Raw genomic sequence first — 72,089 nt, forward strand, 5'->3', positions numbered from 1 at the left:
CTGATAGTGTAAATTGACTGCATTTGTGCAGGAAATCCTCTCAAGCACAGAGCAACACACTGCTGAAACACTAAAACCTCTTTCATTCATGTGTTTTGTCTCCTTTCAAAGACCCAAAGCACATTTGAGGAAAATATTTTAATCACTGTACAATGAAGACTCGTCTACAGACGCTGTCTATTCATGTGGTGAAGCATCAGGGAGAAATTAACACACACAGAACTCGCTTAAGTAAATCTTGAATAATTTATTTTCTTCCACGGTCTTGTTTCTCTTTTATTACTTCTGACATGGAATAATTGTCCTAATCCGCCTTTTTTTTGAGGCAACAGCATGAGACAAGGCACAAAGAAAGACTTCTCATTTCATTACAATTTGACTCAATGTACAAAAATATATCTGGAAGGTTTTGTCCTGGTTGTTTTTATGCATTGTGACGTACAATTTGTCATCAAAAAGTGCATTTATTCATGTTTTTGTTCCATCTTGTCTTTAAAAAATATCTTCTGTATCAGCAAAAGCAAAGACAGTATCATACATGAGTACGGCAACTGTGTCCTGAGTCTCTACACCAACATAACAACCTTTAAAACTAACGGCACTTTAACTGTCCGGTGAACGTCGTCCTCCTGCGGCTCACGATTAATAAAGCAGACTCTGCCAGCGACTCCGCTTTGTGTTAACGCTTCAAAATCTTTGTGAGAAACAGTTGCTTTTCAAGGCAAAGTCCTGACAGTCACATATTTACATCCCTGTCTTTGTTGTGAACATGAACCTCATTGATCTCGTCCGGGTCCTGAGGTCAAACCGTTGGTGGTTCGGCTGGACGGACTGTTAGTTAGCGGGGACCAGCAGGAGGAAACCGTCGCGGCTCTTCTTGAAATCCGCGTTGGTCTGGCCGAGTTTGGTTTCTACGGTGACGCTCTTTGGTTTTCCCCGCATGTGCAGCTGCACGGCTGAACGGCAAACCTTCACTGGAAACTGGACTTTTCTTATACTAGAGGAGAAAAACACAAACACACACGTTTTGTATTACTATACTTGTGAGGTTCTTCATTGAAAACGTTTATTCTCACAACCTCTGAACTTTGCTTTCTCCACTAAATAACATTTCAATTCCTTTTACCTTAATCCTCACTTTATGTCCTAATCCCAAACTACCACCTAAAACATTCACATGAGAGTTTGATATTTCAACTATATATATGTCAATGAGATCAATGCACTTACGGATTACACAAATTTGTTTCAGTAATTTTAGATATTTAATGAAATCCCCAAATTTTAGTGCATGTTTAAGAAATTCACCCATTTAGAAACACAGAGAGATAAAACAGTGTTTCCTACTAAATGGTTAAATGGTTTCTCTTTGACTACACAAAACAAGCTATGGCACAAAGAAGTCATTAGTATTTTATGCAAAACATTTTACGTAGATGTTTTCAGGCAACATATTATATTATTACTCTAATAATGCAGCTCAACATCCAAGTCTAGATGAAATGAAAACAAAATACAGGCCTTACAAAACATTTAATTCACCATACACAGCTGTTTACAGAGAAGCGTAACACTGAACCAAAGACCTGCCAAACTGCAGCAGTTGTTTCTTCAGGCAACTAAATAACCGTTGAAATCACATCTCAAGATGTCAAAAGACAGCGTGTCGTTCACTGTCATTAATCATCAGATCCAACCAGCGAGTTCAGGTTCAAAACATGCTCGTCTGTTAAAACTCACAGGTGTGTTCGAACGCTGTAACCCATCTTTAACCCTAAAACTGCTCCTCGTGCAGGTGAACACTTCCGTTTGTTATTGATCACTTCACACTTCACCCTGCAGCTGGACGATTTCCACTGATCACGGTCACCTCCGGAGTGCCTCGGTGTCGTACATTCGATCCCTCTGCTGACAGCTGGGACGAGGAAATGTGTTGTCTCTGCTTGCTCGACAGCCCGGCCGCTGCACAGTCAGCTGAAGATGATCCACTGTGAAGTCGCAGCTTCCTCTCGGCCCTCGGGGATCCTGCGGCCTCGGCCCCGTCCGCAGCGCCCCCGCTGCTCCGACAAACACAAGCTGGCCCAGCACATGGCTCAGTCTCCGCAGCGTGCATACAAAGAGCCTCGTACTGTATCCACCTACGTCACGGTCGGAGGCCCGGGGAGCTTAATGGTTGATATTCCTGCTTCTCTTATTCAGATCGCCTTGTTGTTTCTGTATCAGTGATCACACTTTTGAACCCAACGTGAAGGCTTTAAAAAGCAGATGCAGAACAATATTTGCCAGACAGTTATTTCTGGACGCCTTTGACTGTTTGACTGATAACAGGGCTGGCTCATGCGTGTAGGCCAACTTGGCAACGACCTACTGTAACTGTTAAGTGCCCTCTTCTCCCCAGAATCACTGGTCCGCTTCAAAAACATGGCTGAAAATCATGGCAGATGAAGTCCCACTTCAAGGTGAACTTAATTGATGCAGATTACATAATTTTTCAGATGTTATGTAATAGTGCTGGCAATCTGGTTTAGAGCAGCAGACTCACACGAACACACCAGGTGAGAGAATAGAGACGAACTCCAATCTGAGGACAGAGAGAGGACTAAAAACTGGCTCCACACTCTAAACTCTGAATATGTATTGAATATACTCTGAACACTGAAAGTGCATCACTGAGACGTTTGAGTGAGTGAGATGTAGTCAATGAGTATAAACCATTGTTGCAATGGTAAAAACAGCTTTTTGTGTTATTATGCAGAAGTTTATTTGGTATATTATTTGTGTATCAGTCCATTTATAAACTGGAAACTGCATCCTAAGGCCTAGTTAACACTGTAGTTGAAAGTAAAAACAATATCTCCTCTTTGTGTGTCAATAAAACAGCTTTTTCACCTCTGATGGAGCTAAGCTAACCTTTCCCCCTGCTTCTATTCTTTGTGCTATGCTAAGCTAAGCATGAGCACAGAGCTAACTGTATTGTAACAGGCAGAGATGACATTGATAGTAATCATCTCATCTAACTCTCAGTAAAAAAGCAATTGAGTCAAAAAAAATAAACAAACTCGAACCCGACACGCGACCTGATACTTTATCAGGACCCGGCAGGTTTAAGAGAAACATAAGACTCAAGTTGCATTTCAAATAACAATAATATCAAAACACCAGTTTGAGTAGGAAGTTGATGTATTTCAAGAGTCTCTTTAAGCTGCCACATTATTTGCTTTGCTAAAAGAATTTGAACTTGAGGTGCACGTTTCCAGATCTGTGTCGCTGTTCATCTTAACTTAACATCACTCCAACAGGTGTGGCCTTGCTCTCTGTTTTCCAAAGCCAAACGTCAGCCTCAAACGCCGCCTTGCTGAACCCCCTAAACCAGCTGTCCCAAACCCGACACAGAAACCCAGTGACCTCCACGGGGTTTTGATTCGTGTGAGATACTGATCACATCATTCTGGCTACCACAAGTGAAAGCCGACACCAGCGGAGCGCGTTGAGGAAAGCCTCTGGCTGCGCCGGCAGACAGCGGAGGATCAGCTGTGAAGGCCTGTAGTGCAGCGATGAGCAGCTTTCTGCTGCAGCCAGAGGAGAGCTGAAGGCTGTGGAGGCTGAGATAGTCAAAGGCTACGATTAAACACAGCCGGCTAAATGTGGCTGTCACTCTTCATGCCTTCTGTACAGCTGGGCAATAAACCAGCACCATTATAGTCTAAAATGGACGTCTCTTTGTTTAATCACTGCAGAATTTATGTTCGACAGCAAAAAACTAAAGTTTTTGGCTGTGATGAGTTTTTTCCAAGACACATTTCTTCAGATCTGTCCGACAAGCTGCCCAATTAATTCATCTCAGAAACAAAGGTGGAAGTAGCTCGCCGTTGTTACAGTGCTGCCTCTCAGGGAGGAGGTGAACACTGTGGTTCGCATCCAACCGACAATCAACATGGTTTCTTTTAACCGCGACCACCGTCGTTCCCTTCACCAAGTAGTTTTGGTTACCTAAATTTACATTTATTTCTTTTGGTTTTGATAAAGTGATGAAGTATCTTCTCAGTCTGTGTTGTTCTTTCAATTAGCTCTGCAGAAACATGTGCAGTGTGATTCAAGACTATATCAACATGATCAAAAAGTCTCAACATGACTAGTTAGTAGCTAGCTAGCAAGTCATTGTAGTTGTTTCCATGACAACTTACTGGATAACAGGAATAGTTTGACATTTTGAAAAATGTGCCTATTCTCTTTCTGGCAGATTTAAATAAGATGATCGATACCACTCTCATATCTGAGGGTAAATATGAAGCTACCAGCAGCCGGTTAGCTTAGCAGCACAGAGACTGGACACAGGGGTAAACGGCTTGGCTTTTGACGTATTGAAATCATCTCTCGCCAGGAACTTTTTCGTAAAGGATTACAAGAGGAAGCAGTCTCACACTCACCTGTAGCTTCCCCTCCATCCCACAGCCCCCCTTTTCTCCCATCCCACTGGACTTGACATCCCCTCGTCAACACAAGCCTGCAATTTACTCTTAATTAGCACTTCCCCGGCTGCCTGGCAACCATCGCTGGGGCAACAGCAGCATCTGAGGCCTCAGCAGCGGGTGTGAGGCGGCCCGGGCGGGGGGGCAGACCGACCCGCGTGGTTCGCTTTAGCGTCATAGTGTTGATCATCACTGATCTCATCCATTATAATTACCATCACCGTCATCAGAAACAGTGGGCCTATCTGAACCGACTGCACCCTGCGTCTTGAGTCTCCTCAGGGGGCATTCTGGGAAAAAAAATTAGTCACACTGTAACAACAGCAGAGCTAACGCATGAAGAGTGATTTCTATAAATGGCACAAATATGGTTTAAGATAGACAAAACCAGCACTGTGGTCTCACACACGCACTTGGCTTGAATCATAAACGTGTGTCATCAAGTGTGATGTACTTTAACAGCAAAGGGTTTTATAATTTCGTCGCTGCTGATTAATTCTCAAGACCACCGACACGTTTCTGAGATAAGAGCAAATCAGTTTAACAGTGAGACAGTGAGGGAGAAGAAGAGCCGAGCGTCTCGTCAAATCGATTATCAATGAGGAAAGACGGTCGAACGCTATCAGGGGGTTTTTATGCCGCAGGAGTATTTGTTCCACCTCGGGGACAAGTCATTGGACAGGCGGCTGTTAGTGACGGCTGTTAGTGAAGCCATCGTATCGGTCCAAACATCTTCAGCTGAGTGACAACACCAGTAAACAGCCCAACATGTGCTTGTTATGATAAAAAACTATCAATGTTTTTTCTGATGTGTAGTACTCGACACTACAGTGAGGCTGTTGTGAGGAATGAAAATGTTTCTGAGGAATCCATTTGTTTCACTCGGAGGTTGATTTAGAGGCAGCACGTGTGCCATGTTTGAATCCACAAAGAGGCCTTTTGATGCTGTTGCAGTTTTGAGGTCAGTAGCCGACTTTGTGAGTGCGCCCAGGAGGCTTTGAGATGCTCGAACAGAAAGTCCCCGAGATTTAACCACCGAGTCAGGATGTCTTTGTAAAATCTGCCTCTTTGATGTTAACGTGTGGGATTGAGCTCATTGGTAAAATATGATGTAGTATTCACTGTCTCTGAGTCTTTCACTACACGTTTGCTATTCCCCACCCATCCCATCATACTGTTAAATCCTTCCTCTACATCGTATCACCTCTTCTGCACCGTTTATGTCTGCATGAACCTTCTTGTGGAATTAGTTTCACCTGGGAAATGGATTCCATTTCATGAGCATCAACATAATGAACCACAACAATACAAATGGATACATGCTGATTACTTATTATAACCTACTGATTCAGAAATTGTCTTTTCTGCTCAACTATGAAGGGTTGGTGTAACAAAAGATGCTGATAATCATGGCCGCCGGCATAGTAACACATCATCATCATTTCACTGATATATTGCTTGTGACAATTTGGCTCGTGTTAATTGCAGACATTGCATGTACAAGTACTCGGATCTTTTACTTAAGAAAAAGTACCACAGTGTAGAAATACTGTTAAAAGTAAAAGTCCTGCATTCAAAATCGTACTTAAAGAGGACCTATTATGCTTTTCCTTATTTTCTGTCTATACACATACATACATATATATGTATATATATAATGTTACAATGTTGGATAGTCATACTAAATGTTGCCGAAGTTGCCAAATTATGAGGTAAATGTATGTAAAAGTAATCCCTGTGAGCAATTCTTCCAAAGACTTCCGGAACTTGGTCGGCCAATCAGAAGAAAGTGGGCTTTTAGGGAGGGGGGCCTTAAAGAGACAGGAGCGTACACGGCTTGTTTCAGACAGAGGGTGAACTGAGGGGCTGCATGAAGGGCCAGAATCAGATAAATAAGGACTTTTTTGAACTGTAAATCATGCAAAGCTACTCTAGAGGAGTCACAATATGAAAATATAGAGCTGGAAATGAGCATAATAGGTCCCCTTTAAGTAGAAATATCGAGTAATTATTGAAATTACAGCTAAAGAATCAAATATTAATATCAAATACAATACTAAGTCCGCCCGTAATGATGGTCACATGGTTTTCCCGCACAGCTCTTATAATGTGCCGGCAGCTAAAATGCCATCCGGAAGCACGACTTTCAGTACAAGGGAGGAGGAGAAATATTTTACTACCCACTTGCCCCTGTAATATTAATTCTGTCTGAATGAGGCTTTTGTAAGTCACTTATATGTCCACAGGCAGCGGTGAGGCGGCGAGGATGCAGTACTTTGTGTTGGTGTATGAAGACAGGATGTGGATATATTTACATTATATAGAATATGTGACCAAAAAAACTGATCGTTTGTGCCCCCTTGAAATACTGCGAGTGTCCATTCGTCTGTTTTGTTGTTCATTTTAAGAGAGTGTGGTCACATGATCAATATAATGTCCAGTCAGATACATCCACATCCTGTCTCTAGACACACTAGACAGTCCAAATAAACATTTCTCTCTCTTCATTAACTCACAAAGTGATGCATCCTCGCTGATATGCTGCTGCCTCCTCACAGTAAATTACCTTCCTCCACTTCCCCAGCCTCCTCATATATCAGCATTTAGATGTATGTGAATTTAGAATATGTGTTCGTGTTCATCAAATGCTAAATGCTCTGTGTCTCTGTGTCAAGCTTGGTCAGATTTGTTTCTGGAGCATCAGATGAGTAGAGCCACACTACCAAACTAAAATGTGTATTGTTGCAATAATGGTTAAAACCTTCACAGTGTTCTCACTGAACTCCGACAAGTTTTTAAATCCATGTTTCCCAGGAAACAGGACCGACATGCTCTTTATGTGTCTACAAAGTTCGACCTCGAGTTAATTTTGTCATGAACGACCCTGAAAGTTTTGGCCTGGCAGAAGGGTTTACTTCAGTTATCTACAATCTGGAGTGGAAGTGCAGCTGAAGAGTAAATACACACTGCGACAGTATCGAGCTGGAGAATTACAGAAGAGTTATTGTGTTGTTGAGATCGGAAAACTCATAAAATCAGCATTGCAGTAATTATCGCAGCATTATCTGATCTGATATGTGACAGTATTTACTTAATTACTCACATTAAACTCATGTTCATAACATCGAATTATTGGTCTTTCAGTTGAATGGTTCTTAAATATATCAGACAGTGCGAACAAAATATTATTCCTTTAGAAAACTGTGAATTGCTGTCTCTTAAAATGAGGATTTGGACACAACATGAAACTCTACTTATAGACACTGAACTCTAATATGCCTATATGTCATGGAAACGTATGTGTGCAGATGATAACAAGCCTCTTTGGTACAGACCGGCTGTAATCAACAGCCAGATTCAGGCTGAACTTTGTGGCTAAATGTGGCTGAATCACTGAACCACATGACCTGCCAGCTTTATGGGAACCGAGAAGGAAATAGGTCAGTGTTAATATACACTATTTACGTCCACCTGGACTAAAAGCTGTTGCCATAGTTGCAGGCATTGCACAAGCACTGATCCTGTGTCATGTATGAAACCAGAACTAGAAACAGACCAGAAGCTGTGGAAAACATAAAAAGAGACACAAAGCGAGGGACACAAAGTGAGCGGACGAGCTGACCGAGGAGAGTTCAGAGCACAAGCTGCTTCTCCTGTTGCTCCGACCGGCAGGACAGACTGAGACGAACACATTGAGGACAGCCACTGAGGGAGGAAAAGAGGGGAGGCAGAGAGACAGAGGAGGCTATTTCAGGCTTAGGATGACGCCTTTCACGACCTAAAAAGTGAATTTAGAATGGAGGGCCGATTTCTCCCACGTCGACACTAACAGACAAACTGTTGATGTTCAACGAGGTCAAACAAGAAAGTCAACAAGTCCTTCGACATCAGAAACAGCCCTCTGTGTGTCTTTGGTCAATAAAGCCACATCACAAGACCACTCACATATCCTTTGAGGTTAATGAAATCATGTTTTTTTCTTTCTCTCTCTCTCTCCTCGTTTTCTCGCTACACTGGGAAGGGAGGGGTTGACCCAGAAGATTGCTATTAATGCAACACCGTCCCAGGTTTTTCCATATTCATAAACGAAACTGCTGATTTAGAAGAGAGGATAAAATGCTGGAGACGGAGAGAAAAGCTGGGAGGAAGAGATGAGAGTAAATGAAAACAAATAAAAGGAGAGGACAATTAAAAAAAAACAAAAAAGCATCAAGACCATAAGAAGGTGACTATCGTGCATGGTGGTACTCAGATCCTTTATTTAAGTAAAAGTATCAATACTCCATTACGAGTAAAAGTCCTGCATTCAAAATCAGACTTAAGTAAAGTATTGGACTGATGTTTCCAAGCTTCATTAGCTGGTGGGCAATAATGCAGCTGGTCACCCCATATCACAGATGATTCGATAAAGTTATGTATTCACCCTCGAGGATGATTCATAAAAATATTTTAATGTTTCACAGGAAGAGAAAAGATATTTACAAGAGTTTTGATATATATAATTGGGGTGTCATTTTTTGTCTGTGATGATCTGGTATAGGTTGTGTCCGTCTGACTCATTTCATGCCCTGTTGCTCTGTTAGTAAGCTAATCTGTTATTGTTGTCGTCACTATCGCAAGATGGAACAAACTAGCAAGTGTGCCGAACAGATGATCGTGTCACCAAACTATTTGAGAAGTAATGCGAGGAAGCATCTTGGATTCAACACCATAGATGGAAAAACTGTAAATAAAGATGAGGTTGTTCGTTGACACTGTTAGCTTCTGTAATGCAGCGCGGAGGCACTACTGATCAGAAAGTGGTTTATTGCCAAGTAGGTTTTCACATACAAGGAATTCGCCTTGGTGGTGCATAACCGTAAAAATAAACATAGTGAAAGAAAAGAAAAAGAAAAATATATGAGAAATATATGAATATATTATGCAAATGTTCACGGCACAAAGAAATGAACATAACAACATAACGTTTTAAAGTAGTTTAGGACTGACAGCCAACAATATATAAATACTCAAATATTCCATTTGCAAAACAATGAATGTAGAGAAACGGGGTAGGAACTTGTATTTGTCTTGTAAATGTAAACTTCTACATTTCTACATTTATTCTGAAAAGAGTCTCTGCAGTGATCAATAAGATAATAAAATCCCCAAATTGCCTTTTAAGTAAAGAATCCTCCTCAATCTTTTAAGGCCGGGGCAGATCATACCCTAAATCCTGCCTTTAGCCCACTCATACTCCCCCAGCTGTCCCAGCAGATGGTCCATGAGTCCAACTCTCCCCCCACCCCCACCCCCAAACCACACACTACCTCTCTCAGTAAACATACCGACACACACACATACACACACGCCTCATTCATGCTGACAGCTCAGACCCAGGTGACAGGAAGAGAAAGCAGGAGAAAGACAGGGATGAGAGGACGGGGTGGGGGGGTGGGGGGGTTGTACAGGAAAGAGCGATGGATGAAAAGGAGGAACGCGCTCCGCCGAGGCAACAAGAGACGGATGTGACATGACAGAAAACCAGACAGCTTGTCTTCGCCGTCCTCCCCAACAACACAGAGCGGCTTTGAAGTCGGATTTTACCTTGTGCCTCTAACGCTGCCTTCGCTGACCCAGTTTTGTACAACTCACTGTGCCACCACACACTCTCTCGACTGTAAACACTCACAGATCCACTCTCTCATGTTTGAACTGGAGAGATGAGAAGAAAAAAAAACAAGCAGGAGTCACAATCACTCCATTGACTTTCTCCTCCTCTGACCGTCCCCCAAACCTCATCAACTAAAATGACGTGCGCGTGACTCTCAGGCTGAGATCTCATTTCCTGACAGAAGGAAGCACAAGAGGAGTGTGTTTGTGTGTTGTCATCCCCCCCCCCCCTGCACATGCTCACACACTTACACAGCTCAACCCTGACTTCGTCTCATGAGTCTCCTTTTGATTTGTAGCCTAGTAGAGGTCAAGACCCCCTCCATTCACCGCAGATGGTGGCACAAAGACAGGCGGAGGGCTGAAACTGACTCCCGATGGTCGACTCTCCTTTGCGACACCCGCCGCACCCCGACCAGAGCCACACAGCTGCTGCAGGGACCCCGTTGACGCAGTTACCCCCACCCCAGAAAAAAACAAACCCAGACCAAAAGCCTAAGACTCGTAAAACCCACAAAAGCCTCACCGGGGATCTGGGATCAGCTAACTGAACATACACAGAAAACTCATAAAAGTGGGAACACACACCCTGGTGCCGTCTGCCCGGCCTCTGAGATGCCCTCCAGCTTCACTTAGTCTACCCTCATACCCTGATATAAATGGGGTGGACAAAATATTAGAAACACCTCTTAGGATAACACAATACAACTAAACAGCACACCAAAAATACAAATGATAGCCTCCAAAATGGCCGTGAAGTTGTTTCAAAACGCCTCGAAAACGGTTCCAACAAAAACCCACATTATAACCTTCATGAAGGTGGATATTATTGCAGTTGCATTAGACTGCATTAACTTTAGTTAGTTGTACCTAATAAACTGGAAACTGAGTGTACGTCACCACAATGGCGGCAACTGTCTATTATTTTCTGCCGATGATTTTCACAATTCGATTAGTTGTTTTGTCTATAAAATTTCAGAAAATAGTAAAATTGCCCATAAACATTTCCCAGAGGTCAAGGTGACGTCTTCAAATGACGAACGATGATATTCGAGCAGCTGGAACGTGAGAACGTTTGGTATTCTGCTTGAAAGATTACTAAAACAATGAATCAATATTTCTGAAAATGTTTTTATTGTGATTTTAATATGGACTCTTGGAGACAAGCCTTGAGCTAAAAGACATCCAAATAAACAAATGCAGATGGTTTAGTTTAATTTTGTATCATAGTTAGAAACAGTAAGTAAGTCAGTGGACCCTGTTTTTATGAATGAACCTTCAAACTCACTGATAAATTCCTTTTTGAAAAAAACAAAAAAATAATGAGTCAGAACTATAAAGATGACAAAGATTTGGTGGATTTTGGCTAAAATACAATGAATTTCCGACTCCACCGTGTGTTTGTTTGTATTTCTTTCCTTTTTTTTTTTTACGTCACTTAGTGTTGTGCTGGCAGGATTTGGAGGATTAATACTTCGGGAGACCAATCACTGCAGACTAGGTGCTGTCTTAGTGGGCCGCATTTAAAACAACACACCCACGCTTATACACACACACACACACACACACACAACCAAAACAGTCTGCTCTGTGTGAAAACTTGCGGGTTGTGCCATTCAAATTAAGTCTGGCGGAGATGAATGTGGGTGGATGTGAATCAGGTTCATAAACAGCGATGACAAATCAGGTTCCGAGTGATAAATGTGATAAATGTCAGCGTGACTGATTCATTTCACGGCAGTTATTCAGAGCCGGGCGCAGACAGCGACAACTATGACACTGATAAATGCCAAGAATATGATTTGCGTAATTGTTATGCTGCATTAATAGACTTGGTTTTAGCCGGGGTCTTTGACCAGTAACAATGAGCGCCGATGCTGTGTTGTTTATTCATGTGACACCGAGACCTAAAATTCTGCAGGTTTTCCTTCCAAACAATCACTTCACGATCACTAATTAATTTCTGATTTCTAATGAGTGAAATCAGCTGCTGAAGTGTTTTGTTCTAATGAAAACATGTCTCATCTTATAACAAACACATAAAAGATCGGCATGAGCAAAATGTTACCAATTAATTTATGTTAGACGGGCATGTTGGCATCAGTATGGTTGGGATAGTGTTTTGTCTGATGTTAGAAGAGTTTTCTTCTTCTTCTTTTTGTTGGGAGTAATTGCCTTTTTCTTTTTTGCACTTTTCTACCTTAACGGACAAAGAGCTTTTAAAATGTGCCTCTTATTCATCTATTCATACACACGCACACACACACACACACACACACACACACACACACACACACACACACACACACACACACACGCCAATGGCGGCGAAGCTGTCATGCAAGACGCTGGCTGGGCCATCGGGAGCCATTTGAGGTTCAGTATCTTGCTCGAGGTCACTTCAACATGTGGACAGGAGAAGCTGAGGATCAAACTACCAACCCTGCAACTAATAGACGACTCACTCTGTCAATTATTTTGTTTTCTCTGAATGCATTTGGTGTCAAAATGTTAAATATTAAAAATATTCACGGTCTGGTTCAGATTGAGCTTTTAGAAAATCTGAACTTGGGAATTTAGCATTAGCTTTCAGCTTTAGAGTTGATTGTATCGTCACAGATGTGGAGCAGTGACGGTGTCGACCCTCAGAGATGTCTTTATAAACTGCCCAGAGGTTCTGAATCAAAGTGAGAGGTCTGATATCCCTGAAACTATCGAGCTGATCGTTTCAAAGGCTGCAGCGAAGGAAGCCACAGGATACAATTAGTGAAGTTTGCCTGGTGAGGAAACAGTGTCTGTTTGAGGAACTGACCGTGTGAAGTGGTCCACCAGCGCTCCCACCAGCTCGCCCACTCGATCCTGGTTGGGGCACAGCTCCCCTCCCTGCAGACACAGCAGCACGTCGTCCTGGGAGGACGTGTGGAGCGCCACCATCTGGTCGACCCCGCTGGTCACACTCACTCCTGTAAACTGGTGGGAAACAAAAACCATAAAGTCAGACGCCAACACAACACCAGCTCTGACTAATTATACGACCACATGTATTCAGGTATTCACTCATTCAGATTTTCTGTTTATTTCATTGTTTGTTCGGACACGGCGGCTCTTACTGTTCACTCAAGACATTATTGCCTCCAGCACAACAGTGGTGGAACATAACTATATTTACTATAATTAAGGATAATTTTCAGTTACTTGAATGCCTCTGTTTTCTCTTACTTTATGCTTCTTACTCAACTACATTTCAGAGGAAAATATTGCACTTTTTACTCCTCTATATTTATTTGAGAGTCGCAGTTACCAGTTACTTTGCTTATTATGACGCCCATGAAACTTCTCAACAGTATATAATGTAGTTAAAATTAGCTCAGATACAATTGTAAAATGATGCTTACACATCGGTAACAATTATACAATAATATAATATACAACAACATGACACATACTTTGATACTTTAAGTAGATTTTACTAATAATACTTCTGTACTTTTACTTCTAAAGGAGTATTGTTTAAATGTTGCATTGCTACTTTTAGTTTAGTAAAAGATTTGAATACTTCTTCTACCTCTGCTTTGGACAAAACCTGAATGACGGTGATATTCAGAGGCACATATTGCAGCACTGGAAATTAATTTGTATAAAAAATGTCAGGGATTATCACGTCAACGTATAATACCTGTGAATTTAATACAGTACAGCACAGTATATCCTGGATCAAAAGTCACGCCATGAATGAAAGTCAGCGGATTATTTCTGCTCAGAGTATGTAGGGTGAGAGAAACTCTGCCCGCGGTGCACGTGTGGTGGAGGTGCAGTGAAGGGAAAGTCATGAGGTGTGACCCAGTTGGAATAATGCACAGATTTACTTGCGAGCAGAGGTGGAAGAAGTATTGAGGTATTTTACTTGAGTAAAAGTAGCAACACTACAGTGTAGGAATACTTTGCTACAAGTAAAAGTCCTGCATTTAAACATTTTCGAGTACAAAAGTATAATTTATTAAAATATACTTAAAGTACCAAAAGCAAAAGTACTCATATATCAGGTGGGGCTCAAAAGTACGGTACAGTACTTGAGTGAATGTATAACAACATGTATGAGAGATATACAGACTAAGAGGCAGGGAAAGTGAGGTGTGTCAGGGTCATCTGGGAATGGGAGACAGAGAGGACTAAGCCTCTTAAGGCCCCCGGCACCCACAGGTTAATCCAGCAGGGATGTCGCAACACCGTCAAGGCCAGATTCTGGTACAACCCGTCCCTTCAGTGACGGGAACGCTGCAGAGGCTATTCAGCAGTGTCCAGTCGTTTATTGCGTTATGGACCCGAACCCTTATGGAAAAGGTGTGTAGAATTTTTTAACATCATCAAATCTGTTTGTATAAGTCTGTATACATGAGGCCATGTGATCTCGTCAATACGAAACCTTTTCATATTTCAATTATTTTCATTATGGATTCGTCTCTTTTTACAATTAGTTGTTTAGTTTACGCTATAAAATGTGAGAAATATAGAAACACGGACCTCCGTTGAATAATGTAAAGATCAAATAGGTTTATGTTATGGACACTTTGTTTCTGAGAAATCATGTTTTGTCTCTCTAAATACTGATACTGAATACTGATTGTACTTTTAACAGTCTAATTTTTAGCCTCTGCCCACAATTAGTGGTGGAGTTTTAAGCTCTGAGACTGATTTTGTGTTGACCAATGAATCAACTAAATACTTCACCAATAGCAGCTGTTATGTCAGTATTGACTTTTCACAAAGAACAGAAATCTGTTTTGTCGAGTCATTGAGTTTGTTTTTAAGGGTGTTAAACATAAGTTTCAGTAAACACCAACGAGTCCAATTGATTCGGGTGTTTTTTCTGTCAGTTTGTGACGTTGGTCTGTGACCTGCGTGACACGGTCAAACCTGGTGACTCTGTACCGAAGAGTCTGGTGACACAATGTGAGAACAGAGCTGCACGGCTTCTTTTGCGCTCTATTCTGTGTTTCTGACCTGGAAAAGACTCATTCCCCTCAGTCTGAGCAGCAGAGCTTAATGGCATCAGCTATCTTTAGCCGCTCCGCTGCTGCATAATGATGGTTTTTAACCCTCTGGCATGTTGTGAGCTCTCTCTCTCTCTCTCTTGCTCGCTCTCTAAAACCACTGCTGGTCGTCCAGCTGTGCTGACTCAATATGTGATACGTAGGTGTTGTATCAGTGTCTGTACCAGTGCAACATCGCATAACTGTTTCACTTGAAACTGCTGGTGAATGATTCTGACACCAAAATGTCAAAATATAGATATTTGAACATGACACACAATTACGAGGAAATGTCATCAAGTAGACAAAGTTAGATAATTAGATAATGCTAGCTAGCTATAGCTAGACGTCTGCCATCGTTACTGTAAACTGCGAATGTGCCATGCAAGAACAGAGAGCTAACTGATACGTCAGTGCTTAGCAAATAGTCAATTGTCAAGATGATTTCAAAATACATTTTTCCGGCTGCTGTTAAACTCTTAAATCAAGTCCCCGCTGTCTACAGGTCCCTTCCCAACATCCTGTTTCATTCAGAAACACATCAAAGCTATTTCAAAGGACCTTGAAGCATCAGATTACATAAAGCTGTCATCTACTGTCCCCACAACACCTAACATACACACATAAACACACACTGACGTGACCAACACATCCTCTCCAATCGTTGCCATAAACCCTTTGACGGTGTTCTCTCACTGTGAGTCCTCTTTTTACTTTTCTCACTTATTGATGGATCGCAGCAACCAAGGTCAAAGATGATGGAAGATGGAAGGTGTGTGTGTGTGTGTGTGTGTGTGTGTGTGTGTGTGTGTGTGTGTGTGTGTGTGTTTGTGGAGTGACTAGAGGGTGTGTACAATTGAGAGGACAGAGTTAGAAAGAAAGGACAGGGGTCTGACCCACATTGCTGGAGCTATCAGGAGGTGGACAGCGTATGTCGGGGCCCCATTTTATGTTTTAGTTTCAGGTTCACTATATAATTATTTTAGGGTTAAGACCTGGTTTTGGGGTTACACATTAGTTATATTATTACTGTTCATGGAGGATACTACTCAACCTGTAAAAAAGAGTTGTATAATGGAGGAGTTAGGAGTACACGTTCTTCATAGAAAGCCTACCAAATAGTTCCAGGGTCGATGGAACCAGAGGAACTAAAAACTCCCTTTTGTGCATTTCTGTTTGCGTCTCCACTGCATCTGGAGAACTGTGAAGATTAAGCAAATTAGATTTTAAAAAATGGCGGCTTGAGCCTTTGGAAAGCACAACCCACGGAGCAGGGACTTTTTTGCAACCTGGAACTATCTCACAGGAACTAAATTTAGTTGCCGGTTCCTCCGGTCAAAGGTGGGTTTAGTTCCTGAGTTCCTCAAAAGGTTCTTGGTACCCTGGGAAAGTTCATGCGGTGGAAACTAACAGAGTTTGAAAGATGTGGTTGTTTACCAGGCAGGAAAAAGATGAGGGAAATGTATGATCCAGTGTTTCTGGGACTGACCTACATTGGGGACCACAAGTAAGGATATCTTGGCATAAAGATATATCTTTATGCCTCTGTTCCACAAAACCAAAAATGTCCAAAAACAAATAAAAACACAATAACAACAAGTGCCATACCAGTACATTAGTGTTCCCTATTCCTCCATTGCAATGAACATGACCAGTGTGTCTGCGATCTACAAAGACACCATTGACCTCATGCTCACACTGCTTTGCTAGTTGAGGAATTAATGTTTAGAGGCTGTTCATGCTCATAGTGATCTAACTCAACACTATGGGTTTTATACTGTATGTGTTTTTAATAGTATCTGGATGACTGTGGAGCTCTACAGCTTTAGATTAAGATTAAGGTTGCAGTGTGTGTGTGTGTGTGTGTGTGTGTGTCCTCTCCCATGTGAGTACTTACAGCATCTAAAGGAAGCCTCTTCAAAACCTTGTTCTGTTTCTTTGGCTCTAATTTGTAGACGTACTTGTCTGTGACGAGCAGGCCTCGGTCTGTGCTTTTGTTGAATCTATTCACCTGAGAGAGCAGAGGAGGCAAAGAGAGAGGAAGAAAGGGATAAAGCTCCACATTTGAACATTTTCTATTTTCTGTTAAGAGCCCTTTTTTTGCAGCCTGTCGGATCTTTTGGGTTATCACTAACAGGTTTTCCTTGTGGAGCTGCAACACACACGAAACCAAACCAAAAAAATGCAAATTCAGACAAAAAGACAAGGGCTCTGGTGGGTTTGTCAGTGTTGGAGGTTGTTTTATGTCACTTTATCAAAGCCCACATATCTTCAGATATACTTTGACTTAAGCTGCTCCCAGAATTTAGTGGAAGCCCTCGGTCTCTCTACAATCCCTGATAAGGAAAATATGGCCACTGTTACCCGCAGGGAGACGATAAGAGCCAGTTCAGCATGAGGTAAAATAATAAGCCGAGCTTCAGCTGGCTCCATTCAGATGATTCAAAACAGGCAGACTTAAAAAAAGAAATCTTAAAAGTTAAGAAATCTATAAGAATGAATTCATAGTTCAACTCCTTTCATGATCAATCTTCTGATTATTTTTTATCTCGTGTCTTTATATTCCTGTCTGAGAGGGTTCACAGTTGTAACATGAAATCTTGAAAGACGAGCTGATACAAAAGAGATGAGGTGGGGGTGGGCGGTGTTGTTGTTGGTGGTGGTGGTGGTGGGGGGGGGTGGGGGGGGTGACGGTGAACACAGCAAATGAGAAAAACATCCCAAAGCTAAAAGGAAGCAACAAAAGAAAGAAACTCCTTGTACAAAACAGTCACTATCGTCTCACAGTGTTCTTTTCCCACGTACTGTACCTTCCTACAGAAGCCAGAGAAGAGCACCTGACTGTACTCGTCTTTGTTCCTCAGCTCCTTGGAAACACGGATGAAGCCGGAGCTGGTCTGGGGGCAGTCTCGCACCTGCAGAAATGAAAGACTTGTATTATTACAAGAAGCCGGCGGATGCCACCAGCTACAGTTCAGACGGTATAGAGGGATGTATGTCGTTGTTAGTCGTGAAACTCTGGGTGACCTCTCTCAGCCTCTTTCAAGCCTTTTTATCGCTTTAAGTCCATAAGCAGCAGATCAAAGCTCGGGGCCTCGGGCTGCTGTTACCAGACATGGTGTTTGACGTGCCGTTAGAGAGGCAGCAGAGTGGCTGATACTGGAGCTAAACTGCCTGATGAGGAGTACAGTCGACGGCCACTAAGAAGGAAATCTAAAGTCTCTCTCCTATAGAGAGGAGCCGTCATAATAACGTCTTTATTTTTATGAGACCATTTCTCCTAAGAATTATTTTGCATTCGCTAAATGTGCATTGGGTGAAATGCCAATGAGTTTTGAAAATGTTCACTGGAAAGATGAATTCAAACAGAATAAACTGAAGCATGGGGCCAAAAGTACGTGGACATCCCTGTCCACACTTCTGAGGCTGTTTTTCATGGTTGGAGCAGGGTCCCTTCATACCAGTGAGGGGAAATCTTAATGCTACGGCATACAATGCTATTTTAGTGTGCTTACTAATTTACGTACTATTTAAAGGATTAAGAAGAAATGTATACCACGTTCAAAGATGGCCCTATTCATTACTATCAAAGTTGCTCACTGGGAGCTTACTTCGTTTTTGGGCCCATAGAGCACGCTCAGTAGAGTCTCTCTCTGGCCGAGCCGGGTGATTTTTGGTTGGCTCCCCACACACATGAAGGGGATAAAATAATCTAATCATAAAGCTCTGCTAGACTTTATAAAAATTACTGGAATTGATCAATTTCTGATAATGCAAAGATTCAGCCGCTCACCGTTTTACTGCCGTTCAGTTTCCAATGACTGTATATCGGAAAAAATTTATGTAAATGGAAATAGGAAATAAGCTGATGCTGACTATCTGGGGAGAGAGACTAATTCACACTCACAGATGCTCAAATATTAAAGTGAAAACTCCAGATTTGTTTTGTTTGATGTCATCCCATCTCACTTCCAGCCTCTGGTCCCGACGAGCTCACACGCCAGCAACATCCCTGCTTTGATTTCTAGGATGTGCTTCGAAATAACGACGTAAACTTGTTGAACCTTGTGATCTTGTTGAAGCTTTCTTGGAATATGTGACACGCTAATTGGTCTTACTGTCCCTTTTCCACTTTTTCTCCTTTCTGTAGACACTTGATCTAAAGCAACGTCAGCCACATACAAGTCACGTTCACGCTGAACGCATGCCGCATTACATGCACTGATCTATAGGTCTTTGTGGAATTAACAACAATCACGTGAAGCTGGAGCCCCGAAGGAGGCCAGCGAGTCACGGGCTGTCTGACAAACTAACGAGGGGAGTGACTCAGGACTCTGCGGCAGTCATGCTCACACTCCCTGAAGGCGTCTTTCAAGCCTCCGGCCACCAAACAACCTCAGATTAGCTGGTAAATGAGCCGACTGTGGGATTCATTAAGGAAGGGCTGTGTTCGCAAGCACCAACCTCCTTTAGTCATGCTGTTTACTGTGAGGCTCGTCACATGCACCACATACATTCACAACAACAGATGCATTTTTAAGATCGTGTACACTGCTGGTTATTCAAGTCTTGTTTACTGTGATTAATTCAAGGGAAGTATTTGGCCCGTCGATGGAGTTTCCCAGTTATTATTATCGTAAAAAGGAGAAAGCATTTTGTTGTGTGGAGTGTCACACTGAACTATTAACAGTAGATGTGGTGAGGACTGCTTAGAAAATGCTCCCAGTACCAGAAAGTGAAAACACAAAACCTCAGTTGATTCTGCACAAAAGTCCATTTGAGTAAAAACTATTAAAAATAAAAGGTTAAACTACAAAGTGTTTGCTCTGCACATCCAGTAAATCAATTCACTTTTTTTATTTTTTTGACAAAAAAATGTTTTCCTAGCTTCGGGGCAAAACTAATTTCCCTCAACATTTAGAAATGGATGTATTCAAAAAGTAAAAAGCTGCTCTGCCTCATTACTAACCTTAAAAATACCATGCTATCTAGTTAAGGGTATGTTTGAGTTTTGCACTTAAAAAGGAGGTACAGAAACTAACCAAAAAAACTTAAGCCGAAATAATTAGCCGAGCAACAGAAAATGAATCTGCAACTGTCTTGATTATTGATTACTCGTTAATTGACGGTGAAAATACCGAAATGTTCTCATTAATACCTTCCGGGTTTGGACTGCTACTCAGACAAAACCAGCTGTTTGTTAACTTGTGTGATTCTTACGTTAGCCAGGTAGTCCCTCTCCCAGGCTCTGCTGACTCCCCAGTCTTTCCTCTCTCCGCTCAGAGCAGTCAGAGCCGCCACTTTGGTCCGAACCTCCAGCATGTCAGACGGGGGGATGTTCTTCACGATCTGCCTCGCCCACCACCTGACAAAAAGGGATGAGATCAAGACAGCATGTCACGTGGGTGGAGTAATACATCAAAGGTGCAACAGTAAAACAATACAGTAGGAGGCACAGCTTCAAGTCTGTGAGGGATAAAAATAGGCTTTATCTGCAGTGCCAAAACACATCCTTATTGATCCAAAACTCACTCACTCATCCCAGATAACTCAAGTTATTCTGCAACTGCCGAGAATTTTTATTAAAACTGAAAAAATATGCCAGGAAGAAAAATAATTTGAGTAGTTGTAGCTCTCATATTCACCTACAAAATGTCAAACTCTTCCTTTAAAGCATTTAAATGTCATTTTATTTCCTTATTCAAAACTGATTTATTATTATTTAAATTATTATTTAAATTAATACAAGTGGATTAATCTAACTTTGCTGAAAGTTTGTTCAAAGTCAAATACAGTTGAAGACTAAATATTTTCCATACATTTTTTTAGATCGTTATTTCTATTTTTATGGAGTTTCATTTTGTGGGATCTGACCTGTGATGCAGCATGACTGTGATGTTGTGAAACTGGGACAGAGCTGCAGGCGGGGTCGGCCACTCCACGCTCTTCCCATAGTCGGCCATGGTTCGCACATTAGCAAACCTCCTCTCCACCTCCCAGAAGTGGGCCTTCACCTTGTAGCGCTTATAGCAGCCCATGATGGCGTAGATGGCCCTCATCCGCCGGCACCTCATACGAGCTAAAGCCCCACGCCAAACCTGTGAGTTTCAGAACAAGAGGGACATGTTAGAGACAGAAAGCGAGAGAGGAGAAACGAGAGAGTCCCACTGAGCTAAAGACAAACTTGTGCTCCAGTTAAAGAACCAGACTTCCCGGCAGAGTCATCAAAGTAGGTCAGGAGGAAGAGAAAGGAGAAGGGTATTTCATTGAGCAAGTGCGGTAATTGACTTTAATGTAACTGTGCTCTGGATCTCATTAATTATCCCAATTATTGTTACAGGAAATTAGGATTCAAGCTGGCAGATGAATTTCAGTCAAACATAACCAGGAGCCACATATTCATGAGGCTGAGGCAAACCGCAATCTCCACTTTGAAACCCTGATGCCTGCGTTTGAAACTGGAGGAGATAACGTTGTGGGTGATTAACTGTGATCACATGATCCCGAGCTGCCCGTGACATTAAATTAGGTCTCTGTGTCAACTAATCGCACTGTCAGATCAATACATTCTCATCAAAACACAAGCACGGCTCTAAGACAGAGATCTGACATTTTAAATTTCAAATCATGTCGAGGCTGTGGATGAATACTGAAAGGACAATGATGACAACACTGATAGCAAATAATATACTAATACTAATACTAATATGGCTGACCTTCTGCAGGAAAAGCACCAGGATGGGGATGAGGGCGGCTCTCTCCTGTTCCAGAGTGAAGAGAGACCGCGGCGTTCGGACAAACAGCTTGGTGTGTCCGTACGCCACATCGTCATGGAAACCATGCTGGGTGACGATGGCCTCCACGGCCTCTCTGTCTGTGGCCATCATGTGGTTCGGCCAGGTGTACTCACACGTCATTTTATACCTGCAGAACGTTCAGGAGGAGAAAGAGGAAATCAGGGCTTCCAGTGTGACAACAAGGGAGCTGATCAGTATCTCTGGCTGAATATACAAAAGTGGAATGATTGCTCTTCTTACTGTGACTGAGTAGCTTCTCAATTTACCTGTGGAAGTCTTTTTAGGCAAATCTATTAGTCATGGGGAGTATGTGTGGAAATGGAATAACGTCTTCTGTGGGTCTGGAGAAGCTTTGTCAAGTCTAAGACAATGATTCAAGGTGTCTTGGCTTTGGCACAGAGAAAACAAATATAGACACAAAGCCCACATTACAAAGTGGGATTGATTGAGGACATGATTGTTAAAGATGTGGCAGGCAAGAAGGGTTTAACAAAAGACGCTATCAAGCTGCATTATAGGAAATGTAGGATCTAGTGTTTTTGGACCATGACACAGTATTTTGCCTCAGTCAGCCATGAAGACAGCTTCAGTCTCAAAAGGAGACAATAGAAAAAGTAGTCTGGTTTTAACTCTCAAAGAAAAGGGTCGAGTTTGTACTTTCTGTCTCTCTTCTTTTTAGAGCTGAACGGAAAAGATTGCATGCAACATTGTTCTCAACTGTTAAATGTAACTTGGAAACTCTTACTTTAGTAACCTTAGTAACTTTTACCTTAGTAGTTTTAGTAAAATTGCATCATAAAGCAACTGCTTTACTTTTCCTCAACTTCCTCACAGAGGAGTTTACCAAAGCAACACACTGAAGAAGTCTTGCTTCATAGAGCATCATGTTCTCTCACCGCTGCAGGAACCGATCGTAGGGCTGCCTGTAGGCAAAGCCTGCCCGGCGCACCATCACATTCTCCATCAGGCCGAGGTAGGCCACCTGGTGCTGGCAGCGAGCGTCGTCAAACAGCACCGGAGACTTCATCTCGTTGGGCTTTATGCATCGCACATAGTACGGCTCCTGAAGGACGAACACACAAAAGAGATGCAGGTAACTCCTCAGCTGACTTTGTTCCAGTGTTGTTGGGCTGCAGTTTTTTTGTCCACTGTGAAATATTTTACTGAACTTTCCAGCAGGGATCAATGAAGCATCACATGATCACATTAAGGCACCGGCTTGTGCATCAATTTACAGAAAGATAAACAACAATACTGCAGGGAATAAAAGTATGGACACAATAGAAGTGATGCCATAGCGCTGACACAGTGTTGTGTACTTCCAACACTTGGACTCAGTGTTTGTATGATTGAGGCAATATTTTTTCATAACACTCTTGTTTTATCACCTGCACAAACTTGTGCACAAAATTTGTCTTTGATTTTTTGCATGTTTTTAATCATTGTTTTACTCATCACTGCTGTGTTCATCACTGTGCAAGTAAATAAACTACACTCAGCTTGTAAACTATAACGGAGCCACAGCCAAGCTGCAAAACTGGCAAACTGAGTTCACTGACCTTAATCAGACTTGCAGGATATTTCAACAGACGCTACAGCGAGCAGCTGAGCCTCACAGCGCATCCAGCACATCTACTTATTAACACCACATTTAACTGCACAGTACAACTCTGAAGATGATGAAGTTATGGCTGGACGCCTGCACCTTGACAGGGATCTCTGAGGGACATGATATCCTGTCATAGAACAGAGGCTGCTGTGTTTTCACTGTCTCTCACTCTCTGTCCATGAAAGATGAACAAGGCGGAACGAAGTGAGCGCTCCCCAGCACTGTCGTCCATCATATCAATAATGCATGTGCATGTGTGCCCCCACTTTCAACTCAGTCCAGCAGAGATTTAAGAAAAGAGTCAGTTAATGGGGGTTGGGAGCAAACGAGGTGGCCAGACTGGGCACAGGTGCTTCTGTACGGTAGTTGAAGAAAACATCCGCTCTTTCAACGTGACCTGAAGGGGGAAAAAACACTGTTGCCATGGGAGTTTCCTTTCATTTTACCTCAGCCACACCGAGACGAGATGCTACAACAGCCCGACAGCAGACCATCCCAAAATAACAGCAGGAAATGTCAGACTTCAGTCAGTGAGATGAGGCCAGGAGAGGTGAGCAGCACATTTTGTGGTCCACCACCACCTCCCCCCTCACCACCCTCCCAACTCCACATGCAGTCAGACAGGATGAGGACAAGCAACCTACAAAACTACTCTCTGACACCAAAAAGAGCACATCGCTTTGCATTCATGTTCCTGCTGGACGGCTGCGTGCTGCTTCTCGATACATATTTTGTCATGAATGGTGACGAATCGTCCTCCCAAAAGCAACATCACACAACGGCAGCCTGAGAATAGCCTGTGACTCATAGAGGCTTTACAGGGACCAGAACAGCCCAAACAGCAGCATAAACTGGGGGGGGGGTAGATCTATGTTGGCGCTAAATACTAACTCCAACATGAAAATATGATCACAAAATACCACAAAACTTACATCACAAAACACAACAACAACATGTTTGGTCAAACTTGAGTGCTGAATGTTTGGCATATGTTTTAAGATTATTATGCCATAGAAGTATTTACTTTTTGTGTTCAATTTGTTAGCAGTAACTAGAGTAGGTAACTAGACATGTAAAGCAAAAGAGCTATATCAAATTTTAGCTAACTGGTGAGACAGCCATCTAGCTTTAGCTAAAGCTTAATTTAATTTACTTCGCCCAGCGGTTAAAGGGAAGGGAACAGGAAGTCAATCTTAAGCTGAAACCACTGACCTTGCAGGCCAATTTATCCACCAAGGCCACAATGGAGTTCTTGAAGAGGGTGGCCGCGGTCAGAGGTCGCTTGGTGACCTCTGTGATGCTCAGCTGACCATCTGGCCACATCTCCTTCAGGACTGGGTTGGCACTACAAGAGAGAGAGGGGAGCAAGAAAAGGGGGCAAAGAGCGAAGAAAGGACATCATTAAGTAGGCTAGCAGAGGAGTGATGTGCAAACAGGGTGAAGAGGAATAATTTATACACTTAACCCAGTTACTGAACTGTCAAGAGCATCATGATGTTGGAAAAGACTGACAGTGAAGACTGTGTTTGGCACCTGTTGTACATGAGACGCTTGAAATCTTGGAAAAGCATGTCCTTGTTTTTGTCCAAAAAGCCCTCGACGGAATATCTGTAATAGAAGTAGAGGGAGAAAGTGAGAGTAATCAAGAGTAATTGGCCAAAAGTAGTTCAAGAGAAGGAGGGAGGCCCCACTGAAGAGCACGAGGAAGTCAGACAAAAAGTAACACAGTTTAGCAAGTGTCTGTCACTAAAAGGGGTCACTATCACTACACGTTAACGGACTCCCCTCTCTGGTCCAAATGATTCACAGTCCTCAGGCTAGAGGATTAGAACAACAGTCATGCCGCTCAGACGATTTACAAATTAGGAACATGGTCAAAATCCCCCCACGGCTCACGTTTTGGAGAAGAAAAAAAACACTGAACTGTCTACAAACTAATCTGTCTGCCTTTTTTTTTCCCCAAAAAAAGCTGCTCAGTTGGTTTTGGTGAGGCATCAGTGGGAGGTCACGGGCGCACTGTAAGGCACAGTTACATAAACCGTCCAGCCCTGGGGTTGGAGCCTGCTGCTGTAGTGTAAGTGTTGCCTCAAATAAACCTCTCGCAATGTAACAACAACTTTGTGTGGATGCTTTCAAAATACTACTGAGTACTGACGTATTAGCAGCTAAATATACCTAAAATATCAAAAGTAAAAGTACTTGTTCCACTGCGAAGGATGGATTTATGTATATGACATTTTTACACTGTTAATACTGATGCAAAAATGTGTAAGCAGCATTTTACTGTTGTAGCTGGTTGAGGTGAAACTACTTTATATACAGTTACAATTTTTATAAGCTTATCATTTGTTGTTGTGTAAAATCTTGAAATGTTGTGGAGTAGAAGTATAAAGTAACATAAAATGGAATTACTCAAGAAAAGTACAAGTACCTCAAAACTGTACCAAAGTAAATGTACTTAGTTACTTTCCACCACTGCAGTAGCTCGCTCTCTCGTCCACACAGACATTTCTTCTGCACCCCTCCCTCTCTAACAAACAAACACACACACACACACACAAACCAAACCCACAAACACACAGCATGTGACATGTCGTCTGCGTGGCCCTGTCTCTGACTGTGTCCTAGGCTGTCACATCTGGAGGCAAAGAAGCGGAGGCTGGCTATGACAGATGTGTCCCCTTGGCTCATGGGCGCCAAAACCACCTGACCAGATCCCGGGAAGCTCACGGAAGAGAGACAGAGTGTGGAAGGAGATGAGAGAGCAGTCAGAACGCACAATAACAAACCACAACACTCATTTACAAGGACAGTGCTGGGACAGGACAGACAGGAGAGGACATGCACAGATAAAGGCTCTCCAGAGACAGGAGGATGATTTAGAGGGAAGTATATTAAAGTGTGAAGGTCAAGGCTGGTGCAAGGAGAAGGCTGCTTTGTACGAGGTCAAAGGGAGCACACGCTGAGAGAGCCGGGCGACAAAGATGCGAGACTCCTTGCAATATAAAGTTGTGCAGTGAGGGAATATGATATATCTTACGGCTGCTCAAAGTGCTGCATGTGCAGGCTGAAATACTGCAGGGAATTAAAAAGCGGATGGCAAAGAGAGCCAGTTGAGAGTTGCAGTACAGAAGGAGGAGAAAAAGAGGAAACAGGATGAGGAGAGAGAAGAAGGAGAGGGAGGAGGGAGCGAAGTAGGTCAAAGCTTGTGATAGTGGCGGTTCGGTGAGAGTGGAGGGGGTGGGGCCAGCGGGTGGCGAGGACGAGGGTATATTTAGCCAGAGTAAGGATAGACTCAGATGGGGTGAGATGTGACAGGGGACGATGGGGGGCCAGTGCCACCAGGAAGCAATATACGAGGGGTGACAGCTCAGCTGGAGCGACCCCGACGTGGCCCTGAGACGAGCTGAGGCAGGGTGACGGGGACACGCAGGGACAGGGAAAGGGACAGGGACGGCCATCTGTCATCACCACTGCAGGTCTGTCACGCATGCTCTTATCCAGCCCGTCATGTTAACGCTGGCAGTGGTGGAATGTAATTAAGTGCATTAAGTACGGTACTCCAACCCCTGAAAGCTTTTATTCAAAATGTACGTATTTCTGTATAACGTCCGTCACTAACTGAGCAACACACTTGTCCGTTGGACAAAACAAGACATTTGAAGGCGTCACTTTGGGTTTTTGGGTACTTTTGATGGACATATTCTCACTACTCTGACGTTATACAAACCAAACAATTAAGGGATTGATCAATGAAAGAAAATAATGAAAATACTCAAAGTTACATCCCTGTGTAACCCAGTTACCCTCACAGGGGCCATTTGCTGCATTAAGTAACCTTTCATACTGTAAGTACATTTTCCTGATAACACTTGCAGGACTTTTACCAGTGTGGTAGTGGTACTTTTACTTCAGTAAAGGATGTGAATACGTCCTCCACCAGTGAGCGTTGACAAGGGGAGCGCAGTTAGGGAGAAGAAACACAGTAATTGTCTGTGAGAGGTATCTTCAGCTTCAGAGGTGGATGAAATTGCTCTGTGTTTCGGTGTGTGTTCGACATCATGTTAGCCTGGATTTCCCCGAGTCAAAGAACCTCAATAAACCCTACTCCACTTCTCTTTGATTACTGCTGCTGCTACATCTCCCACAGCCAAAATTGTCTCATCAGCTGGCTCCATCCCTCCCTGTCATCCTCCTCCTCCTCCTCCTCCTCCTTTCGTGTTCCCTTGACATATTAATGTCCTTCCCCTCGCTAGATTGAGGGCAGTACACGTGAGCGGTGGGGATCTTCTGGAACCAAAGCCATGACGGGTGACTGCTGGCCACGGGCCTCATCTGGCCACTGTGACGTTTAAATCCAGTGAACACATTAAGGACATGGAGCAGCGATGGAGAAGGAAACTGAACGAACTGTTTGATCTGTGAATCATAAACCAAACGACCACTAACATTATTTTGTACTTTCAGAATAGGATAAAAGCTAAAAAGCCCAAATATGCATATATCCGTTTTATAGTTTAGTTATTTATGATATAATTAATCCTATAAATTCTGTTCCTGTGGGTCTGAACATCTTCTGTTTGAATCTGGTCCAAGACCTTTTTGCAAGTCACCTCAACAAACCTGTCTTAAAAACATATGACAAGGGAAGGATGGTTTTAACCACAAATTTAAAGCCCTAACAAGTGACTGCTGTTGTTGGACAAATCAACAACTTATCTTTTATTTAACTTACATCTCAGATCTTTCCTGTGATAACATGACATTTTTTTCCCTAAACCAAAGGGTCTATCTGGGTTTTTTAAAAACAAAACATGCAAATAATCTAGATGACTTAATATTTGTGACTCTTGTTGGAAAATACTGCAACCAAGGGATTCAAGGCATGTTTTGAACATGTGTGACCACTGATGCTGTGAAATATTATGTCTTTACAGATGAGAGCATATCCTCTCCCTGCCTCCACAATGTCACATGTTGTACACGGTCGTGTCTGTATACCTGGCTGTGCAGGTGAGGAGTTTCTTCATGTTCTCACATTAATTAATTGAACAGCTTAGAATTCACATGTACACATGCGGATGACATCCTGCACTTATTGGAATATGTGGCAACATCAAGTGACTCTCATTTTCTATTTGTATACCTAACAATGTGAACACACACTTGGTCAATATTGTAGTTTAAATGTTGTGTATGGAGCATGTGGGCTGTAAACAGCAACTTTGTAAACTACCACTTTAGTTTAGTTTAATTTAGTACTAAATTCTGTACTGGATATTTGTAGCCTATATATTTTATATATTTTGATATGTGAGATCATAACAAATGACACCCAGCTGTCATGCATTCTATGTTTCTTAGGATGTGGTGAATATCATCCACAATTTACAATAACTTCTGATCAGTAAAAGCTGTCACTTTGAACACAACACTATCACCACTGGAATTCCTCTATGAATTCACCCACTGCTGTCAATGTCATAAACCAACCTCTCTTAATAGGATTATATGGCTTACACTTATGAACTCTGCACAACATGCTGTCAATCTTTCAGCCACAGTCTGGCCCGGGCCGAAGCAGATGACTGCGACAAAGTGTGTAAATGTGTGAGCGACTCACGTGACGTCTCCAGCATAGTGGCGAATACGGAAGTGTTTCTGAAAGTCCATGCTTTTGTCCGTGGGGCTGAGCTGGAAATGAGGGGGAGACACTGTGAGTGCAGAGCCAACAGTAGAAATTAAATGTTTGTTACAAACATTTACAGTGTACAGATGGCAACTTTAAGAGGAGGGAATGATGGCTGCATTTTGGAGCCCCTGTTGTTTGAAAACCATCGTATGACCTCTGAAACAACTCATTGGAGAAACTCTGCTCTCTACTGACTGCAACGCAAAACTGCACCTGCGTTAGAGGAAGTTTTAAAGTTACACTGCAGTACAGACTGACTCTCTGTTCTTACTTGTTCATTTTAAGATAAAAAAATCAAACACATTTTTTTGAGAGGAAATGCTCAAAATTTTACCAAACTGACACAAGAGGCAACATCCATCCAGCAGTAGTGGGGGGAAAAAATCTCATCCTTAACATTTTAGTCCATTTCAGTCTTTCACTTTGGCATTTCTATATAGAAAATGTTAGCAACTCAAGTTTGGGCTGAAGTCTGAGGAGGATATGTCAACAACAAATAACCACTTCCTAATAACTAAGTCAAGCTATTTTCAGAGATCCCTTTTTACATTTTAACACAACTTTCAGTTTCTCTTTGACCAGCAGCCTAATAATGTTGTGATCTGTCCTCACCTTGCGGGAGGTGTAGTGGGGGTGCTGGGCGAGTTTGGTGTCCATGCTGTCCAGACAGACGGTGTCCGTGACTTTACCAACAGTGAGGCAAGCTTCGTCCAAAATGGAGATGATGCCTTTGTGTGGCTGGTCTACGAGGTCCACGATGATCTGGTTGTTGAAGTAATCAATCTGTGTGTAAACAGTGTGATTGTTAAGTAAGAGGGCAATGCGGTGATGCTTAGGAATCGTGCTTTTGTGTGTCACATCATCAAATGTAACTCCCACAAATAACTCCAAGGCAACGTTTTAACATTAGCAAGCTACTTTTCATAGAAACATAATGTGGCTCAGATTTTTTTTTTTTCAAACTATTTTCATAACTTGTTCATATATTATATTTATTGAGAAAATTATCTTGTCCACAACTGTGTGAGGCAACTTGTTATCATGGTTAGATAATAAAAACACCTGTCTATTCACTACCCCAACCACCACACCCTTACTTATCACACTGCTGAGTATCAGCTGATCTTCAAATGTGTGTGTGTGGACCGAGCACCTCTTGCGTAAATGTGTTTTTGTTGGTGTGTGTGTTTCTCACATGTTGCCAGGTGATGCCCTCTCTCTGGTATTCGCCTTGTTCCTGTCTGAGGATCAGCTCAATGAAGAGCTGTTGCAACTTCTCATTGCAGTAGTTGATGCAGAACTGTTCAAAACTGTCCGACAATAGAGGAACAAACGCTTGAGCAACATCATCAACATTGACTAATTTCTCCCCATTTACATAGTAGAATTCACAACACAACAACGCCAACCTGTTGTTGTCAAAGATCTCAAAGCCGTAGATGTCCAGCACGCCGATGACTGTGTTTTTCCCATGAAGCACTGGGTTGTAGTCTTTCACTTCAATGACACTGTTGATGCGGCTTACAATCCAGCCGAAAAGTCTCTCATATAGAGCCTACAGCGGGGAAATAAGTGTGTGTGTGTTTCACAGAGCCGGAGATTAAAATAATGCGACAACTGTGAAAATTAGATAAAAGGAAAGCATGTTACAGTGATGATGTTAACATAATTTTCTTATCCTAGGGAAGCTGTAAAATGATTAATCTGCATAAAGCATGAATCTCATCCTGATAAGCTGTTTTGTCAAAAGAAACTGGGCTGAATGATTTGTAAATAAACACCTTGGCGAAAGCATCCCGTCCAAAGCAGGCATCCTGCTCCGTGTGTCCCTTCTCAATGACCTCGCCGCCCCCGGTGGCCACAGTGCGGTACAGCAGGCTCTTACCGACGCTGTCCGCATCTGTGTCCGTCAGCTCAGAGATGTGGTTCACGGCTTCGAGTCCCACGATCTGAACGTTCTCACCATCACTCTCAAACTGCATGTTACCCTGAAAAACAGACCATTACAGTTCATTATGGACCCATGATCTCATCACTACTTCATGATTCTCAGGAATCACAGCTTACTCTACATCTAAAATATACACAGGTGGTGAAGAAAATACTTTAATCCAAGACTTTCATGTCCATGCAATAACTTACCAACAGAAGAATGGCGGCCAGGATCTGATAAATTGAGTTAATCTCCTCTTTTGAGAAGCCAATCACTTCCAGGGCGCTCATCACCGCTTTGTGGCTTGAGCGATCATTGTTGGAGGTCTTAAGAAAAAAAAAAGCATTGCCAATTGATCAGTCAAGAGGGGACAATCTGGATCTCTGAAGAAAGTACAGCAATTTATGTGTATCTTGTTTCATTTCATATCAACAGCTGTTTTTCAAATAGCTAATTCTGTCTTAACTCTTCAACTAAAAATGTAAAGGTGATAAACTCACAGCAGTTGCAGCTCCCTCTTTGGTATACGTATAAACAGCAGGATCATTCTGTAGATGATATGACTCCAGCATCTTGTCTGAGCCTCCACGCAGTAACTGTTCACATCAAACATACAAGTTCAGATCCGACATGATTATATCATTGCGTGGGGACCACTGGAGTGGTAATCCACAATATTTGTTATTTTCAGATCAGTAAAGGCATTCAGGCAGTGATATGGAGCGTCATCAGTGAATGTTTTGCAGCAGATTAGAGTTTACCTGGTAAAATGAGTGGAAGTTCCTTTCCCCATCTTGCTGCTGGACCACCCTGGACTTGAACAGAAGAACACATTATGGTAGTAAATTAAACATCCATCCTCAGACTCTATTACACTGTTATACATTTATTCTGTGATGACCAATGTGTCCCAGGTGTTCTTTTTTTTTTTTTTAAGTTAAGTGTTGTTTGTGGTACCAGTTGTCCAAACTGCATTGTCTGTTCTTACTTACTTTGTTGTTTTTCTCAAAATTGCCCGAGAGAATGAGCTTGTGAGCTTGTCTCAAACCTCACTGGGTAACATCTGAAGGTAGAGCAAATAATTTACTAACTGAATTTATATACTAAATAATACTAGTTGGCAGCAGAGAGGTCAGCAGTCGGTGTGTGAGTTTTTGAGGCAACAAAAGATAAATGAGAGATTTCCAAAGAGGTCAGAGCCAGTTTTCTAGTCCAAAAGAAAAAGTGAAAGGAACACACTGAACTATCAAAGTGAAACATGTCATGTGGCCCCACTGGAGTCAACTGTCACTTTCATGTGTCAATTTAAAATAAGATTTTTCCCTGGTTGGTTGCTGAACTTTGGTGAGAAATCGTACATCTGAAAAGAAGGTCTTTGCTCTTTGATTTTGAGGGATTGACACCAAAATACATAAAGCGCTGGTGTTTTAGACAGCAACAGCAAGTAAAATAGTTTTGGGTTTTTTCTTCAAGACAAACACTCAAACCAAACTTATTACCAATTGTGAGACTACAGTGGCACCACTTTCACTGCTGATGCAGACACATTACAGCCTAGAATTCTACCCTCTGAAAATAAATCATGGCATCATCATTCACACCGGGTCTGAGTGCCAGACGGTTGTTTAACAGAGCGGATAAATACAGCTGCATCAAGTACCCCCAGGTGAACCATTCATTAACGGCAGCACACCGGCTTCACAGACACATCTATTCATGGATGTTCCCTCACACCTTTTTGTCATCACCTCATGAAACATTCATGTTCAGGAGAAAAGATGTAATTTAAAAACTAAATGAGCAGAACTTTTCTCTACTTTCCTTTAGAGGTGGGCTCACTAGTGTCTCAAAACGGCATATAACTTGTTTTGTGTTACGTTTCTTTGACCCGTGAAGGTCTCCCCTCCTCACCTTCTCCAGCAGGTAGTTGTTGATGTGTCCTCCAGTGGGATCGCCATTGAAGCTGAAGTTGATGTCCATGTACTTGCCGAAGCGGCTGGAGTTGTCGTTGCGATTTGTCTTGGCGTTCCCAAAGGCCTCCAGCACACAGTTGGATTTGAGCAGCACATTCTTCACACTTGATTTATAACATCACGATAACCATTGATGGAAACATGTGAGAAACAGCCATTAGGGAGGAGAAAGTGGAGTTAGAGGAAAAGATAGAAACGAGATGATTTATGGTAACATCATATTCTCATGATCCAATTGTGTTTTTTTTGTGTGAGAATAAAACCCATCTGGATCTACATTTCGGTTTACAGTCCTGTCGTAATGAATCCCCTCATCACGAATCAAGGTGCTGTAATGTCTTTGATTAACTAAAGCACCACTCACCTCTCAACCTCCGCCCTCTGGCTTGGGTTCGTGATGGCTGCAATGTACTGCATGATGTATTTACTAGCTTCTGTTTTTCCTGCCCCACTTTCACCTGGAATGCAAAACATACACAGAGATTTCACAGCATTGATGAACAGATCAGTATAGCTGCATATCATAATATTTACACAATGTCGCTTTGCTCTTTTTATTTCTAGTATGACGAATGTTAAGGTGGCATCTGTGCTGTGAGTGCCTGCATCCAATTAACCTGGCAGCACCGCAACATAACACGTTTTTTGTTGAGAATGCATAATGAATGAGGATGCAGACATGCATACTATATGATCATAGACTAAACAAGTCATAGTGTTAGTAGAGTTACAAGCAGATCAACTCAGGATTTGCCATGTTCAAAGAATCTTTTCCTGGTGACATTAACAACATTAATTTGATCATTTTAATGTAATATTGAGTACTTGTCCCTAAATTGTATTCCAGGCAGGATGAAACAGCATTTAGACCATCAACATTAACCCTTAAAAATTATTAATTTACAAAAAACAGGTGACAGGTGACTAAAGAAAATATGCAAAGGAAACACCTTTTCCTCTCTGTAAGTCACTGTAATGTTAGTGTGCCACTCTGACAGGTGAAGTCCAAAAAAGGCACATAAACAAATGTCCAAAATGGCTAAACATTCAGACAGATCCATATAAGGTAGAAGAGTAGCTACCTGAGAGCTACGCTAATATCTCCATCAAAGATTAGCTAGCTATAAAATAATCCGTTAAATATCAAAAAACGTTACCTTTCAGCCACACTATGGCGGTGTTAAATATGCAAACCTCTAACTGAGCTAGCTTATTTGGTAAAGTTACAAACATTCAGGCTTCCCAGAAGATGACTCCACTTGTCCCCTTCAGTTAGAAAAAGGACAGGATGCCCGATTAGCCTCAAGCTAACGTCACGATCTGAACGTTAGCGCTAGGTTTAGCTCAATGTTGAGCACGTTATCATGCTCAATGTTAGCATGTTAGCATGTTCAGCTAGTTAAAGCTGACAATATGTCTGAGAACACTGTTGCTAGGAGACTAACAGGCTCCGACAAAGGAACGATTAGCCGATTGATCGAGTGATTAGTCACTTTACAGAAAATCAATTGTCAACTGTTTTGACAGCAGCACTTTCTCAAAACAAAGTTAAAGTAAGTGCTTTACGAGTTTTTAAGCAAAAATGCCAAAACTTCCGGCTTCTAAAATGTGATATTTAGTTTTCGATGTTGGTACACTAATAAATATTATAAATATAAATATTACCTTTGGGCAGACAAAACAAGACAATTAATGACGTCACCTTATTGGACCCAAGGTATTTTTCACTATGTTCTGATATTTCATTGACCAAACGATTAATTGACGAATTAAAAAAAACAAAATCGATTAAATAAACATTATTTGCAGCCCTAGGCTGATGGTTGCTGAGCCAAGTCTGACAATGTAGAGCAGCGACCAGCAAGTTGAGATGTGGTAAATAGCCACAGTACAGGGAATAAACTCTAAATTTACCAACAAAGCTTTTGATCTGGCGCCACGCACAGGCCAAACCTCATGATTAACAGAGGTAAGGATCTCAGAAAAGCAAAGCTGTCTCTTCATTTTTGATCCATCTGGCCGTTTTGTTTCCACATCTGTAATCAGCATTAAATCAAAGCAAACAAAATGCCAAGTGGAATCATTCCACAAACAAGAGAATCAAGAAGTTTGCAACCATGTTTGAACTTAAAGTGTGAGAAGTCATCTGTATTGAAAATTGTCCAACAGCCTGAGGCCACACACTGCAGAGAGTTCACACTTTGCAGGACTGTGGCTCATGAGGTGAGCTTTAAGGTGCGTGAAAGAGACAAACCTGATATGACGATGCAGGTGTCTTTGGCCCGTCTCTTCATGGCCTTATAGGCAGCATCAGACACTGCATACAGGTGAGGAGGGTTTTCATACAGCTCCCGGCCCCGGTACGCGTCAATGGTGTCTTTGCCGTAAATGTCCATCTGTCTGTATGGGTTAACGGAGACGACTACTTCTCCAATGTAGGTGTAGATACGTCCCTTCTCAAATCTGTCCAAACAAAAAAGAAAATCAGACATACTGATGGCATACTTCACATGCATATAAAATACATGTACCATTTATGCTGCGTGTTGTTCCCACTACAGTGTACATACTATGAATATGTAGGATAGTACGTATTTAAGTATTTAATTGATTCAATCATACATTTAACGGTGCAAAGAGCCGTTTAGCCCCTTTTTCCATGACATTTTCACACCACCCATGAAAAATCCCTCGAGTAAAACGCTCCATAAAAGATAATCCACCTTTGTGTCTTACGTAGCTGACAGGAAGTGACACAAGTGTGAGTACACTGAAAGCAGGAAATGAAACTTGTGGTTCAAAGGGCGTCACAGCCTTGTGTAACCTCTTGTGGGTTTGTTGAGCTGGGAGGGGTAAAATTGACGCGTCACAGCTAAATTAAATATTACTTCACTTTTTTAGTTGCATGTATAGCTTTACAGACAGTCAGTATTGTAGGTGAGTTGGTGACTGAGCATCAGTTGGGTCAACATGTACATCATAACGGGACAAGGCTGCCCGATTTCAAGGGTGCCTCCTAATGCAGCTTAGAGAGACCTCATGATTCCTGAATTTTGACCAGTGTACTGGTCAGTTGTTCACTGGATCATTCATTTGGTTCTTAAGTGACTATTTAACAGATGTTTGTATTCAGGAGGTTATCAGTCACTGATAACATGTCAATAGAACTGGATTAACAATAGAGATAATAAAAACCCAGGCATAAACCTACAAGTAATTACTTATTAAATGTCCAGGAGGAAAGTAACTGATTTAATTTATTCACTTTTAAGTACAATTTTTAGTTATTATTATTATTATTATCAAATTCACTTTTTGCAACTGTGGAAATTCTGTATTATTTGAATTGAGTTGTAGCACCCCAAAGCACTGCTGGTTTTGGTCTGTGGGAAGCTAGACTTTGTCCTTTGGGAAGCAAAAACTGATTCAGCCTAGAGTTCAGGTTCACTGAAGGGCCGGCTTGTGTGAGCAGGAGGTTCCCGCCCCTGAATTGAGGCTCAGCTGTAGATGATTATGGCTGTAGTCACTGAGAAGGTTGTTTTTTTTTTTTGTTGTTGTTTTTTTACAATATGGTTAAAATCACCCCTGAAAGCAGGAATATTGCTCTAACACAGCCACAGCAAATTTTAGGTTTCCTCTGAGTAAGAGTTGGGTTTGGTGCCAAAAAAATAGAGAAGTGAGCCCTGTCTCCTTCCTGGTAATATACTGACCAATCAAGTAACAGGAGGCTGAGTCTGTCTGACACTATATTTGATATGAGCTAGAAGCGACTCAAAGAGCATAGATCCTGTATTGCCTGTAGTGTAAATATTACATTAAAGGAATCAGTTCTATCACTTAAATTGATGTCTTGTTATCAAAAACATATTCAGTTTTCCAATGAAGTCTGGTAGTTTTACAGTTTAGGCTACAAATGTAATGGTGGAAGAAAAGGATCCCCACCAAGGCTTCTCTGTCCACCAACCTTTTATAAGTTTTAGAGATATTCTGCTGGCAGAGATCCCAACATGATAGAAATATGGCAGCAGTGATCCCCAACTTTACTAACAAGTAAAGGAAAACAGTGCAAATGCAAAAATACAAATGCAAACACAGAAGTTTGCAAATGCAAACACCTGAACTCACAGGTAGATATGACAAAAGTACAGGAAATCATTAAAGTCTGCACATATCAGCACAAACATGCCACCAGACAAGTCTGATCAAGCTGTGTGATGAAACTCTACGCACATTATTTGCCAACCAGTGATGACAGACAAATGCCAAGCCAGGGTAACTATGTGAAAAATGTTAATTTGGAGCCATCTGCTGTGCACACGTCAACGAAGAAAGTGTGAGTTGTTTTCTCTAAATCTAGAGCTTATTTGATATTGTTTGACATTTTGGTGTGATTTCTCACAGTCTGGACTGAGGACATGATGCCCCTGCGAAAGACACAGAAGAAGTGAGAATGGTCAAGAAAAAAAAACAACACTGTCTGGACTCAGAGACAAGGGACAAGTGTTAAGTCCCCGAAGCATTACACACCACAACGGTAGAAAGGTCACAAGGCAAGACAAGAGGGAAATAAAAAAGGTACATTTATGCGTTAAGTTGGACAGGCTTGGTGAGATTAGCTGTTTCAATAGCAATATACCATGTGCTTCATTTGGCTCACATGACAGCCAGTGTGTGGTGTGGTGATGATCAAATCAACCACACGTTAATATCTGAACCCCAAGGGTGAGCGGGAAACGCAAGGTAGGTGTGAGTCATGGTTGCATAAAGGGAAAAATAGAATAGAATTTCCCCTTTATGTTTCATCTTTATGTCCCCTATTAGCCTCTTACTTGAGAGAAGTCATCAAGATAATGTCAACTTGGTGATTTGGTTCTACTACTTACTTACTTTTGTAAGTTTGTGAAGGTCAGAGACAGTCACTTATAACATTAAACACCTTAATCTTACTTTCTTTACACTCATTTGAACTTATTTTATTGAAGACATGCCGTTTTCCTTCATATATCAGGTCTGTATGAAGCGTTACCCTTTGCATCTCTGATACCCAGCTGCTTCCACCCTCTTCCCCTCCCTTCCTCCTCTCTAACAGTATCTCAGGCCTTACCTCAACTTCAGATTCTCCATAAACTGCTCCATCGTCACCTCATCCAGGAGCACAAAGTCTGACTTCCCAAACTCCAAGCCCTCCAGCTCCGCCATCTCTGTCTGTATTCACCAAACACACTAAAAATAAAAGACGGACAAGACGCAGAGGAACAGAAAGCAGCTCAAGGAAGAAGAAAGAGAAGTACGGTCGACTTCTGGGGCCCGGTAGTGTAGACAGTGTGCTGTGGGCGTGGCGAGCTCTTTGGTGGATTCTAGGGTGTGCTTAGTCAAGTCACAGAGAGTTGTGGTCTACAAGCTACAGCACGTCATCCTGTCAGTCAGCCTATGCCCTCATGCCGATCTGTATAAATAGCAGGAGGCTATCTTTAAAAGCTCAGACCACTTCTGCATCCTCCTCCATCTCTCTCTTCCTGCCACAAGGCCTCCACATTTCTAAATGGTAACTAAACAGGACATGAGGCTTTACTTTCTTGCTTTTCAGCCTCGACCTTTTGTGTGTATTTTGTGTAGCTTTACTTCTCAGAAACAGGAACTCACATCTGACATACTGCCAGACAAGAGCAGTTAACCTTGCAAATTTGGGGGTAGAAAATGGCCTTTATCTCCTAGGAAAGATCGTGGCATTTCCTTTGGCATTGGCAGTACAACATGTCCCTTAGGGTTTTTCTCTAAAATAAAGGTTCCCAACTCGCAGCAGAGCCAGGTAGCAACTTGAGAAACTAGCTAAAACTAGTTAAAAGGTAACCTAAAAGGTTTAGCAGTGCTGTTTTGTTATATAAGACAAATGTAAGTGTGTAGGTGTGTGTCATTAAGTTCAGAGAGTGTACAGGAATACTGACTAAGGCAGAGACAGGTGATTTCTCTATCCCCTTATCACACCACTTGACCTTTTATGGGAAACCTTTTCAAGAACTTTTCAAGGTATTTTTTCTCTTTTCCCACCCAAGGAACACTGTTCAAATCAGAAAAGGCAACATTATGCTATCCTGTGATTAAGGTAGGTAGACATTACCTCATATTAAGGCATCACAAGTAAACAAACACTTATGTGACATGCGGCTATTGTTTATTCTGCCACCACCAGTTGGTGTCGGTTGAACATGCAGAGTTCTATAGCAGTTGCAGTTTAACTGATATTGTTACATCCACCATTTTGTCAGATCTGTGACCAAGCGGATATTGACAGCCATCTTTTGTCTTCTCCCCCAAATTGTTGCCATTGTTGGAGCATTATCTGTAGGTACTCTTTTTAAGAGTTTTGTAATTGTTGATTTGGTAACCAAGCTAGCCATTATAGGGTAATATAGGCTATAGGCTAATGTTTTGCTAATACAACATTGTAAGAGTCTGTTAATTCTGTTATAGTTGCTATCAATATTATCAGTAGAAATATTGGTTGTTATAGGTGATGCGTTCACTTACTGTTGCACGTACTTAAGTGCATTTGAATGGTGATCCAACTGTTAAGCTTAGGAAAAAGAAGTAAATGAACTACTTAGCCAGTGATTAGTAGTCTTTGAACTGAACTGAACAAAGTGATTCGAATCGACAGAGTGATTCATGATTTCCATCTCTGATCTGTACACCTCTCAGGTAGGTCAAGATGTACTGAAGTGATGAGCTTGACATTTTGTCAGCTGCCGGCAGCTCTCCAGCATGTTTCAGCAGAGTGTGTTTATCTTTCCAAGCAAAGGCCAAGTGACACAGACAGCTCAGTTCATGACTCAGATGGGCTTTTTCCATAACAAGCAAAATCCACGCCTGTATTGTCTGCTTCATGAATAGAGTCTGTGATAAGGATGAACAGCTACCTTCAAAAAGTTTATGTTTAAATACAAGAAGGCACTTTCACAATGCAATGCTACTACTACTTTGTTTATGTCACTCCTTTCAAATACAATTTAAAGGGTTGGTTCACCCAAATTACAAAAAAACAAACAGATTTGTTCTTTTATTAGTTTTGGTTTTATTTGTCCAGGTTTTGAAATATGTTTGAGGTGAATGGAATTGTATTTGTGGTGCCCAAAGCACTGACAAAAGACATTACAGCAACATCTCTCTCCAGAAATAATGTCCCTTCAACTGTGGATACTGTCGCTGTTTCCTTTGTAATCACTTTCAACGGAAGAAAAGTCAGTATTAAAATTGTTGACAACATGCCCTACAAATCAAATTTGTCACAAAACATTTGACCATAGTAAATAAAAAATAAAAAACGATCCAGCATAGCTAGATACACTAAAGTTTTTGGTAAATTTTCATTGCTGGACTAAACAATCCCAACTCAGGGTCCACTTTCGAGCTTTGTCCAGGGCTCCCATACAGAAGACACAGTTGATGATCAAGACTTTAAGAAATGCTCCAGAAAAACTGGACTTTGAGTTGGTATTTTGTCAATCCACATTTCAAAGTCAAGACTGAACTCTGATGTTTTATTTTAACCAATTTAACTTAAAGGTTTAGTTTGCCCAAATTACAAAAAACCATCATGTTACAAAGATGAAAATCTCAAGTCTAAATAATATATTGTCATCAACTTTCTGTGCATCAGATTTCATGGTAAGTTTTCAAGATATCCTGGTAACACATAAAAACAAACGGGGGGAAAACCACAGCACTAAGCTCTGTGGTGGAGGAGACATTTCTCATCAGACTGATTTGTATTACTGTTATAAGAAAGTCCTCCGAGTCATACTTATAGCCATCATTGCAGCCCTGTTTGAGTGGTCTCTTTAATTCATACTTGATACAAGCACTGACTGGAAATTAAATGAGTAAAGGGACTTTACCATCAGACTGAAACATTTTTATTTGTGAGAAAAACACAACACCTACCTACTGTAGAGAGAGACAGCCTGTTCTTTTGTTGACGTTTAATCTAAAGTTTGTGTTAAACTGTATAATGGCGAGAGTATCCAGTCAAACCTCCAGTTACCCTTCCTGTAACTACACTTGCCTGTTATTCTAGATCCTCATCAGCCATAACTACTTCCTCTCTTGAGTTCAGTCGACTGTCAGAGACTGTTTCACTTCCTCTCACATGTTTCTGTCTCCATCTAGATGTTGCATTCAGGTGTTACAGTAACATTAACAGAAAACGCACGCTGACAGTAGCCCCTGATGCACAATGTAATTATGGTAGAGCACAAACACTCTTACGTTTAATTAACACCCAGAGATCCTTCACATCTCCCATGGTATTTTATCAATGTTAGTGTTTTTTAATGACCATTTGTGCAATTAATTGCCGTATTTATTCTTCAGGTTTTCCCATTTACATAAATTATATATTAGCCACATAGCTGATGCTCTTATCCAGTGTACAGATGTAGAATAATGTCCACAACATTTACAGTCACACAGCATCTAGCAATAATGAAATACAATTGTGGGAGAGATGACAGTCAAGCGCTGTAAATACGTGACAGTTCTCAGGACAGAATAAGTAGAATAATGTTATGAACAGGTTATTTATGTTTGAGTGTAATAAACATTTTGACATTACAAGATACGGTAAGTGTCAGCATCTGTATATTGCTCCACATAACAACAGCATTCATCAATCTGACTGATCAACTTAAATCTTACACTTCAACAATCATTTAAAGGCTGAGAGTAAACGTTAAACAACAGAGCCCAACGATATATTTGCATGGCTGACATTATCTGCATTTGTTTTTTCATCATAGATACAGTTTATTGGTATATTGTCATATCATATTTTTACAGTAATACTTAGTAACACATTTTGGGAAATACAGGATTCACTTTCTTAGCGAGAGTTAGGTGAGAATATTGATACCACTCTCATCTCTGTACAGTAAATACCATCAGCGGCCGGTTAGCTTAGCTTAGCACAAAGACTGGACACAGCTATCCTTATTCTGTCCAAAGATACTGCTTCAGGCCAAGAAATAGTTTGGCACATAACCCCCTTAAAACATAGAATATAACATGTTAATTAGTGAGCTTTAGCGGAGTTGGTTAGCTTTGGACAGAGACAGGCTAGCTGTTTCCCTGTTTCCAGTCTTTATGCTAAGATAAGCTAACCGGCTGCTGGCTGTAGCTTTATATTTACTGTACAGACATATGAGTGGTATCAATCTTCTCATCTAACTCTCTGCAAGAAAGCAAATAAATGTAATTCCAAAATAACTATTTACATGTTCAGAGATGATATATTATATTCTACGAAAAAACTTAGAACAAATTTACAACAAATATTGGTTTCACTGTTAAAACCAGTATCAATCAGGCTCTACTATACAGCACCATGCAGCTGCATATTCAAACCTGTTACTCAATAAGAGAAAGAAAATGTATTATCACATAACACGGTCAGAAAATAGTACAGTGCCGTGTGTCTACCCTCACTGCTCATTTATCATTATCTCCAAGGTTTAAACTTTTTCTTTAAGTCTTCAATCTTTAGAAATTCTTGAAGGCTTTTCAGGGGTGATTTAGGAGTCGGAGGTTTGTTTTCCAGCTCTCGCTTGACGCCGTTAGCCCTTCCTGCGTGGGTTTTTCCGCGGGACCCAGATAAGCTTCTTCTCAAAGAGCCACCAGGAGCTCCCCGCTCAGGCACAGCGCCTTTCTGTTTATCATCCTGGTACTTTGATGGAGAGTAACCCGCAGCTCCAACGGGAGATGGATAAGCAACGGCGCCGCCATCTGTTTCTGTGTCCTTTCGTCTGACTGGTGGCAGAGAGCTGCTCCTCGCTCTGGAGTTTTTGTTGAACGTCCTCCCTGTACGTCCTGACTGGTCAACCGGGTTCCCCAACAGACTCTGCTTCAACTTGTAGCTCTCACCAGACGGTCCTATGAGGTGAAGTGTGTCATTCATCGCACGTATGAGCACTAAATCGTAAATGTTTTTCTTTTTCTGAATCCTCTCTAAAAGGGCCTTGCCTTCATAATTCATGTCCTTCAGGGGAACTTCCTGTGTGCGTAGTGATTTGTTGAGATCGTTCAGGAGGCTCTGTATTTTACCGACAGCTGTGCTTGCGCTCTTCCCCAGTAAAGTGACGTTGAAGCCATCGCCAACTTGACACACGTCCATTTTAACATTATGGCTGTCCAGAATACAATTAATGTCTTTCTTCCTGAGGCGGTCTGCGTACATAAACACATCTGCATCAACGACAAAGGACTCTTTTCCAGGTCTGACTGAGCAATGCTGGTCTGGTCTTGGAGAAGAAGAATCTCTGTACTCTGGAGACAGTGGATGGGAAGATGGGAAAGCACGCAGAGGCTTGTTTCGGGATCCTGACCGGCTTCTGTTACCATCTGAGCTGTTGTTAGCGTAGTATTTGGAAATGGCTCCAGAGGAAACCATCGGGGCTGGTGAGGATGAGTACGGCGCGATGTCCGTCTTGGTTTGTGATTTAAGAAGCGACTCCAAAGAGGCCGCCACAGTTTTAAGTTTCAAAAATGATCCCTTGACACGCACCCGATCGCTGCTCAGATCTGTGCACACAAAGCCATTTGACCTGAGGATTTCTCGCACTTCTGTCTTATTGGGGAAAACATTCAAATGTACTGTCGCCTCCACGGGGACATCCATCTGAGAACGAGAGGTGGAGAAAAACACAGAGTGACACACGACGAAGGTGCAGACAAACAAATGTGAATAAGGAAATGATTAATCCGACCTAACATAAGATGGACAAATGTTCAGTTAGCTGAAGGTGGTAAGGTGCTTTCACTGTTAAATGATATTGCTGATGATTCACACTGGTTGTATTTTGCATTTTTTGTGCTTACATGGGCCTGTAAATGCTTTATTCCATGCAACCATGTTTCAAGCTAATTAATTAATATTTAATGGTCAAAAAACACTTTGTTTTAGCAGGAGCTACTCAATTGCAGGTGTTTTCAGTTATAGTTATAGCAATTTCTACTGATGGCCATTAGAGGGCAATTAAGTCCACAGATTAGTTAATAACCACTAAAAGAAGAAATTAATTAAAGTATGTAGATTGAAACTTTCCAGAAATCATCTTAAGTTAACTTTTCTCGATGTTTTAATGGTTGTTTATCCACTTTTATTGACTTCACCACCTAAAATGAGCTTTATGGGCTTGATGAGCGTGTTGAGCCCCATGATTGATGACTTTACCTCTGGCTCCTCGAATATGATGAAAGCCTGTCCCGGCTGATAACAGGAGTAAAGCACCGTCAGCGCCTCCCCTCCTCCGCGTTAGGCTGTCAGGAAATAAATCAGCAGTTTATCAGCCGTGCTGTCAGCTGGAAAAACATCCAGCACCCCCAAAACCTCAATCATGCTTCTCTTCTTACTCAAGTACTGTAAGTAATATTTTTAGGTACTTGCACTTTAAGTATTTTCATTTCCTGCTACTTTCTACTCCACCACATTTCAGAGGGAAATATTGCACTTTAATACTACATTTATTTGATGACTATAGATACTGGTTACTTTGTTTGATTCAGGTTAATAATAAAAAATATCAAGAAATAAATTGTGGTGTTTTTTTATAGGTTAAGATAAAAACTTTATTGATCACTGGGGGTGAATTCAAAAGCTACCCAGAGGTATTTAGAAGAAGTTTAAATGAGCTCCACCTTCCAATCCAATAATATAACACACATTAGTCTGAAATTGGCCCTCCTGCATAATGTGTACTTTTACTTAAGTCAGACTTTGAATTCAGGACTTCCACGTGTAATTTCACAGTATTTCCCCCCTGTGGTAGTACTACTTTTAGTCCAGTGGCTAGGTGACGGATATCAAAGCAGCCATGTGATCTTTCAAGGTGACATGGAAAGTCCAGGACGTTTCATCGAAAGTGAAAGTTATTTCCTCTCAGGGAAAATGTGGCGCTTTGGCAGATGCGGTTGCTTTTCAACATCTGTAAATGAAGATGAGTGGCCGTAAACGAGTGAATGCGTCGACTAAAGTAGTAGAGATGATAAGCACGTTCTCTGCCAAGCAGAAACTTGTGTTTTCTGATTGGAAATATCGCCCGAACTTTTCAGAAACTCTAGCGAGTAAACTTCACGTTCACTCGCTAATATTTCCGTTACAGGCGCACAAAGTGAATCTGCAGTGGAGGTGTCAGTCAGGTGTCACTTACTTTACAGCTCTCTCCTGTGAACTTCATGACTTCACTTGTTTCCATCAGTGTGGCGATGCTCCTGGCTGCGCGTGAAACCGAAAGCAGTGTCGTCACGTCCGCTTCATATTTACACAATAAAATAAAATAAAACGAATTAAATAAAACTCCTTCTCGACCCTTTTCCAGAAAGGAAAAGTACTTTTTTTTTTATAATTTAAATTATAATAATACTACATTTACTCAAGTAATGTACGTAAGTACAATTTTTAGGTACTTATACTTTACTTAAATGTTCTGTTATAATTCTACTTTTTACTCCACTATCTTTACTTAAGTAAAAGATATGAGCACAGTAAAGTTTTATTGGTATAAATCAGAATGAAAACAAACTGTAGGTTTGTTACACTGAGATCCTGACCCACAGTAAACATGTGGTGCAGCATCGCCCTCACATGGATCTTCATCAGTATTACAGATTTTATGTTGTAGAATAAACTAATTAAACACTAGTTGCTCAATATTTCAAACGGCATGTCTTCAAATGTTTCTCAGATTTTGTGTGATTGCATTTGGGTTTCCACAAATTACAATATTAAGACAAACATTTTTACTTTTGTCAATGTCAAAGTTGGCTACAGTCCAGGCAAATCCTGTTCCACACAAGAGCTGATCACCACAATGTAATGTAATAAATGTGAAACCAGCTGTAGACTGAATGTATTTCTTGTTCTATGACAATCCAGGGACGCCATTACTGTGTCAACTGTGTTTCTTTTATTAACTGAAATAGTTTTTCTCCGATTGCAAATGAAGTTACAAAAACAGCAAATGTGTTTAGGATGATGTTTATTTTAACTGTGTTTCTCATCAATCTCTTGTACAGTTCTTAAGTGATCATTAACATACGTTTTACTGTGATAATTAAAACTCTGGACACAGACATTCTTTCCTCTTGAGCATTACAGCATCGGAGACAAATCTGGGAATTATCTGCAGGTTAGAACTCAGAATATGATCTTTATTTCTCCTCAGCAGATGAACTGGATCTCCAACAACTCAGACGAAATCTGCAGATAAAAAAAAGACATTTTAATAAATCCCTTATTGTAAAACATGAAGAGCCATCAGACTGACTTGGAGGAAATCTGTATCCTCACCTGCATCAAAGTCTTTGACGCAGTTCACTCTGGTCTCAATGAGGAGCCACAACGTCGAAGCTGTGAAACCTGGGAAAGAATAAAAACCCAGTATTTATCAGATGCTTAAGTTACAACACTTTTTGTATATTTACATTCATACAAGAGGCATCATCCAATAGCTGGGCTACATACAAAGAGGTAATGAGTAAAATCTAACGAGTACAGCAAGATTTGAGCAAATAATAGAATGATGAGACAAACCATCAAACAAAATGTTGAACTATCAAAACATAGTTCAGTTAAAATCACTTGAATGACAAATGAAACGGGATCCTGACAATCCAGGTTTGATCAGTGTTCTACGATTGATTGAATAGTGAAAAATATAGAAGTAGTTCAGGTAAACGTACCACTTGACCTCATGACAGACTTCTGCACTCAGCAGCAGCCACTCCTGTAATGCAAAATAAGAGATTTCAGTCAATAAGTTAATGGACACTGGAGCAGTGCGACAAGTATTTCGTCCGGCTTCAAACGTGATGATGACAATGTTGGAGGTTTACCTATAACCCTGCCATGAAGAGTCACAGCAGGGCCTCAAACAGCCCCACATCTCTCTAGCAGACACAACAGGAAAGGACAGAGCCACAGCAGGCTGAGCCTCGCTGGAAAGGTCTGCACACGTCGACTTTTATTACCACACTTCAGCTCTGACTTACGATTTCATTATCTGTCACAAATGCTTATCACAGCCTTTAGCAATGACCAAAAAATGGGTGACTAGCTGACAGAAAGCTTCCCAAAACTGCATTCATTTTCTATATATAAAAAAAATAAGACTATTTGTACAGGACTAGTGTTTTGTATCTTAACATAGTTTCCTAAAACAGGCGTTGGAAAAGAGAGTCAGAAAATGTTATCAACAAATAAGGCAAGTCACAGGTTCTAAAAGCTTTTATATTTTTTTCACATCAGTTTCATCCTCTGATCAAACCAGTAAACATAAGTGTTCAAACTGCGTCACATCTTCAGGACAAGACATTCAAGTAGTCCGACTTCTTTTGGCTTGAAGAAATGAAAAACACATTTTCCAAGTTCTAATCCTGCGTCCCTGTGTTCAATAATTTTTTGTTACATGCTACGTACCGTATCCCTGTATTTGATAAACCACGCCCAAGGCAATCCAATCACATCTAAAAGGATTTAAATTCCACTAGAAATCAAACCATGCGCACATATTCCATTTCACATGGAAATACGTCACATTACAGAAGCTAAGACCCTCTAATTTCTGTGTCACTGACTTTAAATAGACTTTGCTCACAAGAAATGTTTAAAGATGGTAGATTGGTCTGAGGCAATGCAGCAGTATTGCAAGTAAACAACATGACAAAACCAGTATATTCAGGCCATGTGCTCTCTTTAGATAAAAAAAAACTAACCTTAAATCATACTTGAGCACCAGATGTCAGTCAGGAGGTCTGAACAGGGCAGGGCCGGGCTTCATCTCTGCAGTCCTGTAAAAAAGGAGGATTTAATTTTAAGTACCAGACATATTTCCAAATTTTACCACTTTACACGCATTATGTACCGTGAAGGGATGAGAGTGTAATGGCTTATGTAAGGATTTATTGCCAATTTTGAGTGAAATTTGTTACAGTTCTGCAGTCTGTATTGATACATGATTAGTATGCAGTATGTTTTCTCACAGATTTGTGTAATAGTATAACAAGTTTGACAAACCAAATGTATTAAATTAAAAACCATGGGAATGCCTTGCCACTCTTGACATTATGTGTATTTCATGTTATACAATATACCAATGCCCCGTTAATGTATTAGAATACTGATTTATAATGATCAGAGAACTGGCCTACCAGAGAATACCGACCAGCTGAAAATGCTTTAATATAGTTTTAATGAAGGCTACAACTTAATTGATAACCACGCAAAAAGATAGTGGTACATGTCGATACCAAAATAATGTCTTCTGGATATTGTGACATTTAATATTTCAAAGTTTCAAACAGATTAGCAGCGAACTCTGCTTATATAACTGCAGAGAAAACCTGCACACTCATCTCTTCATGGCACATGGTCTCCATGAGATTAGGGGGTTCATGGGCTCCATGAGGTTATTTTACCTCAAGGTGCACATATATTAGAAAACAGCATAAACAATTAGGGCAGGCTCAAATATGTAGAAATAATAATTTACTTTAAACGATCTATGGATACAAATTACAGTTTGTCTGAGGTTTACCTATAACCCTGCCATGAAGAGCACACAGCAGGGCCTCAAACAGCCCCAGATCTCTCTAGCAGACACAACAGGAAAGGACAGAGCTACTGCAGGCTGAGCCTCGCTGGAAAGGTCTGCAGAATTAATATGAACACTTAAAAAAGTTTAACGTTAAAATGAACGTGTTTGCACTTTGTTTCCTGTGTTTAGAACATGCAGAGCTTTTCACTATACGATACATCCACACGGGCGGGGAGATAAATCGCTGCTGCCAGAGTAGTAACAAACAACAGTCTTACCTTCCCATCTTAATGCTGGATTTTGCACACACACGTCTTCAGTCTGTAAAGACAGAATAAATAAATAATGGCTGTTAAAAACTCATAAGTGTGTTAGCAGCTAGCAGAAGTAACACAGCGCCCGCGTTTCACCAACTTTAACTGTTTAAAACAACATTTCCTCAACAGAACCGCCATTTTACCACAACGGTTCGCTTTTAGTAATATTTCACTCAATCAGAAGCTCAACGTTTTATAATTTAAGTAGGATGGTCGTGGATTAATTCAACGTACCTCTTAACTCACCCGCTGTGCGTTCAACTGAACCCGTTGACAGGATGTGACGTATTTCCTCTACTTCTACTTCTACTTCTTCTTCTTCTTCTTCTTCTTCTTCTTCTTCTTCTTCTTTTTTTACGGCAGTTAGAATCTTTAACGATGCACGGGGTCGTCCAGCAGGGGGCAGTAAAATACCAAAGATAGCTGCCGGGGATTTGAACTGAATTTAATGTCTTCGCTTATTGTGATTTCTGGGTGAAAGTCTGTCTATATCTGGATGGGCAGTGGCCGTGGCAGTAGATGAAAATGAAATTACAGTAATGAAGGGCTAAGAAACATGTTATAAAGCCAATAAAGATGAATACATTAGCAAGCTAGCAACATTTATGGCAGTTTTCAAAACAGAACTTAAGCTTTAATACTTAACAGCAATAGCACAGTGCAAAAAAAAGAGACAAGGTAAAATACTAAAACAAGGAGATAAAGTGTACAAAACATGACATTTAAAGTTATGAAATGAAGAAAAGCCAAAGAAATCAAATGGGTTGGTGAATACATACAGGAATAGCCCTACATGAGGATAGACATGAGTTGTATTGAATTACGAGAATTTAAAAAGAATAAAGAAATACAGTAAAGACATTCAAAACAAACCACATTGTATTAAAAGATAAATGCATTCAAAGAAGAGACTTTGAATCAGTCTGACTCACTTCCTCAGGCTGGAAATGTCACAATAAATCTTCACCTTTAGCACAAACTCCAAAGTAAGATACAGAATGGAAAATCCTTATATTATTATCACATCATTCAAAAAAATCACTTCCCGTTTTCCCATGTAGACTGATCACATGTAAATTCGGCACATTACAGCTTTGTACTAAAGTAACGATTTATTCATAAGGCATTTACTTCAATAAAATGTTGAATTTTCATAGGACAGATTTATTGTATTTTTGACAGGTTTTATTTAACACGATTTGAAAACTGCTTTTTAGCCTCCGACATGGACCATTTCTATGTAGGAGGGCTTTTATAACCCAGTGGACAGCCGTTGTTGGTGGGTGTTGGCAGCTCTGGAGCTCCACGAGGAGGACGCTCGTGGTGGATGACTCAGACTGCATTGCCGTACAACAATACAGACCATAGAGGAACAGACTTCTCCTTGGCCGTCTGTTGTGGCCTGAACCATCAGCAGACTTCCAGGATGAATTTCAGCTTTGTTTGCCTGCAGTGATGCTGACCGCTCGCCCAGCTGATGTGATTTGCATACCCATGAAGACCCAAAAAATGAATCTGAATCTGTGTTTAGACAAAAACACGGGCTGTTTTAGCTGCTCCTCTTATTTCACGCATGACTGATTTAGAGGAAGTTTGTTTGTTTTATAAAAACAAAAATGGAGCCAAGCAAAGACGTCAGCGTCACGGCTCTGTTGAAGCTATAAATAAGAAAAGGCTGCTTTATCTTTTATCCACTGTCTCTGAAGTCTCCACCCAACAATATACTCTAGACTTATCATAATTTGATCTCTTTGAATAATCCTATTTCAACCATGTCCCAGGATTTATCCTGACAGGGTCTGTTTTGCTACGTGAACATGTCTGTGCAACACCAACAACAACATAAACAGTACAGATCAGGCAAAGCTTGAAATAATTTACCAGACTTGAACAATCAGATGATCACATTTCAGCCTCGGGGAAGAATCTTAAAATAGCTCAATGACCAAAATGCTTTTCCTAAAGTTAATTTTACTTTCATATCAGTTGTTATTTCATAATAAGGCAGGGCTGCAGCTACTGAGGACGGTGAGGTTGTGTCCTCTGTAATATGCAGGGACTTTGGGGGGTTTCAGAGACCAGGATTAGGCGTTGGGTTTGCATTGCAATTGATGGAGAACAAAACGGAGCCAAAAAGACAGTGAATATTGGTGTTCAGAAACACGACAAATGAACGCTAATGTTGCTCGTTGCGTAAATAGGCAACCATAATGTGATATTACAGTATGTCAATGTTGTATTTGTGCTTCCCTCAAGTGGCCAAAACAATGACTACTGCTTTAAATACACACGTTAAAGGTAGTTCAGCATGGAAACAAAACAACAAGGGTCCTCTTGTTGACTTTTTCCTGAGCCTTTAACAACAACCTCATGGTCTTCATCGAGATGACTCGCCAGATGTCATTGTGTGTAGGTCACATGATGACAAATGAGACAGCTCCATGACGAGTGAGGAACACCAGCCTCTGACGAAGACCATGGTACACAGTCAAAAGCCCCGGGAAATGCTAACAAATGAACATTGTGTTAAGATTATTTGGTTGAACTAAAACAGTTGTATTTCTTTATCAAAATGTTATTCCTGGCAATTTTATGAATTTAGGGCGTTCGATTGTAAAGGAGTATTTCTAAAATCCTGACTATGGTCCTGCGATAAGGGTATGAGTCCAATTTGGGATAGCAGTCTAGTAACAACAGGAGGCACTGCTAAAGGGCGACAGAGACCTAAATAAAGCTGAATGGATGCTGAATCCAACTCCATCACCAAACAAGAGCTGTAATCCACCTGAAGGCCTCTTGGCGAGCCGACGGGACGCTGATCGCTGCTCCAAATGCCGTCAGCACTCTCTGATTTGTTTAAAAGTTGGCGCTCTAAGGATCACCACCAGCTGAGAGAGTTACACGTAACATCTCCAGTCGGTAAGAGCCTTTTCTCAGAATCACTTTGAGGTCACATCAAGTATCTTCACCACAGTTGCTGAGTTTATATCCTCCTCCATTTGTTTAACTGCTGCATAAAACAAAGGGGGCTGTCTCTGTGTAAAACTGAAGCTTTAAGTGAGAGTTATGTAAGCAGCATTAGACCGCACTGAGTCGGCATGTGAATAATGCCTTTGTGTGTGAGTGCTGTATCCTCCTGTCAGCTGACCAACACCACTGAGCTCCAGGAGATGCCACCTTGTCTGAGGGACTGCTGTAGTTATTAGTTAATAAGACTGCAACTAACTTATCGAATAACCATTTAGATAAAAAATACTACTACGTAGTAAAAGGGAACTGCTGTAGTTAATAGTTAATAAGCCTGCAGCTAACACTTTTTTCCAATACAGATGAACCATTTAGTCGACAAAATGTAAGAAAATAGTGAAAAATGCAAAAACATTACGTTTAATATATAGAAAACAAGGAAAAGCCAGAAATCCTCTAATTTGAGAACTGGAACGTGCAAATGTTTAATATCTTTGCTTGATAAACGAACTATACAATTAATCGGTCGTATAAAATTAATAAAGTTTGTGTTTATATTTCATTAAAATATGCATTTGTTCGGGTTTTGATCAATTCAGGAGGCAGCATTGTTTCAGTTTTGTATGAAAAGCTGGACCGTCCATCCACCTAATCTAACAATGTGCCAGCTCTGTCTCTATTTTGACTCTACTGACTTTAATGTCGACTGGCAGGGCCCCTTCTGTTTAAGTCTGTGTGTTGGGGCTCTTTCACGTGGACCCACAGTTCAGTCTGATCCGGATGCTGCATCAACGACAGAAACACAAGGAGAGCTGAGGTGCAGCTGAGGCTCCAGCTGGTTCTCCCCTCCGTACAGTCGCTCCGGGCCGCTCTTATGAAACCAGGCAGTGATCTGGGAGGCTTTGTAAGGTCGCAGTTTGAGGATAATTGAGGTTTGATTCAGACTTCTGGGTTTAATGAGCACATAATCCTTTTCACCTGATCCCTGTTCGCCGAAACGAGGTGAAATACTTCGTTCCACGTGGTCGAGAAAAAGGCCATAATGTCATTATGATCCTCCAACTCATTTCATCAGCTGGCAGTGTTAGCAAATCAGTGGTGGAATACAACTAAGTACATTAACTAAAGTAGCCTACTGTACAAGTTTGAGATACTTGTACTTTACTTGAGTATTTCAGTTTTATGCTACTTCTACTCCACTACATCTTAGAGGCAATTATTGTACTTTTTTCTCCAATAGATTTATTTGACACCGTTAGTTACTATTTACTTTGCAGATTCAGATTAATAATACAAAATATAAATCATCTAATAGACTATGATATTCTGCATAATGAGTACTTTTACTTTTGTACTTTTAAGTAACATTTTGAACGCAGCACTTTTTCTTGAGTATTTTTACACTGTAGTATTGCTACTTTTACTTAGATCTGAAAACTTCCTCCACCACGGTAGTAAATGCAGTATCGGTCAGAGTTGTAATTAAACCTTTATTACCGAAAGCTCCAGAAGACGTACTACATGGACCTTGTGGTGAGATTGTTTTTGTCAGTTGCTGTTTCCAAAGGTAAGACTGAATCTGAGCCTGCAGCTCTGGAGCAGACAAGAACAAGAAGTCCTTAAAGTGCTCAAAAATTTAATGGAGTTTGGAACATTTACAATCCCATATCAACTGGGTAAATTACATGTGCTGATGACGAACATGTGGTATGATCGAAAGCTCCATAACAGCTACTACATGGAGCTCGTGGTTAGATTGTTTTTCTCAAATTAGGATGCCGCTTTTGACTCACCACCTAAACAACCTCTGGTGGAAAAAATGGCACCCGTGTGCTTCATGGAAACACATACCTCCTGTTACAGGTCCTTGATTTCAGACAGAGGTCGACAAGAGAGGGCTTCTCATTTCCAGCCAGACAGCAGTAGCTAGCAAGCTAATTAAGCTAACGTTAGCTCCATGAGTTGTTTGAAAACGCCGTCTCTGGCTGACTGGTTTAAAAACAAAAACCCTGTAAAAGGAATCTTAAATATGTACTTAATGGCTGCATATGTTATCATGCTAAAAGAATGAGGTTAGAGCTAACCGCTTGATGATCCATGAAGAAGACATATAGCGCAGAGCTAGTGGAGCATTTAGCAGCTAAAGAGCCAGTCTTATCCTCAGGAGTTGGTGGAAACCAAAACCAGAGGTAAAAGAGAGTGAATATTAGACTTAAATCCATCAGGTGGCCAGACACACGACTCTATATGAATGATAATGTTGCTCTGTAACAGCTGGCTGTGTAAGTTAGCAACTGTTTGCTAACACGTTCGCTGATCTGCGCTTTTGAATTAGTTTGGATCCAACAGAGGGTCCAACAGAGTTTAAGACGCTACAAATCTGACTTCTCGAACAACCTCGAATGAACCCTCGGACGCTTGGACACTTGAACCCTTGGACACCAGTTAATTTGCGTGTGTGGTTGTAATGCAGGAGATGCATCATACACTAAGATGTTTTCCAGCACCGTGCAGACTGAGTCAGCCTCTTAACGCTGCACAGCACTCGACACAGGATGTTCTCTCTCTCTCTCTGACTCTGAGTCAGCCTCTCAACTTTCTCCCACCCCTCCTCCTCCTCCTCCTCCTCTTCGTGTACCACCATATCACCCCATCCATGCCCTCCTCCACCACCTGACCAGCCTTTCCTGTCTCTTTTCCTCTCAATGGCACCACGGAAGGCTTAAATCCAGGTTATTTAAGGAGGGAAGATCCTCCTCTAATAGCCTTATCACATGACACAGTGTCCCGGCTTCATGACTCCGCAGATATACTCTCACCCAAGCTCACCTCCGAGCGTCATATCTGTTACTTAATTAGCTGAATTACATGCAAGCAGTGTCCTTTTGTAGTCGTCAGGATGCTTAAATAACTCCTATCTTAGAGCAACGTGTTCCTGCACATGCCAGTCTTCGTGTCCTGAGCGGCATTACTCAGCAGGACGTCGCTCACTGGCTTGTTGTGTTTGGATTTCACAACCTACAGCGATGGAAAGATGTTACTCACGAGTGTTTACAGTTCAGGTGGATCAAAATGTTTTGTTCTTGAGCTAACACAGCTGGAACAGACGGTATTTCACAAGGTAAAGCCACGGCAGCAGCGATAAGAGCATTTTTATGATCAGCGACAGAAGTTATATTGGAGCTTACTCAAACATCTTTCGCAACAGATTTCTTCCCTTAAATGGGAGGTGATGATTGCTTTGTTGTCACATTTTTATGGCGATTCCGTTTTTTTCCCCTGTGAAATACAGCCCATAAAAATACCAGGGACACATCGAGTACTTACAATGAGTTGGGTTTTTTTCCACGTTTCAGTCTGTGGGACAAATTTATGGGGGTTTTTTTGTCACACATCACTTTTTTTTTTGTTTGAACTCATGTGGAAATATCCTCGGGTCACAGCAGCTCTTTTATCCACATGCAGTTGAGACACTCGGGCTCAGTTGTCCTCTCCAGCTCTGCCCAGGTGTGCTACAACATGACCGCCCAATGCCAGTAACAGGAGAGAGGCTTCTGGCATGTCATTTATTTGACACTTATGGTTGATTTTTACATTAAAAAAACATGATATGCTTATGTAATACGATGCAGTATTATACTACGAATCTACCCGATAGTACACAAAGTATCTAAAATTGTCTCCACATTGACTTACATGTATTTGTTAGCGATAAAATAGAATAATATAATATTCTGTAATAATCTGCATAATGAGTACTTTTACTGTTGATACTTTAAGTACATTTTGCACTTTTTAGTACTTCTTAGGTAACATTTTGAATTCAGGACTCAGGAAGATCTGAGTACTTCTTCAACACTGGAAACAGCCACTCAGCTTTTCCAGCTGTTTGTATCTGCTGTATCCTGGGTGACAGTGCAGCAGACGGAGGGAGAGATAGCCGAGGCCCTTGAAACAGCCATGACCTACACTTGAACATCCCCTGTTTGGCTTCTACTCCCATTTTGATCACATGCCCCCTTCAGCAGAGCAGCAGCAGCCTGGTACATTCTGCAGAAACACAGGAGCGGATCTGAAGCCCTGATTTGATTGCTGCAGTGATTATCACTCCATCAGACAGGCTGTAATTGTGAAGTAGATGCGAGGAGGCAGGCGGAGGCGGGGGGCTGAGCGCGAGCAGCTTGACAACAGGCCAGGTTAGAGGGAGGAGGTCCGGGAAAGAACATGCTCATAATTGGTCGTTTGTTTCTCGGCCTACCTGTGGGTGTCACTGCGTCTCCCGCCGGGAGTCAAGCTATCCGTGGGTTTAATGGTGCCCGTGCAGGAACATTTTTTTTTGATCTGCACGGGGGCTCCACTGGGAAAATCAATTAACAGTGGCTAATGGCAACAGAGATATTTTTTCCTCTGATGGACTTAATCCTTTTACACACGTTTTAGGGACAGCTGGGAGGGTGGATGTTTTCACCAACTCTGCACAGCACTCCACATGTCTGAATGCATCACTGGCTTTATCAGATTACCTTACTTAGTTTTTCCCTTTCTGCCTTGACAAATGCCCGGAGTATTTACTTTATTCATCGTGTGTCATGCTCTTACAGTAAATGAGCTGCAAGAAACACCATCTCAGCGTGTTTTGTTGTAAAAATGGATATGAAACGCTCTATTTCCGTTGCCTCTCATTCAGCAGAGCAGAATTACAAAAAAAAACAGATGTTGAGATAAAGCTAATATGATCGTTTCCGCGATATTGGGCGCTCCAAATATCTATAAATATAAGATAGGTCCAAAAATGTTAGTGTAGTGCATGAGGCCTGCTTTGTCTTGCTCCATCAGCCAGACCTCTTCACATCCCTCAGTGCCTCGATGCACTCAGAGCGTCCTGCAGGTTGTTTTGTTTGATTTGGTTTATTGACAACAGTCTAACTTAAAAGTACAACACATCAGACTTTGTCAGGAAAGTGCCAATATTCAGAAGTCTTCATAGTACGTCCATTTTGCGAGACGGGGACGACAAACATCAACAAAGCGCTAACTAAACTAACGGGACCCTGTCTTGAGTTTACTCAAGTTTACTTCCCAACAAAATCTGCCGAAATCTGCCACGTGTCAGAAAAACCTAACTGGGATTTGAAGTACATGTTTTGCATGTTTTAAAATTACTTTTGTGTTTGAATTAAGAATGCAACATTTTCAACAGCAGTAAGAATTAGTGTCAGTGTAACTTTCAACTGTTCTAGACATTTAATAGTATAAATCAGGCTTTGGGAGAACTACTCTCAATTATAGATATATAATACACTGTATATCCATACTTATACTTACGATATATGTCATATCTGGTAAGACACACAAGATAAAAGCATTAAACGCTGTCTCGTGTTTTAACATGACTGTGTGAAGTCAGTAGACAGGCTTAATGTTCAGATGTATTCATATATTGGGACAGCACTCACGCATTATCTTACATTTTTCTAATTTAATAAATAATTGGTCAACTACACACCAGTATGTTTCGAGCTCTGCCTTCCTCAGCATTGTCAAAGTTAACCGGAGTTGAGGTTAAAGCTCTGCATTCATTTACTTTACCTTCAAAATACAAATTCTGGTTTGACTGAGCTTTCAGACTGGGGAGCCATTTTTTAGATATAGTTCTTTAATTTCTGCTAATTTATACAATTTAATACATTTGCCCTTATTTTAACCTTGTAGGATTTAATCTCAGGATTTCTTCCACTGCGGTCTGTGGAGTTTCATCGTTGGATTGCGTTAGTCAGTTGATGAGTCACTTCGGTCCTCTTGTAAAATCAAACGCCTCCAACCAACTGATGAACAACAGCTGACAGCGAACTCATCCCTCTGTTTCTGTCAGCGAGTCAATCCTGTTAACCTGTTAGCCAAAGTGCAGGTTATTCTCGACTTGTAACTGCAGGGAGACAAAAAGCAGTTGTGAGACCGAGGCCAGGTGAGCAGCTCGTAGCCATGGTAACACAAAGTCGGGAGCTGACATTTTGTGCCCTCCCTCCTACTGATACCTGTGTACATGGGCCACACGACACCCACGAACCAGAGCCCACTGACACAAACGCACGTTTTAATTACCGCAGATGGATTTTCAGCCACATCGCTGGACGTCGTCGGAGAGTTTATGAGGAGAACACTTGAAATAACTTCAACAGAGCAGCCTGAATTATTAAAATCATGCCTGAACTAGTTCACAGTTATGAAATGCTTAAGTATGATATGATATAATGTAATAAAACCATGATTGTTCTCTAATTGGGAACATTTTGGCTCATTGGTGGAAAACAGCCACCAGTCAACAGAAGGTAATGATTAATTAGATTTTTGGTTCTACGTGTTTCATGTGATGTTGATGTTTGACCCCATGCCAGTGACTGTACAGGTTATATTTCAAGCTGCTCTGTGGAAACTAAACTAATCAGCTGACTGCAGTCGATCAATGCGACCATCAGCGGTCCAGCGAGCTCACAAACTCCGATCCTGTGGCGAGTTTCCACATCAGCTGGCTCAGTGATTACGGCACTCATTGAGAAAAGAGGGGCAAGGCTGCAGGGATCTGTATTTAAGTCTATTATCTGAAGCCCAAATCCCACAGGATCCTCTGCTAGTCCGAGCTGAACCGTGTCCCCCTTCGTCACCCAACACACATCCCCCCTCCTCTGCTTCATTTGAACTGTGGGAGCAACATGCAAAACTAATTATTTGAGCTCTGAGTTTTTCACCTTTTGGTTTCGAGCTTTTGTTTATCCACATTTTATTTAGTTATTCATCCATTTATTTTTTTGTCTTTGCCCCCCAGCGGGAACTGACCAAACACTCATCCTTCTGTTGTTTGCATATATTGCTGCTTTTGATCTGAAAGTTTAAGCTTATTCTGCTGTTTGACTCTTTGTAATTTCTGCAAGCATCAGCTAAAAGATGTAAATGTAAATGCAAAGCACACTCTGTACTTTCTTTGAAAACTTTCATGACCCAGGAAACTAGTTTTCTCACTTAATACCAATTACAAAGCACACTAAAACTAATGATTATTGTCATTGTTGATTAATCTGTTGATTGTTTTTTGCAACACTTTATTACACGTGGGTCAGTCCACCACTTTGGTTCAGACTGAAATATCACAACAACCTTTAAATGGATTTCCATGAAATCTTTTACAGACGTTCTTGGTCCCCGGAGGATATATCCTACTGAGTTTGGTGATCCTCTGACTTTTGCTCTAGCGCCACCATGAGGTTGACATTTGTATTTTTTTCTGCCTCATTTAATGCTAATTAGCTAATGTTAGCATGCTAACACACTAAATCAAGATGGTGAACATTACTTAAAGAGGTACTGTAGTATTCCACCTCCATAAAGTTTGGGGAAATCACAAGAGACAGATCTTAAAAGGATGATCAAAATCAAAGCAGCACAGGCTGAGATAAAACACTGGATCTTACATCTCCCATAATGCAACTCAATAGCTCAACTTCACATGTAAAATCCTTCAGACATCAATCATGAAAACACACAGTTGACTCAACAACTTGGAGACACATGTCCTTCATCTCGTAGGCGGCGTGACCTTCTGCCGTCGTTGCGATCAAAAAGCAGCAGAGAGCACAGATTAAATAACAAAAACAAGGAGTTGTTTCTCAGTGAACTTTGTTCAGCAGGAGCCCGTCAGAAACAGAGGAGTAACAAATGCACATAACACCAGATGTCTGAGGCCATCCTGGGCGGCGAGCTGCTATAATTAGCCAGACACGCTTGTGCCAGAGCCAAGGAAAGAGCATATCTGCAGGAGGCGAAGTCCAAATCACCCATAGTGCTGCTGGGAACCGCTCAGCTCACTTTTGATGTGTCTGCAGGAAACACTCGTGACATAAAAATACTCGCTGGGCCCCGGGGGGCCGTCACCCATTGTTAAAAACACACACAAGCCCTAATGTCTCTACCTAAGACAGTCCTGTTTTTAAAAGATAACCTACAGAGTGTCTCTCTTTCCTGCATTAAGAATTTCTGTGCTGCAAAGAGATCGGCTTAAAATTCTGCACCATCAGTACAGACTGTGTCGGTTCACTCGGTACAGTTTGTACCAATCTGTGCTTTAATCTCTTAAAGTTTGGTGCATCTGGACTTTTTCAGCTTGTTTGTGTCCCAGCTCCTCCAGCTGTTGTTGCTGACGGACGAACATGCAGCAGTTCAGGACGGCTTCAGTGTTCATTCAGTCGTCCATAGAGACAAACAGCTGATATGAATGTGTGGGAGTGAATGAGTGAGTCTGTCTGTCTATAAGAAGGCGACGCATGAGTCCTTGATAATATCCAGGTTCAGATCATTAGTGAGATAAAACTAGATCATTATTTCAAACTCCTGATGAATAGTTTGACATAAATACGCTTATTCACTTTATTGTCGAGGCTTAGACAAGAAGATCAATACCGCGCTCATGTTTGTACGATAAATGCGCCGCTATACCGCCAGGAGCCAGTTAGCTTAGCTTAGCACAAAGACTGGAAACAGGGGGAAAAAACTAGCCTGGCTCTGTCCAAAGGTAACAGAATCTGCTTCACCGTGATGTTTAATCTGTACAAAAAAACAGTTTGAAAGACGACAAAAACGACATGTAATGGTTTCACGATGAGTTGTGTGCTGCACTATTTCTTGGCCATGAGGTTGCCAGGCAACCAGGTAGGGACTCGAAAAGGTTTTCGTATGGATTAAACTCACCGCATTTTAAAAGTCTCACACTGTGTTTTTTGTCTAATGTATTTCCTGCATCACGTAAAGATCTTTGAGGCGCCCTTGTGTATGAAATGTGACGCATGAATAAGTTAGCCTTGTGTTTCTGGAGGTCGGAGAATAACAGAGGGCAGCTCTGTTTGTGTGTGTGTCACTGATGCACGTTAGATTTCTGAATAATGCTTCCTGTCATTGAAAGCGTGCGGGAGAAGCTGCTAACCTCATAAACTATTTTCCATTTTCCTGTAGCTGTCAGGAACATTGGATGTTATTATAATGACACTCACATGCCCTGAGAGCAAACCTGCTGACTCCTCCCGTCCACCACCCCCCCCGCCTTCATCCATTCATCCGCTCATTCATTCATGCAGCAGCGTTTAATTTTTCTGAATGACGGTTTTATATCAAGATTACTGCGCAGAATCGTGCAGAGGGGCTCAGTTAATCCCAATTATGGTGCATAATCCAACCGACACCCACTCCCAGCTGTCGAGAGAGAAGCAGAATATCAGCTCAGGTCGCTGTCAGCGATTAAAATCAATCACAATCAAAATAGTCATCAGAGCTGCATTCCCTCGCTGTGTTTTTGATTTTCATACATGTAAACTGCATGTAAACTCTCATATTCCACATGTTCTTACATAACCATAATATAAATCAAATTACATTAAATCCTGTCCTGTTCTATTTAATAATAAAACACTGTGATTTTTGCAGGAGTTTCTTTCTGCTTGTCTGCTCTGAGGTCAAAGGTCTCCACAGTAAAGAAGCTCGAGTCTTTGATTGAAAGGAGGCCTTGCTTGTGACCGAAGATCAACCAACAAAGCTTTAAATAACATTATGTAATGTGGTGTAACTTTTATAAAACATGGCTGTGAAAGTAGGAGATTAACTTCTTCTTGTCCAACATTAAGCCAAAGATCCTCCTGATTGTGTTCATTTCTGTCGTCTTAGTGGTCCCACGGGTCTGCATGAGAGTAAATGAAGCAAATAAAGGTTGCAAGCCGGGGCGCAACATTACATAACTCATCAGATATTAGCCTAATTCCACTCATGTGGCTCTGTGCAGGAATGCACTCGCTAAACGCTTCTCATGAGCAGAAACATCAGTAGGAAGATGTGTGTTAATGTGTGTGTATACAGCAGATATACTGTAAATAGACAGAGAGAGAGAAGAGTTAAGCGAGGTCAGGAATGCAAGTAGTAAAAGTGTATACAGTAACTCTGCTGTGTCTCAGCCTCCGTCTTATGTCACACGGTTCGTGTTAGCAGTGTGCAGCAGCGATCAGCCTCTGGTTCCCGTGATCCAGCTCAGTGAGCCTCCACTCTCATGACCAAACCGTTTAAAGGCCTCCGTCAGGCACGCGGGGCTCGCTGATTGTTCACTCGTGTTTCAGACTGAATACTTTATCTCAAGACGTCACAGGGTGGTTATCTAAGAGTCACACTGAATTCACGAAGCGGGAGCTAATAGATTCAACCTGTTTGTTTGCCCACAGGAAAGACTGGTGTCATGCTGCGTTCATGTCATACTGCAAGGGCCGTAAATATGAGAAGCCAAGCCATCCTCCAAGTTGTAGTTGGAGCGTTGGAGATATCGGGGATTTCTGACAGCTACAGTGTCAACAAACTGAAACCATAACGGCTTAAAAGAACCCTCACCCTCAAACCATCTTGGGAAAAATTTAATAGTGTGAATAACAGGAGGTTTTCCCATTCTTCCCAGTCTGCGGACATGGTGGGAATTCAGCCAAAGATGGACGGATGGATGCTGCTCTTTCAACAGGAAGGGAAGGCACATGGCTGTGTTTTGGACTGTTGGTGACAGTCAATTAATGAAAAAAATACATCAATACATTGATCAAAAATTAAAATAATTGTTAGGTGCAGTTTTAAAAGACAATGCTGGTGGACGTTTTTTGTTTTTCTTTTACTTTGTGACACCAGTTCGTCTTTCTGCTCTTTTATTCCTGCTGGTGTCTGCAGACAGTCGGCAGAGTCGGAGATATGCGAGCATGATTTCCAAATTTCAGAAGCACAACAAAGATAATACATCATATTTACTGTTTTACACGAAGCCTTGATTTCATTTCCACACCCACAGCGAGACTCGTCAAGTCTTCACCAGAAAATAATCCCTCATAAAACATGTTGCCCTTTAAACTTTACAGTCACGTCTGTGTTTCCTTGTAAATGACACCTTTAAATGACACCTTTATTATCCTCTAAACTGTATTTGTTTGTCTGGAAACAAAAGCTCTAACTCAGACCTAAATATTTATGACTGTATGATTCCAGTGAACATTTCACATGGTCTCACAGACTCAGCAATAATTTAATACGTAATAAGTTCAGCGTGTAGCACAATGTGACCAGACTGCAGTATTTCACACCGCTGGATAATTTGTTGAGCTATGTTTGGAGTCTCCTTGGATGTAGGACGGTTACATGAGCCTCATCAACTTCCTCTTTTACATAAACGCACTCCAGCCTGCTCCATCCTGTTGTATCAGGCAGTTTCACACTGTTAAATCAAGTGGATACAAGGTGGTTGGTGTGCTGGGAGAGATTGAACCTGTGAAAGATGCTCTTTTATCCCAAACCGAGCCTGCACACGGCACACTTCAAAGGCTGCAGAGCGCCAGTGAAAGCGGAGGCCTGCGCTGCATCCTTTGATCTCTGATCTGGTTAAATGAAGCAGCTGCTTTCTGTGGAGCTGCAAGAAGGAGCCACTTACATCTTCCTCCCCTGGCTGAATTAGAGAAGCTGCTATTATCAGGGTCAGAGAGGCAGGGCTGGAAGGAAGGAAGGAAGGAAGACGCTCACTTTGAAAAGTTTATCAAAGTCTCAGAGAAAGGAATGAGTGTGTTAATCAGTGGAGTTTATTTAGTCTGGACAAACTGCCAAGAGTTAAAACAGTGAAAGATAAAAGTAGAAATCCTTCACTTCGGAACAAAAGCTATTTAAAATACACTTAAATTTAAGAGAGCTCTCTTAAGATTTCCATCCTGGTTGATTTGGCGACATCAGTATTAGTGGTGGTAACAGGAAGTGTGATTTAACAAACACTCGTTGAGCAGCTACTTTGTCAGAAGCTGGTGTATCTGTTTACAGTGCAGCCAAACAAACCCACAACGTTTTAATAAAGAAGTCGGTCATTAATAATTGCAACCCTGATGTGACTTCATACTGCACACAGCTGAGTGCCGTAAAGCTGGTTACCTGGCTGAGAAGTTGTGTGTGCGCAGCCCGTCGCCTGCTGCTGTCAGAAAATGCTGCCGGCTTGTTTTGCAGAAGCACTTTTGACAAACAACCACTGTCAGAGGAAACTTGAGTGACAAACACATTGAAAGCCACCCCGTGTTTCACCAGTTGAAGGCCTTTAATGTGAACTAGGAAAATAGCTCTGATAGTGTAAAGAGAGCCAACAGTAAACAGTGAGGCTGATATCAATGAGATGAAATTACAAACAATAACACTGGATCACATACTTGCATCATTTCCTGTGAATCCCTCGTGCTTAGGTAGGCAATTTGAATGAAACACAGGAACGGCGGACTCCGCCACTAACAATGAAAACTACTACATAGAGAGGTGATTACAAAATGTAAATACAGCGAATGAATACACTGAAAAAAATGCAGGTGGTAAATAGCATAAAAAATACGATTTGTGTTCATAGAAATCTCAAAGATTTGATGAATACAGGGACAGTTATCTTCAGAGCAACATGTTCTGCTTGTGTGCGAACACTTGTGTTCTACATGTCTACTAACTCGATATTCGATATTGCTTTTATTGTCTTTGCGCCAGCGCGGGTCGTGCTCCAGCCGGAGAAAGATTATGGTGGAGTCATTCATTCAGCTCGGGTCAGGCCTGCAGATAAACTTTAGATTGGCCGAGCAAATGTTTAAGAGGATTAGGCTTGTGGCGTGATTTAGTTTCACTAGTAAAACACTCCCCTTAGTTTAACAGTACAACGTGTCATTTGGAGACATGTCTTACAGCAGTGAAAACATCCATCAACACTCTCTCCCACACGCTTTGCTTTGTCTGCACAGCAGCATCGAAGCCAGCCGGGCCGGGCAGATGATCGACTTTTGGTTGTCGCCTCCTGCGTCAAAGTGATGACACAGTGCTATTTTTAAATGGCACTGACAGGCCATGATCACTGTAAATGAGAGGGCGGAGGAATTTACAGTTAAATTAGGCATGACTTGCGTTAATCCCGGCATGGTATCGGCATACGATGATTTGACGTCAAAGAAAAAAAGACACTTTGCTTGGGGACTCTTGACAGCGGCATTGTCTCCATGTTTATGCAAAACTATGCTTTCATGTCAGGACCGGAAGGCAGTGACACAAATTAGATAGCGCGCAGCTAAATCAGGGCACCATCTTGGCCTAAATAAGACCACTTGCACTCGCTGAAGTCACTACGCAGTCAAGCGCTGTACGAGAAAACAAACCCACTAAGTGCAAATTCACATTCACTCGCAGATGCATCAATATTGTCTCGATAAAAACACTGTCACACGGACTGCAGTGACCCACTTCCACCTGTGTCTATAAAACAAGACAAGAAGAAGAAAGCTGCTCTCTCCGGGGAAGGCACGGAGTGGAAAATTCCTCCTTCAGTGGCCAAACAAACAGCGTGGGGCCCAGAAGACGCCTGGACAAACTTGGCATTGTCCAGAAGAATAACTGCCTTATCTGAGGAATCCCGGGACTTCGGGGGGAACAGACGGAGTTGCAAAAGCACTTCTCTGCATAAAAACAACGGCATTCCTCTGAGAGAAAGAATGAAAAGATTTATTTTTGGACGTGCAGCAAGGTGCCTTTAAACTTTCCCCAATGACCCAGTGCCTTCTGTAAATGTTTGACAAACAGTGAGGGACAAACGTGAAGCAGTTGCGTAATACTGTTTGCATGACGGCGTTATGATTAACCCCTCAACCTCCCTGTCTTCACCCAAAGCTGTTGACATGTCTATTCCCCTTCGTCCTTGACCTTGTGAGTAAATCTCCAAATGATCCACAGGAAACATTTTACCATGTAAAACAATCTGAAGGTCAATCCCAAACTCAGTAACCTCCATATTTCAGAGCAGTTCCCACTCAGCGGCGATCCAATAAAGTGCTATAACTGCTTCACAAACATAATAAACCACAATACCTTTCAATTTAAATATTTGACATTGAGCCTTCAGTGTTTGATGTACAAGAAGCGCCTGAATGTTTCTCCAGTTTATCAGGAAATTATTTTCTTAAATAAATAAAATAAAAATCTGCAAAAAATTATGTCAATCTGTTTCAAATACAAATAAATTTCAGAAAAGAAAGAAAGAGAGAATTAGACACTTTGCCGCATCAGGAAAGTTACACTTTAATCTTGAAACAAGCTAATTTGTGCTGGAAACTGGTTGGCGTTATCTCATTGCAATGGCAGGTTTTTCACCTGTTATTCTGCATTCTACATTCATGAAGTCATACTGGATCATTGAGGCCAACACAGATACATACATATTAGCTTACTGCAGATTTATCGTATCGTCTATATGCATGTACCAAAGCAGGCTTGAGCTCATGTCGAAACAGTGTCACCTTTACATTACGTTTGTCCACCAGAGAGCACTGATATTTTTCAAAATATAATATAAAATGTTCGGCTCAGTGCGTATCTTGCTAACAACTAAAAAACAAAAAAAACAAACTATGGGATCACATCAAAATTGTTTGTTTACATTATGTGTTTATGTTATGTAAAAATTACTACTGACCGAAATATCTGCATAATACACACCCTCTATCCTTAGACCCTTGATTCAGGTAAAGAAAACTTTAATGGAAGAACAAAGGAGACACCAGAGGAGGGGTCCCTCTTCATCGTATATATACAGAGTAGACAGTAGTGAAACACTTGCCGCCATCTTGTCAGTTATCTGATACTGAAGCTCAGAGGGGACTGTTACAAAACCTTATTATTGTTTTAATGTACATTTTACCACCAGGACACACATTAGAAAAGAAATTAACTGATGTGACCTCCAACTTGGTAAGTTTCAGTCTCCAATAGCAACCATGAGAGAAACTTCATCTTCTTCTTCCTCTCATGCTTTGACCCACACTGGTCACCTTTCACTGCGACCTTGTAAGGGAATATCCATGACTTACTGGTAACACTTCCCCGCATATTGTAAACCAATTGCATGTGTGTGTGTGTAGCGTTTGTTCAAGCACCACACACAGAATAATCAGTCGTACATCAATAAGAGACAGTGATTACGGACAGACGACCCGACACTTAGCAGGCACTTAGCGCTGGAAATCATGTCAGAGCTTTTGGCCCGCGATATCGTACAGTACACAGATGATTCAATTACTCCGTTGGGACGGTTACATAAGAAGGAACATGAGCGGCAGAGGAGGCCGAGATGCCAAGCAGTCCCCCCAGAGTGGCGCTCTCTGCCGTTCACTTAAAGGACGAATGAAACCCAAATTGGCAAAGAAGATTTAAACAAGTGATTCTGCAGCACGTGCGATCTCCGAGTCTCTGCATCTGGAGAGCGTCGACGTGGCACCAGCTGGGCCGCAAACAGCAGACAGACCGGGCCGGGAAGCATAAAATAAAACTCGCACTGTTTTGAATGTGGGGCCGAGATCACACAGATCTACATGATTAATAAAAAATGGCTTCTTAAATTTCTGCGACTGATCCGAAGTAGGCCGTCCACTTTGTGAAGCATTAAAGCAGCATGAAGAGACTTTTATCTGGATTAATTTAACAGCGCAGAGTCGAGCATCAGGGAGATATTTCCTGACACCATATGTTGCGTCTCACTCTCTCTACATTTTTCGGTAGCGTCAGTTCGTCAGTTCGGGCGTGCTGTTTGCCGAGGTCGGATCCCGCCAGCAGGATGAGGGCTGGGTTGTGTAACAGGGGGACGTGAGATTGTATCTGACACAGAATGGCATAGCTGCAGTTGCCTTAGGATGATGTTCCCTCTTTCATAACACTTTATGTGGTCTTAATCCTCCATCAGACTGAGCCCTCCCCAACCAAGTTTCACCTGAGTTACACCTGCCCCCTCTCGCTCCAGTTGAGCCCCCGAATCCAGGTCTGACCACAACACTGCCGGCTGAAATACTAGCAGTAGTAGTACTAGTAGTTACATATATAAGCCTGGTTCTCAGACTGCTGAGGTTGTGTTTGTGTAGATTTTACTGTCTAAATGTCTGCGTGCATCTTCTATCTACCTGTGCTGAAATGCATCAGAAAATCATAAAAATGAATTAATTATTATTAATTAATTAACATTTATTTTAGGTTGAAAAAGCAGATTAGGTTTCAAAATCAATCCACTCATATCCTGATTTATAATAACACATCTTTATATCAGTATGTAGAATACAAACCAATGGTTGGTCGACAGCAGTTTGAGGACAACACTGAACGTTGTTCTTTTATTTAAGATTAAGATTTTATAGTTTGTTGCCATAACAACTGAGCTGGCTCCAGATTTGGTTCAGTGTTTTGGGGATAAGACATCTGGTACCATCATCATACTGCAGTTTGAGGGATGATTTGGCCTCACAGTACTCTCTCTGTACATGCACAGCCTTCAAAAAGCTATAAATCTTCACCATAACACGCCATGAATGAGTGTCAACGCTTCATGACGGGTTCAAAAAGCTGAATAAAATGATTTTAGGCAGCTTTATCTTCTCCTCTCCATGGTTGAACTGGGGTCATTGAAAACCAGATTAAATTGAGCCTTCGCCCCACGAAGACTGTCTGTCTCGGTACATCACTGTCATGCCTCACATACAGAGGGAGAGAGAGAAATGTTACGCTCTCGTCCACCGGCTGTCCGGAGGAAGTGAATCACATCTCTCACCTCTCAGGGTTCGAGGCGAATCACAGTATTTAAGATTTCATCCATAAAACACCTCCTACAAGAGACCGACTGTGGATCAGTCAGCTTGTTTCCACAGTTGGTGTAGTTTTGGTCCGCAAGTGGGTTTTATTTCAGCAGAAACATCAAAGGCCATCATTTATAGTTACTTACAATAAATACACAATGCTGGGAATGGTTAGCACCCCAAAATCTGCCACTATACTGACAAGCCCCCACAGCTGTCCCTCAGCGACAGATTCCCAGGTCTTCATAGACAATTAACTGCATCTTGCACTCTCGGTTTGCGACATGCTTCTTCTGTGGTAGTTTCCCGCGACAGTCGGCGTCTCCAGGACCACATATAGCCACGATGACACACACACACACACACACACACGGACTCACAAACAATACCAGCCACATGCTGTCGCGGTTGGTAATAACGGCTTCACAACAATCTTTGCTACCTGCCTGCGATGAAATCTGCAGGTGGAATCAGAGAGAAACATAATCTGTACCTGACCTTGACGGCTTTGGTATTCTTTTTATTATTGAAATTTTCCGTCTGGTGCTTCAGAAAATGAAAAACTCGAAATCCGGCATCATGCAGCAGAGAGTCTGAGGCTTTAATCTCCTGTTAAAAACCTCCATTAAAAGACCCCCCCCCCCCCCCGCAATAAAGACGTAAAACACTTTTATTTATTCACTGTATTCTGATTTCTCTTTTATTTTCCATCTCTGACTGACCTTCCCATCACACAGAGAAAGAAACCCACACCGCCTCCTTTTCCAGCCTCACAGTGAGCCAATTATATCTGTCAATATGTGCATCAGCCCACACCAGAGCTTTGAGCTAACGTCCAATTAGAGAGGCAGCGGGCACTCAGGTCCACTGACCTTGTTATCATATTATTTGGTAACATGGTGCACTTCAAGATAAAGTAATATGATGAAAATATGATAATAGAATACTCTCATGGCATACCTGTCGACAGATGTTTCATTAACTGAAAAAAGGACTTGACAGAATACACGTGGGCTTAAAGTATTTAAGACAAGGGCATTTAAATGTGCACGAGAAACTACTAAAATGTAGAGAGAGTAGAGTTTTGTTCATGAAATGTCAGACAATTGTGAAAAATGCTCAGAATAATTTCCCTGAGGTGAAGGTTGCGTCTTTAAAAGTCTCGTTTTATCCGACCGACAGTCCAAAACCCAAAGATATTGATTGAACTGTTGCATACGATTTGAGAATCTGGACCCAGAGAATATTTTAACTATTAATCGATTATTTAGGTTATTTCAGTTTTCTGTTGATCGACAAACTGATTAATAGCCCGATTGTTTCAGTTCTAGTGAAAGAGGTCAAACTTTTTTGGAGGATATTGATGAGGTCTCAGGCCGAGTTCAGTCCAACTTGAGCAGCCCTCTGATTCATTTGAATGGAGCCATCCAGGAAGGCGCTGCGTTGGCCAATCACTGACATTCCTGGTAGATTACAATACTTTGGAACGTGGATGTTGTTGGTTTGTCTCCCGATCGAAAGATAAAGTAGTTGTCGCCATGAAGCTGTAAAATCCCGTCTGAGTAGCACAAACAGTTGCTCCATGTTTTGGTGTCTGATTCGCCAAAAGGCATTAATTTGTTACTCCAGCAAGACTTCTTGGATCCATTGTCTCATGATACCTGAAACACCTTAAAGAGCCTTAATGTTTTGGTTTGTTTTATTATAGAAGAAACAGAAAACCAACCCGAGAGTCGACTGCTAGAAAAACATTGGCTTTCTTCAAGAGTCTATTCATGATAGTGGAAAAAGTAGAAAGATTCTGCTTTATCATATATATATATATATATATATATATATATGATAAAGGATATATGATGGTAGACGCAGCCCCCCTGCTCTGTTTTAACACGGTCTGAATCCTCGCTAAGTGCTAACTGCTAACAACCCATGAAACCCAACAGTTGGTCTGAGGAGGCAGAAATACAAGTCAAAACCCATTAAGATATAAAACAGAGAAAAGATGCTGGAATTGGAAAATGCAAATTTTATATCATTAATAAATGACGATTCATCATCCAAATTGTTGTCAGTTAATTTTCTGTCGTTTAACTGATCGATGAATGGACTTCTCTCGGACAAAATGTGCGTTTTAGTGCTCAGTCAGCATTAAAAGTGACGTCCTCAAGGCCCGTTGAGGACACGGGCTGTTATGAGATCAGATCTGTAATATCAGGACATCGCCTCTCTTCTCATCAGCTGTATGACTTCGTACTGTTCCTTCAGTCAAGCTGCAGCAGCATTAACCCAGATACACACCAGCGCGTCTTATGCAACCCCATCATCCGAGGATCACGTCTGATCCTTTCTACGCATGCAGAGTCGGAAAAGGAATGAAAAGAATGACAAGAACACAGAGATGTAAAGACAACAAAACCCCTGGAGGTCACGTAGAAGTAAAAGCCATCGCATTCATTGACTGCGGCTCCTCGGGTCAACCGACGGCAGGTCGAGCGCGCCGGCAGCGACTCAACTGAAAGGCTCTAAAGAGCTTTCGTCTTTCACAAAGATTTGAGTTTCTCTGCCGCAGCGGCCTCGATGGTTTATGTAAGAGAAAGAGCGAAAATCAGGCCGAGCGACGTCACCGGTGTTTGGCAGATGAAGAGTGACTTAAACAGAAGACAGCGAGGCAAATTAAAGAACAAAAAGTAATCAGGACGCTCAGACAAAGTCCGGCTTAGTAGGTTAAGATGACTGAACTGCATCGTCATGCATCACCAATCTGTTTGGTCATGTAACTTCTGACATTTTTAATATTTTGTTGTTATTTTGGCTCCACTTCTTAAGAAAACATTATATTGCTGGCAATTCTTTCCTTTTATTTTAGTGATTTTAGGAGAGTTGATGGTTCAAGTCTTGCCCGGCTCCACAACAACCAGCTGTTCGTAACATCAGCACATTAAAAAGCCTTTATTTTCTGCACATAAGTTGGTAAGTTGTTGAACCAGACAGTTTCACAGGGTTACATAAGCTCGTCCGTGATTTTCTGAGCTCAGCAGCAGCATTTCTTCCACTGAGACAGCGGGTTCTCGTTTCCGACTCCGTGTGCAGGAGGCATTAAACTGAACTGGTTAATGTTTCAGAAAGAAGTTATTTATCACAGGATGTTGTCTTATTACTGTACAGGGGGAACGGAAATAGCGCAGATTTTTCCAGATAAATCGACAGTCCTCCATGATCATTGAACTTGACCCCTCCCACAGCTGTGATCTGGACAGACGCTCCACATTACAGCATTATTAATCTCTAGTTTACATATCTGCCTGAGTCACAACGTCAGAAACAGCCTGACACTATATAGTTTATATTTTAAAGTTTTTTTTAACATGTACACTTGAAGCATGTTTATTGTGT

General features: G+C 41.5%; 2 protein-coding genes, 1 long non-coding RNA gene and 2 other non-coding genes across 7 annotated transcripts; all 5 read right to left on the reverse strand.

Moving 5' to 3' along the window:
- Window positions 1–232: 232 nt before the first annotated feature.
- On the reverse strand, window positions 233–38,354 carry myo1g (myosin IG). Of its 2 annotated transcripts, XM_070921325.1 has the most exons (23): window positions 38,260–38,354; window positions 35,410–35,618; window positions 33,520–33,613; window positions 33,094–33,259; window positions 31,944–31,997; window positions 31,683–31,778; window positions 31,392–31,508; window positions 31,031–31,237; window positions 30,659–30,804; window positions 30,445–30,559; window positions 29,862–30,032; window positions 29,181–29,251; window positions 25,091–25,165; window positions 24,770–24,902; window positions 22,845–23,011; window positions 21,868–22,075; window positions 21,026–21,249; window positions 20,372–20,516; window positions 17,962–18,066; window positions 17,049–17,162; window positions 12,963–13,091; window positions 3,298–3,306; window positions 233–981 (listed from the first exon to the last, which is right to left on the reverse strand). In XM_070921325.1, exons 1-23 carry the CDS (start codon window positions 38,352–38,354, stop codon window positions 835–837), a joined length of 2,997 nt encoding a protein of 998 aa, XP_070777426.1. In that variant the 3' UTR covers window positions 233–834. The 2 variants fall into 2 exon arrangements, with proteins under 2 accessions (XP_070777426.1, XP_070777425.1); XM_070921324.1 differs by lacking the exon at window positions 3,298–3,306 and having other exon boundaries at window positions 233–997; window positions 12,934–13,091.
- Window positions 38,355–41,052: 2,698 nt separating this feature from the next.
- On the reverse strand, window positions 41,053–45,426 carry rbm43 (RNA binding motif protein 43). The gene is made up of 3 exons (XM_070921938.1): window positions 45,356–45,426; window positions 44,380–44,465; window positions 41,053–43,824 (listed from the first exon to the last, which is right to left on the reverse strand). The coding sequence occupies exon 3, from the start codon at window positions 43,822–43,824 to the stop codon at window positions 42,649–42,651; it is 1,176 nt and encodes a 391-aa protein (XP_070778039.1). The 5' UTR covers window positions 44,380–44,465; window positions 45,356–45,426; the 3' UTR covers window positions 41,053–42,648.
- Window positions 45,427–46,166: 740 nt separating this feature from the next.
- LOC139299361 (uncharacterized) lies at window positions 46,167–49,346 on the reverse strand. 2 transcript variants are annotated; one of them, XR_011598776.1, is made up of 6 exons: window positions 49,291–49,346; window positions 49,018–49,060; window positions 47,919–47,993; window positions 46,887–46,930; window positions 46,495–46,563; window positions 46,167–46,404 (listed from the first exon to the last, which is right to left on the reverse strand). It is a non-coding gene; the product is annotated as an uncharacterized lncRNA (long non-coding RNA). The 2 variants fall into 2 exon arrangements; XR_011598777.1 differs by having other exon boundaries at window positions 49,303–49,344.
- On the reverse strand, window positions 47,023–47,157 carry LOC139299551 (small nucleolar RNA SNORA9). The gene has a single exon (XR_011598835.1). It is a non-coding gene; the product is annotated as a small nucleolar RNA SNORA9 (small nucleolar RNA).
- LOC139299550 (small nucleolar RNA SNORA9) lies at window positions 48,723–48,858 on the reverse strand. Its single transcript, XR_011598834.1, has one exon. It is a non-coding gene; the product is annotated as a small nucleolar RNA SNORA9 (small nucleolar RNA).
- Window positions 49,347–72,089: the final 22,743 nt, after the last annotated feature.

The sequence above is a fragment of the Enoplosus armatus genome, chromosome 16 (genome assembly GCF_043641665.1).
Source record: "Enoplosus armatus isolate fEnoArm2 chromosome 16, fEnoArm2.hap1, whole genome shotgun sequence".
In the NCBI taxonomy this organism is placed as follows: Eukaryota; Metazoa; Chordata; class Actinopteri; order Centrarchiformes; family Enoplosidae; genus Enoplosus; species Enoplosus armatus.

Bases quoted from the DNA above. Each gene is read 5' to 3' on its own strand.
- myo1g (XM_070921324.1), bottom strand. From the start codon at position 38,354: ATGGCGGAGCTGGAGGGCTTGGAGTTTGGGAAGTCAGACTTTGTGCTC. The intron at 35,619-38,259 runs GTAAGGCCTGAG...TTGTTTGGACAG, and splicing joins ATGGAGAATCTGAAGTTGAG to ATTTGAGAAGGGACGTATCT. The intron at 31,998-33,093 runs GTGAGGAGGGGA...CTTCTGTTCAAG, and splicing joins ACAACTACCTGCTGGAGAAG to TCCAGGGTGGTCCAGCAGCA.
- rbm43 (XM_070921938.1), bottom strand. From the start codon at position 43,824: ATGGATGTCCCCGTGGAGGCGACAGTACATTTGAATGTTTTCCCCAAT.